The sequence below is a fragment of the Harpia harpyja genome, chromosome 1, assembly GCF_026419915.1.
Source record: "Harpia harpyja isolate bHarHar1 chromosome 1, bHarHar1 primary haplotype, whole genome shotgun sequence".
NCBI lineage: Eukaryota > Metazoa > Chordata > Aves > Accipitriformes > Accipitridae > Harpia > Harpia harpyja.
This window is the reverse complement of record NC_068940.1, coordinates 11,410,361-11,482,449: the sequence shown is the minus strand read 5'-3', so window position 1 is coordinate 11,482,449 and position 72,089 is coordinate 11,410,361. Positions and strand designations below refer to the sequence as shown.

General features: G+C 38.7%; 1 protein-coding gene across 3 annotated transcripts; it reads right to left on the bottom strand.

Annotated features, from left to right (window-relative positions):
* Positions 1–32,907: 32,907 nt before the first annotated feature.
* On the bottom strand, positions 32,908–62,202 carry SLC35B3 (solute carrier family 35 member B3). 3 transcript variants are annotated; one of them, XM_052775354.1, is made up of 10 exons: positions 61,979–62,202; positions 57,129–57,407; positions 55,667–55,788; positions 53,571–53,725; positions 51,897–52,004; positions 47,040–47,137; positions 44,126–44,218; positions 43,609–43,720; positions 39,202–39,271; positions 32,908–38,087 (listed from the first exon to the last, which is right to left on the bottom strand). In XM_052775354.1, exons 2-10 carry the CDS (start codon positions 57,327–57,329, stop codon positions 37,937–37,939), a joined length of 1,110 nt encoding a protein of 369 aa, XP_052631314.1. In that variant the 5' UTR covers positions 57,330–57,407; positions 61,979–62,202; the 3' UTR covers positions 32,908–37,936. The 3 variants fall into 3 exon arrangements, with proteins under 3 accessions (XP_052631314.1, XP_052631193.1, XP_052631276.1); XM_052775233.1 differs by lacking the exon at positions 61,979–62,202 and adding an exon at positions 58,735–58,750; XM_052775316.1 differs by lacking the exon at positions 61,979–62,202 and adding an exon at positions 58,735–58,750 and having other exon boundaries at positions 32,908–36,243.
* Positions 62,203–72,089: the final 9,887 nt, after the last annotated feature.

Below are 72,089 nucleotides of genomic sequence, written 5' to 3'. Positions count from 1 at the left end.
CATACCTGCCCAAGTCATTAACACGAGGGAGGGAGGAAGGGTACCATGGTTAATGCACAGAGAAAATGCAGTATATAGAAATACCTCTGAAAGCATCCAGCTAATTAAAGGCCTGAAACAGGAAAGTATTACTCACATGAGTAGTCAAAATGGTAATCAAACCACCACTGTAAGGACAACTCATGAGTAAAGGTTTGCTGTCAAGGCCTGAATGAAGTAAATGTGTGAAAAGCCTGCACTGATGATTAAATCCTGTGCTTGTTAAAATGTAATAATTCCAGTGACAGGGAAGAGATTTGATTAGTGTGCTTGGACAGGAAGGCATTATTATGGAGGAGTGATTTATGGTATAGAGCAGCACAAAATTTTCAGGTTTTTTTGTACATGTTCAACCAGAATCCAAGGGTTTTATTTTTTCACAGAGTATGGCCATGTGCAATTAAAAGCATTCATAAATTTTACTAAAGTGGACAGATACTTCTATTGTTTTTTTAGTAAAAACCCCCTTTTTTTCATTTGTAAATGTTGGGTTGGTGGTTTGGGGGGGGGGGGGTTTACATATTAAACAAAGAGCAAAAAACCTTTGCTCTTGAATAATAGAGAGATTCCATGCAGATAGGTGGCGTAAGATCTGTGTCAGATTTATGCCTTGTGCTGCAGATTGTAAAGAATACTAGTACCTGTTAACTGAGTGTACGTTTCATGAAATATCAGATATGGTCAACTGAAATCACTGGGAATCTTTCTGCTGATGTGGTGGACTTTAGACCAAGCCAACAGAGCTGTTAGCTTTTCACAGAATACTTTTCTTCTACATTTAAAAGGAAATTAATAAGGATTTACTCTGTTCTGGGATGACTGAGAATAAGCAACAGAGCTACACTGCAAGCCTTCTGTGACTGGCTATATTGTGCTCTTGTCGTTTTTACAGCAAGTCATCTTCTCAGCTAATATAAATTTGTGTACTTCCATAGTCTTGAACACAGCTGTGATGATTAATACCAGAGGAGGATCAGGGATCTGCTGTATTTTTGGAAACTAGCCTCCACTGTTGCTTCTACCAATGAGCCACTAACTGTTTCCCAGAGTTCTTATTCCATGCCTGTTTGTTAACAAGGATGAAACATTTGTTCAGGGGTCCAGGGGCCCTGTAACATTGGTTTGAAGTATAAATAATGAACATGGCCCTGTAATTATCTGTGAGACTGCATCTTGAGCACTGTGTTCAGTTTTGGTCTTCCCACTGTAAGAAAGACATTGATACACTGACACAAATCCAGTGGAGGGCCAACAAGATGGTTGGAGGTGGAAGCACATGATATATGAGGAGTGGCTGAGGAAAGTGGGTCATTTCACTTGGAAAGAGGAGGCTTTGGGGAAGATCTTATTCCTGTCTTCTACCACCCAAGAGACCATAAGGACAGTAGGACCCCATCTCTTTTCAAAAGCTCATAGTGAAAGGGTGATAGGCAGTGGGCCCAAGATCAATAAGAAAGAATCTGATTAGATATTAGGAACCAAATTTTCACAATGATAGCAGTTGAACATTGGAATATGTTGCCAGAGAGGCTGCACACTCTCCATCCTTGGTGTCCTGGTTTCGACTGGGGTAGAGTTAATTTTCTTTCTAGTAGCTGGTATAGTGTTGTGTTTTGGATTCAGTATGAGAAGAATGTTGATAACACACTGCTGTCTTCAGTTGTTGCTAAGCAGTGTTTATACCAAGTCAAGGACTTTTCAGCTTGTCATGCTCAGCCAGCAAGAAGGCTGGAGGGGCACAAGAAGTTGGGAGGGGACACAGCCAGGACAGCTGACCCAAACTGGCCAAACGTGTATTCCACACCATGTGACGTCATGCCCAGTATATAAACTGGGGGGAGTTGGCCTGGGGTGGGATCGCTGCTTGGGAACTAACTGGGCATTGGTCAGCGAGTGGTGAGCAATTGCATTGTGCATCACTTGTTTTGTATATTCCAGTCCTTTTATCATTATTGTCATTTTATTATTGTTATTATCATTATTAGTTTCTTCCTTTCTGTTCTATTAAACTGTTCTTATCTCAGCCCACGAGTTTTACCTTTTTCCTTCCAATTCTCTCCCCCATCCCACTGGGTGAGGGGGGAGTGAGTGAGCGGCTGCATGGTGCTTAGTTGCTGTCTGGGGTTAAACCACAACACTTGGAGTTATTCCAAACTTGCCAGGCAAAGGCTCTGAGCAACTAGTTGGACCTGCTTTGAGCTGGGGTTGAACCATCTAAATTATTCTATGGTTCTGTGTAAGTACTTCTCATCTCACAAGCGGAGATTTGTTACAACTGAAATTTTCACACCACTTCCATACGTTATCATGCATTGAAAGAACAACAGATGTTCATCTGGTGGGTTTTCACTAGATTCAAGTTCTGTTTAACTATTCTTTACGGTATTTTCGTCTCAACAGTAGTTGGCGTTGTAATTAAGTGTTGCTATTCATTTTGTACTGTGCCATAAGCAATAAAGTTTTCAAAGAAAAAATTATTGAGAGTATAAGATGTGCATTGCTAACTGTTGTGTATTTTTCTCGTGCACAACAAAAGTGATTCAAATAAAGCATGTAGTGTACATACAAGGCTAAGCTATGTATTATGCAAAACAAAGCCATGTTAAAAGTTAAGGCTATGGAATGAAGTGCTCTGGAGTTAAAAATACTGGAATCAATATGGCTTGTGCAGAATGAAAATTAAGACCATAGTCAGGTTCATCTGAAAGGGAGATGAAATTCAGTGTAGGTACATGTCACTGGCACGTGGGGAAAAAAACGATCCCAGATTTGTACATAAAATTATGTGCTCTAGGCTGCTCATTACCTCTCAAGAACCAGATATTATGACAACAAAATCAGTATTTACGTGAAAACACAAAACCAGTTCCCAAACAGTAAGGAAAGAAACCAAACAGCATTAGAAAAAATAAGACATGAAACCATAAAATGTCAATAGACGTCTGCAGGTTTGTATCTTGAATACTGTGTGCAGACCTGGTCTCTACTGTCTCTACTTTCAAAAGCATCCAACAGAGCTGGATGTTCTCCAGAGGAGGACAACAAGGGTGACCAGTTATGGGATGGAAGGGAACATTAAAGGCCTATTCATTTGCCTGCATATAAGTATCCAGCAGCAGTTGAGGTATCTTGGAAAATCCAACATATTCACACATTGCTGGTAGATCTAACGAAGAACTTGCTGTGTATGCCCTTTCACTGTGACAGCTAGGGTATGAATACTAGGATATCTCATCTCAGGTTCCATTAGAAGTCAATGTGAGGGTAACTGAGTCAAGCCCAAGATTATTGGTCCAGGAGCTCCATTTAAGCTCAGGGCAGTCCCTTCCTGAAGTACATCATAGATGTACCTCTCTCCAGTCCTGTCTCTGGGCTTGTTTCCTGCATGAACCTAAGACCGGCATTCGTAACATTATCTCCAGTTTCATCTCTGGCCCCACCTGCCACTTCTGACTGGAACACCCTAGCAGGACACTGGCTGGACCCCGGAAATTACTCATAGAATCATAGAAATCATAGAATCATTTAGGTTGGAAAAGACCTTCAAGATCATCGAGTCCAACCATCATCCATGCCCACTAAACCATGTTCTGGAGTGCCTTGTCTACATGCTTTTTGAATACCTCCAGGGATGGTGACTCAACCACTTCCCTGGGCAGCCTGTTCCAATGTCTGACAACCCTCTCAGTAAAGAAATTTTTCCTAATATCCAACCTAAACCTCCCTTGCCGCAACTTGAGGCCATTTCCTCTCGTCCTGTCTCCAGCCACGTGACAGAAGAGACCAGCACCCACCTCACTACAACCTCCTCTTAGGTAGTTGTAGGGAGCGATAAGGTCTCCCCTCAGCCTCCTTTTCTCCAGACTAAACAACCCCAGTTCCCTCAGCCGCTCCTCATAAGACTTATGGTCCAGGCTCCTCACCAACTTGGTTGCCCTTCTTCATGACCTTGGGCTTGTCTGGGACTGACAATGGAACTTGTCATTGCCACCCTGGTCTACCCATCCCACCCTCCAGCCCTGTGGGACTGCACCCTTGTTGGTGAGGGCATTGCCTAGGCTCTGGTCACCCTCATCTCCCAGCATATTCCTTGTTGTGGAGCAGCCCTGCTCTTGCTGCTCTCCAACAAAAACTTTTTCCCCAAGAGGATAGCCAAGCAGTGGAGCAGGTTACCCAGAGAGCTTGTGCAGTCTTCTTCCTCAAAGCTTTTCCAGAATAGACTGGATGAAGCCTTGACTAGCCTGCCCTCACCCTGCTTTGAGGAAGAGGTTGGTCTAGATGGTGTCCTAAGGGCACCTCCAACCTGAATTGTTATTAATACAAATTGGCTAGAGGCTGATTGTTCACTTCACCTTCCAAAACAAGAACTATAGGGGTATTGAAGGAATTGAAACAAATTCAAAACAAAGGAAAGAGGGTTTTTCATAGAACTTCTTGCCATAAGATAGCATGGAAACTTGAGGTTTACATGGAGTCAAGGACTGGACAAGCTCATGGAGGAGAAATCCGGTGAGGATTTCATAAACAGAAACCATCTCTGACTCTGGAAGTCCCAGAGTTGCAAATTTTCAGAAACCTGAAGGATATTCAAAGCTACTATTGTTTTATACTTACTTTATTCTTATACTTCTTATGCATCTACTATTTGTTGCCATCAGAAATAGGCTATTGGGTTAGGTGAACTTTTGATCTGACTCAGTATAGCTGTTCTTTTGGTCTTTTCTCCTTTTCTGGTATCTTGAGAGAATTTTTTTCTTCTCCCCTGGAGCTCTTGGCTAGAGAATGCCCAGGCCTCTGGGAGTGGTGCACGTGCACCTCGGTCAGTGTGTAGGGCTGCTTAATGCAGTCAGCCTCTTCAGAGACTTCAGCTGTCAAAATCTTTCCAATTCTTGACAGCAGACTTCACAGAGGATTTATAGAGATCTGAGATTTGATCAAATTTGTGCTAAAGGCATATATCTAGTATCTTCTTCCCACTTTCAAATTTTTGCACTAGAGCATAAAATGTGGGGCATATTATCAAGGAATACCTGCAAGATTCTTTTATTAGAACAACACAATTTCTCTCAAAAATGTCTAGTCCTTTTTGCTTTAAAACAACCAGTGAGACATAGATGCTTGCCCTCAAAAACTATTTCACTCCAATTAGTTAGTTAATTATTTTAAAAGGTGATGAGCAAATGGAAAAAAAGGTCTCATACTGGAAGGTGTTGGACAGGTTTAATGTGAGGTGTCATTTACGTATACCATCACTCTGAGTTCCGCTGGTTTCTAAACCAGACAAGTTAGTGTGGATTTCCAGGGCTCACAGACTGTAAAACAATGCAGTTTAAATCCCAATTAATTTAGTAAGCAAGATACAGAACTGCACCAAGGCACTGGGGTGAAGAAGCTATGGAGGAAGAAAGAAGAAAAATAAGGAAAACAAGCTTATAAGCTCGTGCTGTTGGTGACTATCCAATATCTTGAATCTTGGCCAGTTTCAGATATGCCTAGCAGAGGTACACACAGAGATACTCCCATGTTAGTTCTACATAATAACTGCCTGGGAGCTGGGGCTGAGTGGAGGAAAGGAGAGTTCATGAACTCTCTGAAGCCATTTTTTGAGATTACTTGCTGTTGAGAGGCTTAACACTTTGTAGGCTAGCCCAGAGCCAGCAAATACTAACCAACTTGTCACTCAGCATACCTGGTCTGACCAGCCAGTCTGCACCCCACAAGTTCATGCTCCCCGCAGAAAAATAGATTCTTTTCTGGCCTGCCGACCGAGCAACGGGAGGTGGAGCAACAAGCAAGGGCTGCAGTTATTGCGGCCGCACAACATGACACAGTGTCATAGGAAACCAGGCTTCGCTACAGCTGTGAATTGCTTGCTGCTGGCACACCTCAGCAGGGTCCTGGAGTCTACGGTTAAATCCCTGGCTCTTTGAGAGGGATCCTGGGTTTATAACATGCAAGAATGCTAATAATAAATTTCTCTTAGTCCTTCTCTTTGTATTGCCACTCTAGCTTCTGGTGGGAACTATTTCTCAATGAATATTCATGTAGTGTGTATCACATTATGATTATGATTTCACATAAGGCCTTTATATAAAACAAAAATCCAAGTAAACTTGCGACTCTGATGCAGGTAGTATGTTTTGAGTAGGTAAGAAGGCGGCAAATAAAATGTTCAGATCTGATATTATTTATTCAAACATTTTCTGCTGGGAGATATCTCTATATGCAGTCACTGTGGCCTAACCTAGCCTGTTACCTGTGAAATGCTATTAAAACTAATGGTGGTTCAACCCAGTTCATGTAGGCAAACAGGTTGCAGAACCCAGCACAGTTACAAACTAACTGTTTATAACACAGGAGAAAATCAGCCTTGTGGGGAAACAAAAATTTCTCTTATTTATACTTTGGTTTTGATTCTGATAACAGATAAAATGAGAACTGATTTTGTAAACCACAGTAGTGCCCTACTGTGATACATATAAAATTAATGAGAAAAACAGTCATTCAGTTAGTTCAGTTTTCTTTTCTCTCTACCTCTGGATCTCAGTTTCCATTTTCAAAGAAAGAACCTCCTTTTGGTCCACAAACCAAAAAGAAATTGGACAAATTACACCACACTGGAATAAGTCTTTGTCACAAAGAGGAGTTCAAAGCACAATGAAGTGAGCAATACATTACAACTGGTATAACCAACATGTCCATGTGCATTCCTGAGATATATATCTATAAATTTTTTATTATTAATACAATAAAGGCAGGGCACGGGTGCAGCAGGCCTTAGTTTCTGTCTTTGGGGACTTTCATCTTTAATATAGTCTCTTAAAAATACATGCATTGCTACATTTTTCATTACCCTTAATTTTTTCATCAATCACGTTAATTTATACAGGGGGCACTTAATAATAGCTAATTAACACTTATGACTTTTTAAATTAAAAGACCTTTGGAGAGATTGCTGCTGATTGCGAAAAGGTTTTTCTTCCTCCCATTAAAAAGAGAAAGAAAGAGAGACTGAAGATCTGGCTCGGGCATATGAGGGGAACTTCTCTCTTGCTTCACCGATCACACAACAAATGAAAACAGCAAAGGCCTGCACAAAGGCAATACTGCTATTAGCCTACACTCCTGAAAGGTGCCATTATTTTAACTGATTATTAAGCAGCATATATATTATTCAGAGTGACCTTTAAATAGCTGAAAATTAAATTATAATTTAGTGGGTAGATATCTAAAACCATGTAGCTATTATTACCAAAAAAAGGACCATGAGCTCATACAATCTCCTGAAAATATATTTTTATTATTACCAAATGCAGTGAAGAGAGAAAAAGCATTGAATTCTGACGATGAGGGGGCTTTTATGGATATAAATCATATTTTTTAATACCACTCCCCCCTGTTCTTACAGTGAGAACTTGCCCATGTTTAATTTTTGACTGCGTTCACTTTGGATATATCAGGAAGCTGTTGGGATTCACACCACTTTACCTCTCTAATAACAACAGTATGATTCCTTCCTTTAAAAAAAAATGCATTTCTCATCATTGAGTATATGTGCTAAACACTTTCTGTGGTCTCTAAATCTCTATGATCTGGCCATATAACTGTTTCAAAGCAGCAGTGAGGGTTTTTTGTTGGTTTTGTGGTTGTTGTTATCACTATTATAATAATATTTTAAGAAGAATAACTTCTTCCTCCTCTTCTTCTTCTTCTTCCTCTTCTTCTTCTTCCTCTTCTGTCCCACCAGGAGATGTCTCCATTTCCTGCCAGACCCCACAGAAATACTCAGCATCCGTAACATCCCTAAGGTCTTACATCAGTCTGGTGATGAGAGGAGGGAATCCAGTTTAGAAGGACAATATTCCACACCTGAAGTAACCTCTAACCACCTCCTTTGCAAGTGGCCTCCCTTCAGCTGCTCGAGGGCCTGAGGGAAGGCTGTCTAACACGCCCGACCTTCCTCCTGCATTCACCCAAGGCCGTGATGCTTCTGCTCTTTAACAATGAGAATGTATGGCTGCCAGTAGCAAATGCTGTTTGTGGATATCTTCCCTAGATAATAGGAAGGCAGGCTCATGCAGTGTAAAAAGACCAACTTCATTCCTGTTTAAGAGCTGCTTGCTCTTTTTTTAGGTACATAGCAATGTGGCACCTTGGCAGCTGCATTTTGTAGTCCGCATCTCACATTAAGGCCTGTGTCTCACGGGGTCTGCCTATCATGAATTTAAATCATACAGGATAGTTTTCTGCCACACATCAGACTCAATAAAAATGGAATCCACAAACATACTGATGGGATGGATTAAAAGATCCAAGTGCATTAATGAAGTTGATTGAACGTAACAGTCTTTGCTTAATAACCTTCTATGAATTTGGGGGGACTTTGGGGTATCATTTCAGCAGCTAAATACAACTGCACAAGATCATACACTATCAGAGATATCAAAGTCCACATGTAGAGTCGGTCTACAGCATTGATAATCATAAACTGGCAGGAACAATTGAGAAAATAAAAAATGTACTCATCCTGGATATACATGTCTTGCTCCTCAAAATTAGTAAAATAGTCATCTTTTTTAACTGGAAATGTGAGAACAACTAAATTTCAAACTGAAAATGTTTTTTCACTCAGGATATATCTACTTTTACTTTCAAATGAGTGCACTGTTTTCACAAAAGAGACTTGTCTTCTGAAAGAGCACAGTGGAGTTCATGAAAATCAAAATCTTCTCTGTTAAAAACTTATTAGAAGATAGTTTAAATATTCAATATTGAATCTTAGAGTAATTTCCACTGCATTCCATTAAATTATGTAGCAAAGTCTGTAACAAAAATCCTAAAAACAAATGGGATAACAGAGAGAGTAGTTTCTTTTTCATTATCAGAACAATCTTCATCACAATCTTCCAATCCACAATCATCTTATCATTAAACATGGAAATGATCTCGCTGATTCTATAGGACTATTTGTGGGTTTGAACTAAAAGTACAGCCAGGGCTAATCTTATCTCTAATTCTTGAAGAACACATAGGCTTTAAAAGTCAAGTTGTGTGGCTCATAAAAAAAAAGAAAGAGCTGAAACAAGCAGTGATATATTTTATTGATGAAACACAGTTTATAATTACATAGAAATATAGGATATATATGCACATTCTGAGAGAATGCATAGGTACAACATTTTAAATAAATTAGGTTATTAATGAGTTATTTTCCCATTTAGAACAGAAGGGTTGACTCTAAAAGCACAATGAACAGTATTCACCTCAAGAGATGCATGCAAACAATGTTAGAAAAAAATCTTTAGACTAACCAATGTTGCTGTATGGTTTCCACTTTCACTGAATCCACAGAACTCAGCTTGTGCATGGTGATCATTTTTCTGCCACACGACTAATGGCTCTTCCAGATGCCTGTGATGTTGCTCAAAGAAGCAAAGTGATGTTGTCAAAAAGCTGTTAATCTTTGTAATCGTCTGAATAGTTGGTCAAAATGAAACAGCATGTCATATTGCATGAGAGTCACACCAGTGAAGTTGAGTAGGTTTGCAGCGACTGAATGACAAAGAACTTGGTAGGTTTTTGTTCTACCATTGTTTTTCTATTGCCTCCAGAGAACTTTGGATAAGGTCCTATAGGCTGACCGTCCCAGCTAATCATGCTATGTGTGATATTCACTGCTTACCTGGAACAACTAACAATCGTACTTTAAAGCCCTTTGTAAGGACTCTTTTTTGTGACTCTCTTAACTTTTGCTATATGAGTTGATGTCTCAGCTCTCTGACAGCTCCAAAGAGGAGAAAGAAGCCAGCCCACAGGGGTGCCAGTTCTGAACATTGCATGCCTGTTCTGCCCTTTCAGTTAAGATTTTCTGCAGTAAAGAAATTCTAAGCCACCGAACCACATACGGGAAAATTGGTCTCAGATGTCAAGACAGTCTTAGAGCTGGGGCAGCAGGAGCTAGCAGTAGTGTTATCAGAGGCAATATTTGCCAGCACGGCTGTGTGATGGCACTTGAAATGCAGTGAGGGCATTTGCTCACTTCTCATCAGAGGAAGGAGGCCAGTTCATATCAGGAATCAAGGCACTATAATAGAAGAAAATCCTTCAAGTGGGTAGCAAGGCAGTGCAGTATGGCTTTGAAATTGCTTAACATCCTGATGAACTGGAGCAGGATTTACATATAAACGATGTCATACAAGCATATTCTCCATAATGCTTTGCCAGTAACCACCTCAGCATTATTCATTTTGATATCGCCCCACGCTGTGAAAACATGCGTGAACCAAAAGAGTTTTACTGTGTTCTACAGGGTAGAAAAAAATAATTATAAATAAAAACAAAAAGCAAATACTCATTATTATATATTGGCAATTTACTTGATAATGGCCCACATAGTTACAACCAACATCCCTCATGTTAGAGTTTCATGCTACAAGTGCCTTCACAGTTTAAAATAAAACTGCTGTGGTATACTGTGAATTACCAAATATCTGAATAATAATAATTAAAAAGGAATTTGAAAAAGCTAAGCTTCAATTTACAATGATTTTCAATTGAACACAGAAATGTTTAAATCTCTCACACTCCGTAATCCATATTTCCAGAAGGTTCCCGATTTTTTCTCTCCTCAGCAGCAGACAAACATTTTTGCATCACTACAAGTAAGAGCATCAGTGATTCATACTTACTTTACTCTCTCAGAAGACCTCAAATGCTCTGCAGATTGTAGTGTATGAATTCCTGATCCTGCAAATAACAATAGGCAGTGGAAACACCATCCCTAAAGATCAGGAAGAGGGACACATATTTAATCCCCTGATTTTCTACTGTGAGAATGGTAATACAAATACCTCACATAGCTTGAGATGACAAAAATGCAAGGGAAGCTGGAATTCACGGGAAGAGGCAGTGTGCTCACAGAGAAGGGATTTTTTCCCCATAGTATCTTTATAAATAAACAGCAGAATCACTTTACCACCCAATTCATCTCTCTACTTATCTATTCAACAATTTTAAATCATCATCCATTGTTCTTCATATGACAGCAATAGAAATGGTGAAACCCCTGGCGGTGGATTTCATTAAGTCTTTGGCAAGTCTTCCCTTTTGGGGATTAAAGTTCTTCTTTGGTTCTTTTTGGGAAGTAGGTGGATGTTTAAGGTTCAGACTGGGTAGACAGTTAAGGTTCAGGGGCTTAAACTACATGTATGAGTCGAAGTGGAGTTTCTCAGAAGGCTTGACTATTTTCCCTGGAGACTTAACATCTGTTTGATCTCTACTGGAAGACTGCCCACTGTGAGATCTCCTTAACTGAAGATGTCCCCAGCATTTATATGCTATTTCTGGGACTTTGTGAACTGCCTTGTCCCCAGGGAGCACTGCTATCATGGCAGTGCCTAAATCAGAACTGGAACTTTGATGTAAATGGGGCTGAATCCATTAATTGCTTTAAAAGTCTTTGTGATTTGCATTGTCCCAGAGGACATACAGTTATAGTGGTTCAAAGATCATACCACATTTTGATGTTGCCAGGGCTGGATTCATTATTGCTTGAAATTGTAAGAACAAAGCTTTACATGGACACTTGAAATTAGCTGGGAGCCAGCACAAGGATGTGATTCATGCTATTTCCTTCTCCAAGCTTAATGAGCCTTAGAAGACCCAGCACTTTCTTGGTATACCGGAGTTTGTTTTTGGCAGGTGGGGACACAACGCTTTGGCCAGTTCTTTGAATGTTGCCTGAGCTCAGCTACAGTCAGCTGCTTCATCCTGGAGCTAGCTCCTTGGAGATGGTAAGACATTTTATAAATGCTGGGCTGGGGTATTGCTAGCAGTTTGTCTGTGGAAAAATGGCACATGGCCCGTTTACCAGAGTGTGTGGCTGCTGTTGTGGTCAAATGGGCTCCCAAACTTAACAGGCACTGCTAGATACACCCAGTTATAGAGGTTTATATTATACTGTCAGGCTCTGTGTCCCACAGGAAAACTGTATGGGACATAGGTCTTGCACTGGTTTGGTTACGATTTCCTGTTGCTTTTCTGGGTTGTTGTCAGCCTGTTTTGCAAAGTATCAGGATAACAGTCTGTGCACAAGTCTGACTTAGTGCACACATGAGGTAGCCTCTCTGCACATCCATCAGTTGTCTGTCTGGAACCATCAAAGTCTCCATTCAGCTCTGTCCTTAAGGTCTCCAAAATCTTTTAAGATATCTTTGGTCATGGCCAGATCCTTGCAACTTCAGAGCTCAAGCCCCATTGCTCAGAAATAGTGCTCAGACTTCAGAGCCCAAAGTTGTAGTGTATGTGCAAATTTTAGCCTAGCTCTGTGGACGAGGGAAACAAGTCTATTACCTTGCTAGCATGAAGTCCATTCATTATACCGTGTACAGAGTTCACATACACGTAAGGAAGAAATCAGATTCATTTTGTAGCCTGCACAGAAATAATTTTAAAATACATACATAGGATGGAAAAATGGGCAACATAATAACAGTAATGAAATCAATAATAATAATAGTAATTAACAATTCCTTTCCATTTTCCAGACCAGGCAAGGAAGAGTTAAAACAGTTTGTACCAATTATTGACTACAAGATCTGCAAATGATTGCATAAAATTTCCAAAATATGCCTGCAAGCTTCTATTATTGATGTTGTGCCCCGGGACATGCACATATGGATTTAATTGTCTAAAGTGTTTTATTAATTAAATTGCTATGATTTACCTCTCCCATGTTAGCATTTACAGTTTATGAAACAGCTCGTAATTAGGAAATGACTATACTAATGTTGCTTGTTTACTTTGCAAGCAATACATAATAGTGCCACATTCCTCTTTTAAACCCACCCTCCCAGGCTACCTTTTTTCTAGCCCAATTAATAGGCAACTGCTGCTGGTGCGTTAAATTGCTTTTTGGATATGTGTAGGGGGGAAGATAACTGCTAGGGTTACTGCCGCTGTTGAAGTGCACAGCAGCATCCTTCCTGCTAGACTGGAATCTTCATCCAGAGCTCACTGAAATTAATGGACATCCTACTCACATTGGTGTGTTTTGGATCTGTCGCAACAAGCAAAAATGAAGATTTTTTTCCCTAAATACAGTATCATGTTGAGTGCAGAACCCCCAAAATACTCTAGCCAGGCAAAACCTACTTTATTCTCATAGGCAAGGTTTTGAGTTTTCTTTGCTGACTCTCAGAAAGATTTTCTAGAATACTTATGAATAAATGCCCTGAAGTTGTGGACAACTGGATTTATTCAAATGAAAGAAAGTGCGTAAGTTTTAGGCAGAACAATATTCGCCAATGAGTAGATAGGTATTACTGCATCAAAAGGTTACTTAGCCCATCTAAATGATAACCCATCTCTGTGTGAAAGTTAGTATTATTAAATTTATAAATTAAATTCTATAGTTTCAAATTTGTGCATTTTTTTGCTTATTTGGAGAATGCAGACACCATATAATTGACCCATATGTTTATGTGGAGGAAGAGAGAGAAGAAAGGAATGTTATTACAGCAGGCAGTTGCACTAGATGATCGTTGTAGGTCCCTTCCAAAAGAAATTTCTTTTCTATTTTATTCTAGTCTAGTCTAGTCTAGTCTAGTCTATGATATATTTTAAGACCAGAATGGAAGAGAATGATCTCTTGACTAAAATATCCCACAAAATGTCACTCAGTAATTCCTATAAATATTCTTACTTTGCTTCCACTCTGCTGCTTTTCACACTGGGATAATATCTTACATAGGCATGGCCTCTTGCACTCCCCTAAGTTCCAAAGAGCTTTACAGTCTTTGCTGATGCCCATCAACTCAGTACTCTGCTATCCCCAGCTTCTTACTGAGTTCAGTGAGAGTAGAGATGGGCACAATGCAGTTGATGGCATTGACACAACTACTGTATGTGCTGGCTTGTTTGTGATGCAAGCTAAAACCTACCTGTGTCTTTGGTTGAAAAAGCTGCATTTTAAAAAATTCAAGTCACCAGAATTTTGCAAAGGAAAGAAGATGACATGTGGGATGAGAATCAGGACTTAAGATGTTCACATGGTAACTGGCATTTTCTTCCGAAAGACTGAATTTACCCCTCCCTATGAAACAAAAGCCTTGCCCTGCTTACGACTTCATTTTGCTAGTCTAGCAATGTAGGATATGTCTGGATAGTGCCACATCTTGGCTTCCCCTGCCAGTGTAATGCTTAATAGAGGCTTTCACTAGACAACAGAAGATAAAGCGATCTTTGGGCTTGCTACTATAATTGGCCTTAGCAGCCCTGGACTGTTTTAGTGGTTCTAACATTTAGTGGTAAAACATAAAGTTGTCTTACAAATGATTCCTGCCCCTGTGGCTTATTGAGCATTTGGTGTGTAGTGAGTTATATTTCAAAGAGGTAAATTAATAATGGATCTCTCTACATGTAAAAGTTCTTTGGGGAGAGATCATTAAATGGGATTTACTGACACTGTTGTATTGACTTTGATTCTATTTGATGAACAAGTGAGGTCGTGTCCATCTTCAGTCTGGTTGTTAAGTTGGTTTCTTCCTCCTTCTTTGCTCTCTGTGTAATAGGAATGGAAAATTGCTGTGATGAAGCAGTACGCTATAAGATAGCTAAAAACAGATTAAAAGGGAGCTTTCAGGTGGAGCCTTATTTAACGCTTTTGAACAGGTCTCTAGTTTTCCAAAATGTTCATCAAAGCAGTTCTGCTTAGTCCTATGAAACCTGCTAGGCAGGCAGCACCACTGAAAACCAGATCCTTTCCATTGGTGCAAAAAACCTGAGAATGCTGACCAAAATACCACTGTTCCCTCAGAGGCAGACTCTCATGTGACACGAATTTCTTATGCCAGGCCAAGCTTTGCAAATATTAATATCTTAGGCTGATGCTGTTTTACTACTCTAAGTACACTAGTACCTTTACTAGTACATTCACAGTCATGGAAATAAAGAGTAATTTCATAGGAGTCAATGTAGTTCCTCCTGCACAAAACCAGTGAAAGTGAGAAAAAAAAAAAAAGCCTATCTTTTTTCTGCCATTTCCAAAGTTAGAGTGGACTAAGAATATGGACATACCCTAAACTTGGCTATCCTTAGGAAATGTAACATGGTGGCTACTATCCTTCTAATACACTTTCAGGAGTACCCAAGCCACGCTGATTAAATGTTATCTGTTGAGATCCTTCTTCCTCTTTGATTGATGGAGAGTAACAGGAAGGTGGTTTGGAGGAGAAGCTTGATCTGGGTCTAGGTCTTTGCTGCGGAGCCCAAGAAAGCTCCCCTGCATCCTGAGCTGGGTACAGGCCATGCTCCATGCCAGCTCTTACCTTCATTTTGGGTGAAAATCAGCTGTGCACCTCTTCTTGGTGCTCTGGTTTTCCTAAGGGGGAAAATGAAGGCCAAAGAATCCTATCACATCTCACAGAGGTCCTTACATGTAGCCACTGCTGCCCCTTGCAGGAATCCCTCTCTCCCCATCGACTGCAGCTGGAGTCTGGAAAGATATATTGGAAAGCTCAGCTTCCCACTCTTGGAGTGGCAAAATTCGCTGTCCTTGCAGCTGGGAAGCTTTGAGTGGACGCTGCCTAAACCATGCCACAGGCTGTACTCTTTCTGAATGCTAATGCACAAAGTCACCTTCTTTGCCATCATGTGCATGCTTCAGGCATCCCACACCTTCACAAGGTGATTTCATTAGGATTCCAATTAAAAGCCCGTGAAGAAATATCTCTGTTGCTCCTTTCCTTGTAAATATTGTAACTTTGGTTTGCTACCGGAATTTTGAAGTTGGTATCTGTGCCATTAAAATACCAATTATACTGCTTTTCAGTTTCATTTTGTCATTCACTCCTCTATAGAGTCCCTTACCATACCTAATTAAAAAAAGAACTAAACAGAAAAAAAAAGAACAAATCAGAGAAAAAAAAGAAATGCATGAAATCCTCAAAGATAGAATCTAACATTTATAGGACTCAGAAAACCACTTAGTACCAGCACTTGGTATAACGTTTAGCTCCATGAGGGCAACAGCAGTGTATCTACTATAGTAATGGTTTTGCCTCTTCATAACATTAATTGATTGCATTTAAAAATGGCAACATCAGTGTCAGCATGCCATCTTCAAATCCCTGCCACGATTTTCAGTGTGTGTACAGAGCATTTCTGGCTGGAGCAGCAGGTGGACAGCCTCTGGCTGGTGCAGAGCTCTGCTTGATCGCTGCGCTTGGCTGCTGTAAGCCCTAAAGTCTTTTCCCCTTATGGAACAACTCACCTTTACTATCATGGACAATGCAACAAGCACCCAGCACTGAATATGGGTAATGCCACTGTGCACTCCTGTGCCCTGTTGCAGCTGTTGGCTTCTAAACTAAAAATGACAGAGGAAAATTAATGAAGTATGTATAAAAAGACGACTGTTTTTAAAGGCATGCATACAAATCCTGCCACCAAACAATGTTCTTCAAGAATAAAATGTCATTCCCTAACTGAGGGCTTGGTCCAAGGCTCAAGAGAATCAAGGAGAATGGTTTCTGCTGACTTCTTTGGGCTATGGATAAAGTCCTTTGAGCAAAATTTTCTTCTCTCATCCATAACTCAGGTAAGTGGCCTGTAGAATCCCTGGTTAAAAAAAACATTCCTCAAACTGTGCTTTGTAAGAAATAAGGAGCATGAGTTTCTCCTATGCCTTTTCACATCTAAAATATACCCGAAGCTGTGAAGTACTGCATGTCGCATAAGTGCAAAACAAGCTCATCTGTTTATATGCATGGCCAGATTTTCAGAAATGCTCATCTTGCACAGAAGGACCAAACTAAGTAGCAGAGCCATGAGATGAGTCCTCAGAGGACATCAGTTGCAGCAGTCCTCTGGTGGCAGCAGGGCAGGCTATGGCAGCTGTGAGTCCGTCCCGAGGCTTCCAGCGGCCATCGCCACATTAGACCATATTGACTTTGGGCTCTTTTCTAAGCCATAGCAAAAGGTGGTCATTTCAGGTGCCCAGAAGCAGAAGCTGAGCCCTTTTTTGTGAGCCTTCGCTTCACAATTTGGCCCCACAAATGCCTCTGTCAAGTAGCTGTGAAAGAATGCTATGTTAATAGTGAGATTGCAGTACACGTGGAAGCCACACTTGGCACCCATGAAAAGATAAATTTATGTTATTTTCCTCTTCCATTTTATCTCTTGCGACAGTATTAATCGGCCCCAAGTGACATATTTTATGATGGCCTTTTTTTATTAAGCGCTAAGCAAAACCTGTATTTCTCCAGAGCACTCAGGGGCCACTAGTGTGAATTTGTCATTAACATGCTAAAGAGTTCTGCTCCAAGAATAGTGTGACCTGTTCGTTTGTATGTTAATAGAGCTCGTGTCTAGAAAGATTGGAAGGCAGTCTTCCACCAGGCACAGGCTGCTCCTGAGAACAATGCAAAGGGCTCCTGTGAAATAACAATACTAATGATGATGATGATGATGATGATAATGATAATAATAATACCTTTCCACTTCTATAGCGCCTTTCATTCAAACAACTCCAAGCACCCTGCAAATTAATTAGGCCTCACAGCAGTTCTGGGAAGTAGTATCCCCTACCGATCTGTCGTAGGAACTGAGAGGGTGTAGATAGGGAAAGAGCGAGATTTGCCCTAGACTTCATCTGAAGTCAATGGGAGAGCTGTGGATAGAAGCTGGCATCGTGATTCATACTCCCCTGCAGCCTAACTATAAGGCAACATTGCTCTATACGGTGCAAAGAAGAACAGTGGGTTTAGAAGATCAAGAAAGAAATTTCTCAGCAATAAAATATCAGTATCAGTTACTATTTTTCAGTCTGGGTTCCTGAAATCACCCTCTGTATAAACACAGAAATAAAAGTGTCCTGCTTTTCAGTGACACTGAGCACACACAGCTAAATCTCAGCTTTAATCTAGGCATCTCAGTATGAATTTAGATATATGGCTGAAAGCACCTGCGTTTCAAACTGCTGGGAATTCAGCATCACAGGTAATGGAAACCGTGTACCTGGCTGTTACTTGGTGTACAGTTGATCTGTTTGTGAGATGTTTGTGTTATGGTTAAGGTGTAACATATCTATGTTAGAATCATCTCACGGGACCATGTTACTTTGCAAAGATAGACTGCTGGCAGAGAGACAGACTGATGAGAGGAGCTCCTAATCCCGTGCAGCTTGAGAGACGTCACCTGAGCGCAGGAGTGACAAAGGTTCGTGGAAGCACTGGGAAGTTTTCCTTGCATGGACCCAGGAACGCGAATCCTTCTGTAAGCACAGGCTCGTCCCTGCAGTGTGTGGTAGGAACATCTCTCCCATCTAGCTTAGCCGCTACAGGATTTAAATGGATCTGTAAGTGCACTCCTATCAGCTCTATTAAATACTTTTGAAATAAATTCAAAAGGCTCACTGGAGAGAATGGAAAAGGTTGTGTCTGCCTTTTACCCTGATTTCCTTATCATCTAGGTAGAATTAGGGGAAGGATGCAAAAATCAATTGATTTTTCTCACTGGGTCCAGATTTAAAATATGCCTCCCCAGGAAAGCTGTGAATTGCACATTCCCAGCTCAGTACTTGTTCTAGGCAGCTTTTTGTGTCACACAAACAGTGTAAATGGGCTGAATAACATTTAGTAGGGCAGGGCAGGATAGCCAAGTTCAACTTGTAGTTTTGCTCTGTCTGCAGATTTGCAGGCTTTGCAGATCAAGGTATCTTTAATTCCCCTTGTCAGTCATTCATGTGAACTGGTAGATAGAGCAAAGTAGGTGCATGTGTATAGTAGAAACAGTTACATCTTTAATCAGAGGGAGAGTATGTGGCTCAACTCTGTACCTGTGTTTATTTGTGCATTTGCTGTTGTGCTCACAGTGGATGTAGAGCAGACCATGAAACCAACGGTATCTTTGCTCTGAAGAGCATTTAATCTGGGGGGCAAGGAGAAACAACAAATCATACATATATAATTACTTTGCCATAGGAATAAAACAGCTTCATCTGGCCAATTACAAGGACACATATTTAAATGAAGAATTTAGGGGAAAAAAGTAATTGCTTTACTGAAATAATGGCAGGTACCTGGGAAGAGATGCATAAAAAGACTAAAAATGATTCATTAGGCAGGAATCAGAAGAGACCTCGAACACACACCAAGGATTTTCTCAATGCATTCAGATGAAGCCAGAAGTTGGCACTATATAGTTACAAGGTGGGTTTTTTTAAACTCCTATGGAAAGAAAATGTGTGTCTAAAACTGCTGCATACTCCGCACTTCTGGCTCTCATCCAAGCCATGGTTCAGCCATGCTGTGTAGAAATTCTTCCTGTTTTTCTTCAAGGATTTCCTATTTTATGCTAAGGATTAATGTTGTCTGCCATTCAACAGTATAACGAATGACATAATTTATCCAGCAAGGTAAATGTCAGACAATGCCCAGAAACATCACTTGATAAATTATCAGCGAGTCTAATAGCAGGGGGGTTTATGCTAAAAAAAAATAAAAAAGGAGAAGAATAGAAGGAACACTGGGCAATTTCCACTTGCTTCCCTTTATGGTTCAAGGAATGGGTTGGAGTTTACCTGAATTCAAGGAGGTAAAATTAACCAGATCAGACTCTGTGTGGATTGGAAACCATAGTGTCTAGCAATAGAGGGAAAGTGTCAAAAGCCCAAGAGATGTGAAAGAGAAAAGAGGCATAAAAGTTAAAAAATAAAAAGCAGAATGGAGGAGACCCAAAAAAGGAAAACTGGGAGAGAACAAAACATTTTGGAGAGGGCTTTGTATAGATGAATGTTTTTTGGGGCATCTTTACTTCCATATATGTTCATGTGATATACAGTTCATCCAGGCTAAGGACCACAGTTAATTCACTTACTGTTGCACCCCAGCTGTAGACAATTGCAACCCAGAATGTTTTTAGAGGTCATTCTACTAATTACAACAGTCAGAGTTTCCCGCAAGGCTATGGCACTTTAGGCCATTTGGTGTATCTCAGCCTAGTGGTAAAACTAGAAATAAAATTTACTTAACTGATAGAGTCATATCAAAATCAGCAATACACTGCTAATTTCAATAACCCAATTGAGAAGTGACAGATCAGCTAAGGAAAAGTTAGCAGTAGCTCACAAAAGCACTTATGACCTGCTTCCAAAGGGCAACGACAGAGCATTTTAGTAAAAGAATTAATATAAGTTAGATTAGGGTTACAAGTCGCTCTGGGAATTACCTGTCAGCTAGAAGTAAAAGAGCTGATGTCTATCTTACTGAAGTCCAGAGATGTAAATTTTGTTGCAGGTTGTGTGAAGCTGTTTCCCTAGGTACTGTTTTTTCCTGAAAAACAAATACATTTTAACATTATTTAAATAGCACATAATTAAGTAGCCACGTTCTCATCTTGTTTAAAAGGGGGAAAAACCCTCCAAAACCCCCTGCCTGCCGTGTGCTCCAGGCGCGGAGGGTGACACAGGAGCACAGTAAGTGGGAAAAAAAAAGGGGGAGAAACAGAGAATGTTTAACATTCAGAATTTGTCCACAGCCGATAATTTATTGGAACTCATCTGTAACAAGGCCTGGCACTGATTTATAAGTTGATTTGAAAAATAAATAAAAGTGATAGAAACCTGCATTTGGTTTTAATGATAGACTGTTGCAGCGTGAAAAGTAAGGATATGAAACATTGCAAGGAAATTAGATATTATGCCCTGAAGACAACTGCAGCTACCAGCCCATTAATTGTTAGATATTTATTATTAAAAATTTCTTTTCATGAGTGACTGCAGAATATTTGCGCTCTTAAAGTTGTTGAGTTCTGACATGAATGAAGCATACGAAGCTCATTTTTTCTTCCCTCTGTGTGTGCGTGTGTGTGTGTTTGTGGAGCTGACAAGGTAGCTGACCCAAAAATGTGACGAATCTTTCCTGCAAAAACACACACACACAAGTGCTGCCTCTGAATTGATACTGAAGAGGATAATGAATGCTGGGAAGTTTGTAACTGTTCTGAATTTCAATAGCAAGCGGCTTGACAGTGCTCAGGAACAAGTCTCTCTGGAAGCAGAGAGGGCCCAACTCTGTTTCCAGTGAGGTGAACAGCATCTCCGAAGAGCTCTGACAATTTGCACGGACAGCGTATCATCTCCCGTGTGCTCCCAGGGCTTAACCGATTGTACAGCAAGTGCTGCAGAAAGAAGGAGGCAGGTAACTAGTAAAAAACAGCAGTGGATATCTGACAAATCAAAAAGGCGGCAAGTAAAGTATCGTTTTAAAAAGTGCTCTAAAGCTCTTGGCAAATTGAGGCATTGTATCAAGCCTTAAAAATACATAGGAAATTCAATCAAATACATTCTGAATCAAAACGAGTTCACAGAAAGGCAAGGCCACCTAATACGGCCTCCTACTTCTCCACCTTTGACTTACAAAACAGCCAGCATTGCTGATCTTTGGAGGAAGCAATGCCTAAGGGAAAGAGCACGCGTAGGACTGATGCACATGAGGCACGGCACGGGAAGTCCTGTGTCTGCGCGCTGATTGCCACATTGGCCTGCTGAGTGACTGTGGGTGCTGACCTGCCTGGAGAAATACAGACAATAATAAGCCCTTTCTTTTAAAAGCACTTTTGAGGACAACTAATGAAAACGGGAAAGAGACAGGGAGAGAAAAACATAATGTTTTATTATTACATGGTCGTTATATTGCAGTGGTGTCTAGAGTTACGCGACATTGCACAAATACAGAAAGAGAAATGGTGCTTATCTCAATCGGCCTATGATTTACCTGTCTCAGATTTTTCTATGAATTATTAATGGCAGTTATAATAATTAAGTATGATAATAATGTGGCTACAGAAACTTAATGAAGGAAGATCAGATTTAAAATCCTTGTTACTTGGATAGTCTGAGACAAACGTTACCACCATGAGCTTATACAGTGTTCGGATCATAAAAGGCAACTCTTGACTCTACTACAAGCATAACAACATATGTGTCCTTGTTCCTCTTTTCCCTTCCAAGTTGTATAAGGCAGCTTATCCCCATTTCTCCATCCTCATTTCACTTGGAAAACTGCACCTCTAAGGCCACATGCACTATACAAATGAGGTTTTCAAAAGCAGGGATGTGTTCAGCTCACAGTAAAAGGTATCTGGTACTTCGTCTGTCCTTGGGATTTGAACATTTCTTTCTCCACACTGAAACATAACTTACAGTCTACATTACTGTTATTTCCTCATAGGTATTTCTTTGGTGTTTCTAAAGAAGATAAAATCTGGGAGGCCACATACTTCCTTTTCAGAACACAGACCTAAAAAGGAGGAACATTTTATGCAGTGCAAAGAAGACAGGCAGCTATTAAAGAAGATTCACAGTTATAGGCAAATATATTAATGGTGGGGTTAGCTCTTGAAATGAGAATTTATAACATGCCTTAACCTAATCCCTCATTAAGATAATTTATTCCCACCCTCAAGGTCTCACATCACAGCTAGCACTCGGCAAATAATTAGTAACAAACAATTCATTTGATCAATTTCAACTCCTCTTTTTTAATGAATTGTCAGTCAATGCAGTACAATTTTCTCAAATATATTTATAATTCAACATTATTTGCCAATTTTTGTGATGAATTTGTAGCCTCTTCTTTATCCAGGAGGAGCTGGGTGCTCAACGGTAGCTAGTCAAGGCATTTTGAGTGCATGCAGAAGTCACATGGCGTAATTGTGTTCTGCATCTGGAAAGTGGGATGTACAGATCAATTTTACTTTGTGAACACTCAGGCTTTCCGGACTTGAACATTATTCCCCCTAAATGAAATTGAGCACATGAACATTTTAATCCATAACTCACAGATGAGGATGAGAGTTCTCTGCTTTGGGGTCACGTTGCCCGAGAGACTCACGGCTCCCTTTGTAGCTAGGTGGGAAAGGGACCTACTTCCATCTTGCTGCTGGGAGAGAGCATCCTGGCATAGAGAAAGCTGCAAGCCTGCGTGCTAATTAAGGCGGCCTTAGGAAGTTACTGCAGCAGAAGCATTTCCTGAAGAATCTCCAGCAAGTATCCAAACATTTGCTCAAGTACTGACTAAGCTCTTTGCTCAGCTGCCCTTCTGCCTGCTGTGGAGAAACCTATGGGAGTCCACTTAGTAAACGTGGCATCCAGAGGACTGAAAGGCTATGAAATGAATTGAGGTCTCTGACACAGCCCTAACTGGGCCACCACAGCAGCCCTGGAAGGTATTTTCAAACTACATTTTTCACGTTATATCAGCCAGAATGAGAGCAGTTATCAAGCTAATGAAATTCTTACATCTCTGTCAGCTGATGGGAATAAAGCCATGCAATACCGTTTCCTAAAAGAGCAGCATAAAGCCACCGACCAAAAATGCAACCTATAAAACTAAGGAAGAGAAGTACAGCAGTTACGGTATAAAGGCACCAGGCTGGGATCCAGCAGGCCCATGTTAGAGCCACCCTGCACAGCATTCCTGTGTCAGCCGTCCCCTCTTCTTTTTCTGTGAAATGGGGAGAAATGTTTTGTCATTTTTCACGTGCAGCTGACGGCCCGTTGCTCCTGTGTGCTTCCCACGACGAGGACAACTTCATACTGCAGGGTTGTTTGTTTGGAACCAGCGAGGCAGAGCTGGGTATGTGTCACCCCAACACAAACAGTAATAGCTAGGTGGTTCAAATACTTTCTCTAAACCAACTACTGTAAATCCAGAAAATCCAATTACGGTTACACTTACAAGACAACAAAGTAGAGAACGTAACTAAAGCTCTCAGCCTCACCTCAGCCCTGTAGAGACACAAAGCTATAACTATTCAATGACAGAGAGGTCAAATTAAGCTGCTCAAATTAAGCACTTTTAAAACAATGCTGTACATTTTCCTCCAGTGTTTTATCCTCTGCGTGCCTGGATGCAAGGCAGAGAAAAGGTGTGGGGGATCGGGGGGAGGGCGGAGGGAGGGTGAAGTGGCAAACTGTACTGTTCTGGCTGGGGATAGTTACAACTTCCTCATAAAATTTATGTTCTGAACTTAATTTTAATTTAGCTCAAGACTTTCCTTAGGATAAACTATTAAAAATCTGCTACATGAATGCCAATTAAGAAACTCAAATAAAGTACTAGCACTCAATACTCCTAATGAAGACACCATTAAAAAAAAAAAACAAACCCACACTCATGCAGTCCCCTACTCTAAAAAAGTGTAGAGCGAGAGCAAACAAAAACAAGTTAGTATTTTGACATTTTTTTTTCCCCTTTACTTGCTGTTTTAGAGGACTTTCAGAGTGGCCAGATCTCTAAAGGATGGGTTAAACAGGACCCAACATTTCTCCACATCAAGTACGCACTCTTGACCTCCTGCTAAATTGCCATCTCAGCCTTACTTTGGAGGAGTCACAGAAGTGTAAGGAACAGATTCTCAGGTATTGATGCTCCAGCTACAATGCTAGGGAAATATAAAGAATAAAATTGAACAGAATAATTTGTGAATGTGCTGATTCAATTTCATCCTGTAAAACTGGTAAGATACAATGCACCTTTTACAGAAAACCTGTATAAGACCTAATTCTATTATTTATTTCACTTCTCTACTAGCTACAAAAATGCCCAAGTAGATTACGTTGTGCAATGTGGTGGGATAGTGTCCTTCCATTTTTGCACCCTCATATTTGAACCTACTCTATAAATTAGTATCATCTCTGGCAACATTACAGCCTTCTCAAGAAAAGGGGACAGACTCCAGCAGCCAAGACAAGTGGTCTAGTAACTAGACGACTGGATAGAAGTCTCCTGTTCCAGCATTTCTGTCAGTCTAGCTCTTTGTTTCTTTTGGCTTTTTAATGATGCCATTAACTAAAAATGTAACACCCCATTTTAGATCAAACAGTATTTTCCATTAAGAGCAAACTGTTCTTCCTTGGGTTTTGTTTTCCTGGAGAAACTTCTGCCTCTCCTACCACTACAATGTTCCCTACACTTTCCCTAAGGATTAAATCTGCCCTCAGCCCAAGTCAAATACTATACACGCAATTGCTTCAGCTTGGCTGTTGAGTTTGAATGAATTTAAATTGCTGAAACTCAGCCCCAGGGAGGAGCTGGTTGATCTTCTTTTGTAGTAATCTGTACATTTTTGCTTTTCAAGAATTTCTACAAATCTCTATTTGTATTCACAGTTTCTTTAAAAATGATTAATTATTGTTAGTTATTCTGCATAAAACCCTAATTTCATGCATATTAAACATATGAGCTCATAGTAGTGCCCTGTCCTTCATTTACAAGGAAAGGTCTCAAGTACTTGCTTTTTCTTCAGGAAATATGTTCTTTTTTGGCAGAACAGAAGCACTAGCTCCTCTGTTTCAACAAGAAATCCCAAAGATATGAGATTCTGTTATTCTGAGGCTTCTGTTCTCCTCTGAAATGTAAGTAGCAGTTACAGTCTTCTTGCAGTGAAATAACAATAGATCTGCAGTCCATGCTGGTCATATGTGTCAACAGGTTTTATGGCATATTGTGCAATGCACTACATTCAATAGAGTTTGTACGAATTTGTAGGTATTGCACTTCTTGCAAACTAACAATATAGATTTTTATAGACGACTGTGGAGAAACAGGGCGTCGTAACTGAACAGAACTTTATTAATCCATTGTTTAAAAAATAATCTGCAGTAGTGTCAGCCACAGACTTCTGAGTAACAAATCCAAGTAAATCACTTGGCTTGCTTTTGGATACCAGCATTCCAGAGGCAAAGAGACTAAATTAAGTTAGAGTCATAAGTGTCAGTTATTCTACACAGTCAAAACAAATCATCGACTACACACATTCATGAAGAGTTAAGAGAGTCAGGATGTAGCTTACACATTAACTGAGATGAAATTACACCTGTTAGAAAAATGTGTTGCTTTTATTTATCAGCAGGGTAATATAACAAGTATAAATTCATGCTGAACACTAACTGTTTAGCAGAGAGAGGGTATGTTCGCCCCTATAGCAGTGTGCTGGTATAGGCTACTGGTACTGGCGTTTTGATAGTTGGACTTTAATAGACTCTACAAGCAATGGGACTTTGCTATGATTTTTCTCCATCTTTTCTTGTAAAGAGAGTTCTGAGGTTATGAGGCTACACGTGTATTCAAGGAAGTACAGCTGCATCTCTCTGCTCAGTCCCAGATTTACTCCAGCTTCTTGCAAAATGTAGTGGAGTTCAGATCACAGATATGTGAAAGTTACTGCAAGATAGAGAAGAATGTGATCTCATACTGTCAGGTACTCCACAGTAACAATCTATGTGCTCAATACATATGAGATAATTTATTTTTTTTCAGTGAGAAGTGTGCGCACATGGACAGTTTCTACTGAATTTACTGTGTGGCAGTTTTCTGAGTCTCACGTCACAGAGATTTTTGGACACAAACTCTTAGGTGTCTATCATCCATTTAAAGGAGCAAAATGTTTACATATTTTTGGGGATCTGGTCCTTATTTTTTTCCAATAATTCAAGACCTTCTTTGCATAAAGAAATAGTATGTATACCCTTGGCTCAAAAGGATAACAAAAGAATAAGCCCATGAACACTCAATAAGGTCATTTATCAAGATGAAAGGAATGCAAAATGATAGAAAAATTACTTGCATAGTATAAAACTAGTAACTAGGATGCCAGGTTTTTAACTGGTATTCTCCAGTTAGACTACAGGAATGAAAAACCGAAAAGGGTGAGGGCAGAGGAGCAAATACGGAGATAAAACCATAAGCAATCCAATGTGGGTTGCTCCTCTGACTAAAAGGACAATGTTCTCCCAAAGGCCCACATCTTCATGTAGCCACCTCAGCTCTTTTTCTGTTGCTGCCCTACAACATCCATGGGCAGAAAAATTAAGCTTTTTGCAAGAACCAACAGAGGTAATGGATGTACTGCTAGCCCTCCCTGCTGTGGCAATTTGGAGAGGATGATGCGTTACGCACCATCTTATTTGCTGATGTGATAAACTTCAGACACGTACCATTATTTACCACATGAGGCTGAGAAAATAACACAGGTGACCAATTCTGTTGAAGAGAGATTATAATAATAGAAATGAACACAGGAAAGAAGAGACAGCTCTTACTGTGAGTCTCAATAAATAAACTAAACAGAGAGGATAAAAGGTCAATATTGAAAATTACTTATGAAGAATCCCCTGCACCACAGAATAGTAATTAGGAAAAGTACAAAGAAAAAAAATCAACTTGACCCCCCCTCAAACTGTGCAAAACACAAGTATCCGCACTTTCAAAAATACATATTTTAACACTGTAAGTCATTACCAGAAAGAGAACAGTTAAACTGGTCCAACAGTCATAGCTCTGGCAGAAGAAATCTAGCAGATTGAAGAAATCACACACTAAATCATATACTACTCCCTTCAGCCACCTGCATACTACCAAAAGTGGTTCGCTCATTTTCAGTTTGGCACAGCTAGTCTCAACTTTGAAGGATCTGCAATGAAGATGACTGACAGGAGCCATCCTACTTCCGACCATGAAGTCTCAGCATACCTAAAAAGAATGTCTTTGCCCATCAATCAAGGTATACATTTAAGACGAATCTGTCTTCACAGTGGATCTCCACAGACAGCAAGGGAAGCATTGCACAGAGAGAGGCAGTCTAGTGCTCTTCTGCAGTGTTTGAATTTGATATTTTCAGAACAGTAAAGCAGTTCAGGCTCAACAGGATTTTGATTGTCTTCAATTGTTTTGAAAACTCCCTGTCCTGATTCTTAGTCCGATTACGGAAACTTTGCTTTGTAACTGTTGCATCCAACATTACGTAATGGAAAAATTGGATAACCAAGAATTAACATTATTGCTGTCCAACGCATCTTGATTTTCATTTCTTCCTCATCTTACCATAGTGCACAGTGCAGAAATATAATCTGGTAAAAGGTACCACATTGCACCTTTCCGATACACAGCTATACCCGTTCTCCATAAAAATTTAGCTCTCAGTAAGGAAAAAGCTAGCTCTCCCAACTAGTGACATTTCTATTTAGAAGCCAAACATTTATCATTGGTACATGGTCTATGCTTCAACTTCTGGAAAAAAATGAGCTCTTATCTAAGAAAGAATAGATTATATTGAAGTTGTCTTGCAATGCAAAATTTACCAAGTTTAAGATGGTTAATTCAAGACGCCTTTACCTACATGCCTGGGGATCCAAAAGCTTTAGGCAATAACTGGTCTCATCCCTGGCAAGCATGCAAGCAAGATTGCTTAATCTCAGGCTGCTTTAATACCAGGAAAGATGGAGTTTGCAAACCAAGCTTGTACACCCAAGCATGAGCCATTTATTAAGGATAAGAAGTCCGGGGAAATCAGGTATGATACATAGTAAGGATTAGCTACTTTTAAATCAGTTCTTACCTATGTAGTTATGTAGAATTTGTTTTCTTTTGTTAAATTCAAGGATGGTGATATTACCTAACAGCAAGAATACAGTCTTCATTTGAAGAAGCCAAGCACTCACATTCAGATTTTACTTTTAGCTGGACTGCACAGGGTGGTGTAAACCAGGGATAGAATACTACCAGCTGTTAACTTGAACTGCTTATTAAGGGCAATTTTTAGCATATTTCTCACTAAAACGATTTTCCAGTACCAAAATTTGGATGGTACACAAAATAAATAATCCTAACTTTAGGCTAGAGCAACAAAAGATTAAAGGCATGTTAAAGCCTGAAGAGCTTAAATTCTGCTTAGTCACTGCCTGAAGCCTGTATGAACTCTGCTTTGTGCATTAAAGCCTTTCAGGGGGTCTCAAATCCTCTTTGTGGACATTGAATCACAAAATCATAGAATAGTTTGGGTTGGAAGGGACCTTTAAAGGCCACCTAGCCCAATGCCCCTGCAACAAGCAGAGACACCTTCCACTAGACCAGGTTGCTCAGAGCCCTGTCCAACCTGACCTTGGATGTTTCCAGGTATGGGGAATCTACCGCCTCTCTAGACAACCTGTTCCAGTGTTTCACCACCCTCATCATAAAAAAGTACTTCCTTATATCTAGTCTGAATCTACCCTCTTTTAGTTTAAAACCATTACCCCTTGTCCTACTGCAACAGACCCTGCTAAAAGTCTGTCCCCATCTTTCTTACAAGCCCCAGTTAAGTACTGAAAAGTCGCAATAAGATCTCCCCGGAGCCTTCTCTTCTCCGGGTGAACAACGCCAAGTCTTTCAGCCTTTCCTCACAGGAGAGGTGTTCCATCCCTCTGACCATTCTTGTGGCCCTCCTCTGGACCCGCTCCAACAGGCCCACGTCTTTCCTGTGCTGAGGACTCCAGAGCAGTAACTCCACATCCACAATTGTCCAAATACTGTGGCTGCAATGCCTATCTCAAACTCAAACACCCATCAAGTTCAAAATAAATAGGTATAGCTTTACCTGTTTGTAAGCATAAGCAGATTTACTGGATTAGGCATGAGAGTATTAATATAGCAGGCTACATTTAAAGACACAGTGAGCAGAGAAGCCACTTCTATTTTTAAACAGTACTGTTCATTGTTGGATGATGTGGTTTTCTCTCCTCAGCCACAGCTGTCAGAGACACATCTCCCCCTCAGCTCTCTTCTGAAGGGGTACTTTTAACTTTTAAACTACCGGTCATTCTGAAAGTCAAGATGGGGCACTTCCAATTACTACTGCTGTCACTGTTTCAGTCATGGGGGACAACTATTTATCTGGACCCAATCATGCAAAATAAGGCTGAAATGGGTTTGAATAACTTGCTTACCTACAAATTTGAGTGCCTCCATGTTCTACAGATAGCCTGTAACATAACCTGCTTCCTAAGCATAGCCTGTAGTGCTCTTAATTTTTTGCGTTGAGGGCTCTCTACTTATAATGCATTGTCCTGCAAACGCTGCGATAGTCCTCATGTAATGGAACTACCACGAGAGCTTGCAGTTTTTGAAGTCACAGAGAAGCATGCAACGAGGAAGCACATCTGTAGTATGCAGCCAACAATATCATGTTATCCATGAGACTGGGCTGCAGAGCTTTCACAGTGCTTCATTACTGAGATGCCACTGCTGCGTCATTCCTTTTCCACAGTCGTGGACGATAGTGTGAAAAAGACTTTTGTCTTCAGGTTTGATTATATCCATATTTATGTTAGCACTGAGTGCCAAGTTACTGTAGTGCTGTGGAAACGTAAAGGAGTTCAGGAACCTAGAATGAGGCAAAAGTGAAAAAACAGGAACGGTAGCCTGTCAATAAAGGTTCATTCTTCTGCAAATGGTACCGGTAAATGGATCCTATAATTGTGTCTGAATTCCCAAAGATGATTTTATAGGCCTACTGAACAACTCACCAGTTGCTTCGCAGGCTGTAACTGAAGCTATAACCTTTCTCATATAACAGCACTGTTTGTCCTCCCTAGGGAGAACAGGGAGAGCCCCTTACTTCACCTCAATCTAAAAAACACCTTCCATTTTCTTGTGAATGCTAGAGACTTCTGGGACGTCTGCATTTCCTCAAGATGTACACTTCACAGGAAGTAAACACAAACACTCTTCTTAAACCACATGTAAGACTTGCCTTGGCAAATCCAGTTGAATACCAGTGCTACCTATAAAATTCAGTAAGCTGAGCACAGGTAGACTTGCTGTCTTAACAAGAGAGAGCAAAGCAGGCACGCTGGCAGCATAGAATCAACCAGACTTCACGCATATCCAAAGCCTGCTGTCTTGCAGCCCCCTCCCCTGTCTGACTGGGTATTTCACCCAGAACGTGTTGTCACCAAGTCTATTCCACGACACGGTTTGCAGCGGAAGCCAAACTTACAACACTCTGTATTCAGATGTACCATACTAACAGAAGCCCAGGGGATATTTATTCGATCCATTTTCCCTTTACTGCTGCAGTTACAGGTAAACAGCAGATTACCATGTGACAGATTGTACAATGGTTAACAGCAGCATTTATTGTGTGTGCACATGTTCCAGTGCTGTTGGTGTTCAAGTGTTCAACCTGACATAGCAATTTTGCTTCAGTTTTATATGGAACTAGGACTGCTATATGATAGAGATTTTTGCACATATACGCTTGACTAAATGCCTGATACTACAGAACTGTATTTAAGTGGAATTTATACCTGGGTTTTGAACAAGTATGAAGGCATCTACCACAGCTCTTCATGTTCATGCAAAACACTGACAAATAACAGGCAGCAAGTGGTGTAGCAACACTTCTAACAGCTGCCTGCAGATCAGATGCTGTACTAAAAAACCCAGTAGCATTGCAGGAGCTAAATGCAGAAAAACAAAAGCAACTTTGAACTCCTTCATGATTACATTCAAATAGTTCTGCGTTGACAGCATCGATTTAATCTACCAGTTCCTTGCATTTGCTCTAAGAGATTCAGATACTCTCATTGTGCATTGAGCAGCAGTTACCAAATGAAGGTCTCTCTCTCAAGGGGAGTGTGTTCTGAAGCTACTCACTATTCAGCTAGCATCACACTCTTGGGTGTTGTCAGCTCGGCTTCTTCAGCTTCAGCAGAGTTACTGTAGCCAACCCAGAGATACTTGTTTTAAGTATGTTTATTAACACTTTGGAAAAAGTGGAAGTATTAGAATCTAGACAGACAAAGCTCGTAAGATTTACAACCACAGAATGATTGAGGTTGGAACGGGCCACTGCAGGTCATCCGGTCCAACCTCCCCCGCGCAAGCAGGGCCACCTAGAGCTGGTTGCCCAGGACTGTATCCAGATGGCTTTTGGGTATCTCCAAGGATGGAGACTCCACAACCTCCCTGGGCAACCTGTGCCAGGGCTCGGTCACCCTCACAGTAAGAAAGTGTTTCCTGATGTTCAGAGGGAACCTCCTGGGTGTCAGTTTGTGCCCACTGGCTCTGGTCCTGTCACTGGGCACCACTGAAAAGGCCCTGGCTCCAACCTCTTTGTGCCCTCCCTTCATCAGGTATTTTGTACACATTTATGAGATCCCCCTGAGCCTTCTCTTCTCCAGGCTGAACAGTCCCAGGTCTCTCTCTCCTGTAGCCCTGTATCTCTCTTGTCCTGGGGAGCCCAGAACTGGACACAGTACTACAGGTGTAATGTAAATTACAAGGTAAAACTTTACACTTGTGTCCTGGTTTCAGCTGGGATAGAGTTAACTGTCTTCCTAGTAGCTGGTACAGTGCTGTGTTTTGAGTTCAGTATGTGAAGAATGTTGATAACACTGATGTTTTCAGTTGTTGCTCAGTAGTGTTTAGACTAATGTCAAGGATTTTTCAGCTTCTCATGCCCAGCCATTGAGAAAGCTGGAGGGGCACAAGAAGTTGGCACAGGACACAGCCAGGGCACCTGACCCAAACTGGCCAACGGGGTATTCCAGACCATGTGACGTCCCATCTAGTATAGGAACGGGGAAGTGGGGGCAGGGATTCGCCGCTCAGGGACTGGCGGGGTGTCGGTCGGCGGGTGGTGAGCAATTGCACTGCGCATCATTTGTACATTCCAATCCTTTCATTATTTCTGTTGTCATTTTATTAGTGTTATCATTATTAGTTTCTTCTTTTTCTGTTCTATTAAACCGTTCTTATCTCAACCCACGGGTTTTGCTTCTTTTCCTGATTTTCTCCCCCATCCCACTGGGTGGGGGGGAGTGAGTGAGCAGCTGCGTGGTGTTTAGTTGCTGGCTGGGGTTAAACCACGACAACTTGAAATAGAAAACCTAAGAAGAGGAAGCACAAAACTGAGAAATTGAACAAAGAAAAAAATATTTAAATATCCAAAAGTGTAGAAAAGCATCACATTACTATCACACCTCAAGAAAAAACAGCAAAACAGGAGAAACTGATCCAGGAATAGAAAAGAAGCATTAAGTCAGCATTATGTTCTAAGCTGAGTATTTGTGCACGAATGTTCTTTATTGTGTTACTGTCTTTGCTTCTCTACAAGTGAATGGCAAAAAGATACAGATCCAGCATGACATCATTTTTCTCAATTCCTCACATTATGACAGTTCCTCACAGTTTTCCAATAGCAGCAGCTTTTGACCAGTAGCAAGGTGAACTAAATTCAGACCAGTCACCTGAAAGTTAAGGATATTATGCTTCTCTATGACTGCTACTCTCCAGCTTGTTTCCATAGCGGTGTTCACAGAAAACAGAACAAATCAACAAGATAATGCACACAATGCAAAGAAGCTTCAAACAAAATGCAGGAAGCCTATTTTATGGCTGTCTTAATTTTGCTTTAAATTATACTATCATAGAACGCAGAACAGAAACAATTTAAAATCTCTAATACCGGGGTAAAAGACAACTGAGCTTACATTGGTACTGTTTCATTTCAGGTACAGAAGGGCTCTGTTGGATTTGGGGCATAGAGTAACTGAGGGTATTAACATCTATTCCTTGCTCATCACAGACTTAAGGCAACTTTGGGCAAGTTACCATCTCTGCTTCATCAGTGAAATGGAGATAGGATTTTTCTGCCTCATAGGCAAGACTAAAATTAATCTCTATAAACTGCCTGAATAGTCAGGAGTTTTATATTAAATATTAAAATTAATATAAAGATTTTTAAACAGGTAAAATATAAAAGAAAAAAAAAACCCCTTCCACTAACAAATTCTGAGCTATTACCTAAACCATATATAAAATCCCTCCAGAAAAAAAGTATGAATCCATTTAATTACTTTCCTAACTTGTGAAGTTTACTTATTATTTCCTGCCCTCCAGAGTATACATGCAATTCTATATCTCTTCAGAACAGTAAAGAATTCAAAAAGTTTTCATGACTGAACAAGCAGTGGTCAAACATGAGAGAAGGGCTTGTTTGTGCCTGGGAGCATGGGAGGCAGAAATAAAAGAAACAATTAAGACAAACCAGGTTAGTAAGGAAGGCACTTATTAAAGAAAAAAGAGCACTTGCAGTAATTTATTTCCTCTTCCTTTGGTTCTCAAAGGCAAGCAAGCAAGAAGAGAGGTTTTCCTGAAAGATGGAATGAGGTCAAGGAGTTAACTCATACATGTACTCATCAAGACCTTTCAAAAATATAATGGAAAGTATAAAAGGAAAGATTTTTTCGTGGAGAAAAAAAGGATTTAAAAATCATCCAGACAGTCATAACTGATATGAAGCAGAAAATATGGAACGTGACCAATTTGTAAGAGTATGACGTGGGCCCTTAAATGCAGGAATACAAACCTGAAACAATCCATAGTGTATCAACAGAGCATGTTAAAAAGGGAGTTAGCATCCAAAAGTAAGACAGACAAGTAAGGAAGTCAGGCAGACAAGGAGGAATGACGTGTGCCTAAGTTTTAGCTTAAAATGTTTGGTAAGTTCAAAGCACGTGAGTGGTAAAACACTATTAATAAAAAGTTTAATGCAGTACCAGGAAACACTGTAGGTTTCAGGGTGGGTTCAGAGCATTAGTTCTTCCACACTTGTATTCACATGTAGGTATCTGAATAATTAGCAGTTTGATGATACTGACATACTGAAATACTGAAGAAATCCACTGCACAGTCAATTACTTCGGCAAATAAATGCAAAAATGTAATGTGAAAGCAACTGTAAACGCATACTCATTTAGGAAAGCAGAGCTCCCTCAGTCCTCCACAGGAGGCAGAGGGGGTCACAGAGGTAGACTGCTGACACCAATGGAGACCTCAGGCAGCCTTCATTTTAGTGTGAACTTCAATCCCATTATAACTAATTCTTACACCACAGTTTTTCTGTAGAGAGGAGAAAGTTGTGTAGCATAAGAAGTAACTAATTCACATCATATTTAGATAATGTATTTTATAGTAACAGAAAGAATGTTTTTTTCTGTAGTTTCATAATGCCTACTGTAAAGAATCCAGGAGCCAAGGAGTATAAAATGCAAAAGTTATTATGATCAGCCTACATAGCAACTTTGGGAAGGGTTAACTAACACACCAATCAATGTAAGTGCTCTTACACAAAAAATGAAGAATTTACAGTTACTTTGCGGCCAAGCCCTTATTCATATTTCATAGACAACACAAACCCAACATACATATACAGTACAGAAGATCCTAAAACAAAATTTTGTAATAAGAACACTTGGAGGTTTTTAAGGTTCTCTTACTTGCATGGACTATAAAGCTATTATAAAAAACCTACCCCCCCCCCCCGAAACAGCAATTCACTGAAACAAAGGTTTTCTTAATGTCTCAATGAAAGCAGGAAACTGTGCAGACCATGACAGGTGGCAAATTATGAAGTACTCTCACTTGTGCGTGCATTTTCTTTAACACACTTACATAGCATTGATTAGCAAGTACTAAACTCACATCTATGAAAATAAAAATCTGACTCTTAAATTTATGCTATTAACACTAAACCTATAATATTCATTTGTGTATAAAAATAATTTAAAGTACACCTGTAAAACAAAACATACATTTCTATAGTTAAGAAAAAGAAAATTCATTAAAAAATAAATCAAAACTTCCCCCAACGTGTGCTCCATTAACTCAGTCTTGTATACAATAGAGAATAAATTAAATGGTAAATTGTGAGCGCTACACTCTCGAGAGAGAAAATAGAGACAAAATGGATTATATTGAGTTTGGCAACCTACATACTACATTTGAATTCTAGTCAGAAACTTTGGGAGTGACTTCTCATCTATTTGTATAAAACAGATGTCAAACAAGTTATATTTACTATGACTTTCTGCATGTATGGTAGCTTTCACATAATTCGGTTTCCAGAAGTTCAATAAAGTTTAGCAACCAACAGTTTACAGATGGCAAAACTGAGACTGAAAAATTGTCAAAACGATGCTCAAATGCTAATTACCAAGTTCCACCAAGCTAGTGAACACAGCAGTAAGTGTTCCATAATTACTTTCTTTTCAATGGTTCAAAAACTATCCCTATTTTAAGCTTGACAGGTAAGTTAACCTCACTGGAAAGAGAAACTTCATTTAGTGAAAAGAATGCAAGGAAATGTAAGAGTTGATAAATATTATAGGGAAAGAAATGTGTATCAATCCCCTTGACTTGATCAAATGCACTCTTGCATCAAGTTTGAAACTGTAACCCTTTTTCATATCTTACCATAAAACTTTGGCTGCAACGTGAAAATGGAGAGCCATGGCAGGCCATCCTTCTCTTTCAAGGTGTACATGTTCCTTCAAATTCACACCTCTCTACCTTATCCAGGACACAATCAATCATGCAGCAGCTGGGAATTTAAAAAACAAAATTGTCACACGCAATAAATTCTCCTAACTTGGCAACACTGGGTGTATATGGGTTGAAAGGCTTTGCTGACACACCAGAATAGCTTGAGTGCTGGAAACAATGCTGTTACATTAGCACAGCTCTCCACTCCACTTATTTGTCCTGTTGTGCTAAGATGGCTGTTATTCCGTGTTCTATTTAATAACATACTTAATATGGCATATGCTAGCTACCAACTCAATAAGCAAAGTTTAAGGCACGTTTTGTGTCTGTGCTTTGATTACAAGCTCCTTGGAACAGCAATTCTTCCTAAATGTCTGAAAAATATTTTGCACATTTTCAACACTTTCATAGACTAGTATTTTTGGCAGAAGGCAATCCTTTGAGATATTTCAATTCTTTGTATATTATTCCTGACCATACAATTCTATTACCCAATTTACTTTTGTCTAAGATGAAAGGACACATACCAAGATGCATCTAAGGGACACAACGACAACAAAAAAATCATGACCACATGAGAACAATGAACTGTAAGGTGATTAGTATTTTTAAAGTGCTATTGTTAAATATATAAAATGAAAGAGATGCAAGCGATTCAAAAGTGAGTTGAATATGAACATATGGAGAGATAAATGGACTTAGCCTTCCTAAATTCACAATGAAAAGACAGACTGGTAGTAAGTACATTGCCTTCTCCTGTCATTAAAGAAAGAAAATTGTAATCTGTACCCTAATCCTCTTAAGTTCATCACAGGACCACACACAGGCTGACGCAATACATATTCCAAATACATTAGCAGATGCTGTTATTCTTTACTCCAATATTGAAAATGAAGAGTTTTGATTTGATGACACTAATTTAGAGGACTTCCATGTCTCTTTACACCACAATGATATGGAGGGCCACAGGCCACTAAAAATTTTGTATTTCACAACAGAATAAGCAAATAACAGCTTCTTACATCATTGTTTCAATCATGACTTTTTCATTCTGTGTTCTCAACCTGTTCAGGCCTAAAAGCACATTCCCCCTTGTAAATGCATGGGTGTTGACTGCACAAACTCAATCTCATTTTTGTTACTTGCAAGCAATAATCAAAAAGAGTAACACCATAAGATTTCCATAGAAATTTCAATTATTACAATAAATACCAAGTTCTGTGATGATCTAAACAATAACTTAAAAAACCCCAACATTTTTATTTAAAATGAAAAAGAGTGACAACATACCATATTCTAAACCTTCCACCTTTAAAACTGCAATTTGGTCAACCACTTGCTGATTAGGTTCCATTAAGCATTAATACAGTATTACATTTAAATTACCCCGCCTAGACAATTAACAAAGAACAACTCATCTCAGATCAGCCACATGGCCAATATTATTAAAATGCCCAAACTGGTCTTCTACTGTTCCCCACTTGGAGTGCAGCTTCTCAGCAGTTTGCCAGGAGCTGCTGTCCTTCATTGCCTGAAAATGCCATCTGACAATGGCCTACAACACCTTTTATGATGAATTCAAGTGCTCTGAAGAAAGGGCTCACAAAAATGTGCATTTATAGCAATCTGCAAGCAGACAATATGCCTTCAGCTCCTTTGGTTTTAATAATGTTCCCTTTGGAAAATGAATCAGTTGAAGACTGTTCCAATAAAATAATAAGTCATAGTCTAGACAAGGCATAAACCACTGTCTATACAGTTTGTGACAACGTCCTTGTTTTTCTTTCTTCCACACTTTTTTTCCAAAAACCATGCAGTGAAGGCAATTTGATTTTATCCATATTCTTACTGTAAACATTAAGAAATATACCAAGGACAACCAGTAAGCCTGACCACACGTACCTAAAGGGGAGGGAGAGGAGGAGGAAAAAAAAAGTTACCATTAGCACTTTATCTGTAGCAATTACATACCAATATTTGTGGATTAAATAAAAATAAAGCCCCTACATCAAGGAGAGAATAGTTTAAGGAAAAACACCCCCACAAATTAGTGTACTCTGAGAAAGAATTTGCTTGAATCTTTATTATTACTATACTTCCAGCCTTCCTTTTCCCATCCTGGCTAGAGAGCTTATTAAGGTGCATTTATAGTTAGATAATAACTAAACAGTAGCTGTTCTTTCTCACATGAATAAAGTAGTCCTGAGGGGTTTTAGTATGTTTTTCCTTCCTACAGTTATGAGCACTATACTCTCTATTACTGGTCCAAAATGTGTTCTCACTCAGTGTCTTATATCCATACTTCCCAGTGTAAGCACATTTTTGTTTCAGCTCTCCATTATTTTAAGCATCAAGAGTAAATTCCATTTGGGCATTTGGCTGTAAGCTTTGTTCTTAGATCTCAAATAAATTTATACACAGCAATAAAATTGAATACTATTTTGTTTCAAACCAGAAGCAGTTAGGATCAATATAGCAACTTAGCTGCATTTTTCAATGTAAGCTCTTCCTTGAAATAAAAAAAAAAAAAAAAGGGAAGAAACCCAAGCTCAAAAAAATCTTGCAATTTAATATATCAAGATAATAGAAGCTTGTAGTTATTTAAAAGGGCTAGCTAAGAACTCAAACCTGCTCATAAAAGGGGAAACAGTACTGTAATGGAGAAAGTACCTTCCTTTAGCCAAATCTTCCTCTACGGAGAAAGTACCCAATCAATTTATTAAATATCATAAGCACTAGATATTATGCAAGAATTTTCTTAAAACAACAAAAAAATGCCAACACATGGAATAGCTTGTCTTCCAGACCTTTAGAAAAATGGAAACTATTTTCTCTAGCATGATTAGCATCAAGCAGCCAGTCAATATTTACAGCAGATTGCCAACATTTGTAGAAGATATGAAATGAAAAGCATTAAAGCCTGAATATGATTAATTACTGTTGTTATATTTCCATGATCAAGAACATGATTTTTTATAAAATATATAAAAACCCATTCAAAACTATAAATACTTACTGTAATGTGAATGGCTTTGCAAAAAACAAAAAAGATAGCACAATGGTCATTGCTTTTCTTCCTGTTGTTACTGCAGAGGAAAACAAATATTTACTTAAGAATTCAGTTACAGCAAAAGAACATAATATAGGCTTCAATATTAGTAGATAACCTCATTACAAAATTAGGTATCTAGCTAAAATGATGATCATCCTTGGTGCAAACACAGACTGCAAAAGCAGCAGTCCAGTGCAAAATAGCACTAGAACCATATGCTGTTTGAAGCAAGTACACTGCATCAGTAGTATCAGCTCCAGCCATAGCATCTGCAGCAGAGAAACTTCCAGAACAAGACTTGCTATTTAATAAATTCACAATATCTTAAAGCAACAAACAATCCTTGCAAGTAACTGATAGTATAAACTAATCTGTTAAAGCAGAAAAAAGTGGTATCACTGTTTGGATATACCAAATCTCTTGCCATTTCCACCTCTTGTTATTACAGCTCAATGGTGTTTTGGGCTTTATTTTTAAGTGGAATGGGATAATCATCTTGTTACCTAACAGTGCAGAGAAATGCAGTTTTGGTTAGAAACCTAAGAGACCAACGATGTCTGACTTCAACGACTGCATTAGGAAGTTTTCATCAAAACCATTAAGAGACCTTCTACATGTGATCTTATCACTAGAAAGAATCAAGGTAATAAGAAGAGTTGAGAACACAATCCTGCTACCAAAATGGAAGTAAACTATCTGTTTGGGTTACTCTCAAATTAACTATAGTGCCAACAATTATTTGAACAATTTCAATCCTATCTGCTATGAACAAGAATACAGTGTTGCTAACAAATTGTGTAGTGGGAAACTTGCATAGTTTATCACTGAAACAAAATCAGTAAGTGAGTAAAAGTTACAGAAAATGTTTAAAAAGAAAAAAGTAACAATGCAGCCAGGCATACAAGTTTAGCTATGGAGGTTAAGGGCCTGAGAAGGTGATACTTGGTATGACAGTGCAGGCTTCTCACTTAAGAAAGACCTTAGTATAATTGTCTGCACCTAAAGAAAACTATGTTTTTTATTAACAGAAAATATTTTGCTTACCATGAAGTACTTTTTACTACACCATACTGGAAAGCCTTACTTGTATAACTACATCCACATTAGTCTTACTGTAACATACTGACAAAAGGGACCAATGACTTCTGATGTACTTTCACGCTGTTATGGCTAGTAAAGCAAGCTTCATTCTCCCCAACCCTCCCCTGCAAACAAATATTTACTTAAAAGCATGTTTTGTAGTGGAGGAAACAGCCTTCACCATTGCTTTATCTGCTCCAATCTCAACTTTTTAGTAACAATTTTCTTTACATTTTAAGAAATCTATGAGCATCAAATGAAATTATTTTCTATTACATGAAAAATTAAAGGGGAATGAAGAAGAAAATTGAGTTTTAATTAGAAAACAGTTTACAGATGAATAATTTAAAAAATGGTTAAATTACTTCAGTTTTTCTAATTACGATTATTTCTGTTCTTTCAAATCAGTTATTAATTAAAATATTTATGTAACCATTTCCTTCTAAATTAAGTGCCTTTTCTTCTTTTTCCCAATTAAGTCTGATAATTTCTCATTCTGCTAATAGAAATACAATTTTCATTAAACTCTTTCACCCCACTCCCCCCCCCCCCCCAAGAAGGGGGAGGGTGGATGGGGGGTGGGAGGGACAGTAATGAATGTGGTATTCTTCCAAGGCACAATAAACATTTTCACATTGCTACAGGCAAGACAGAAAGGGCTCAAGTGTTAGGATTGTCAAGGTCAGGCATAAGAAAACCTGGGAAGGGTTTGCTATTCCACAGCATTTTAAAACATTTTTTTAGCACAGTAAGATTTTTTTTTTTTTTTTTTTTTAACAAAGCTATTTGAATACATGAACCAAGACACTCATCTGGGCCAATTTCCAGTCAGGAGACATACTGAACTTTGTTAAAAACAAACATGAAACAGAAGTGCTGCAGAGGAAATAATTAACAGGAAAGCAGAGCATGCAATTCTGAGGTCAGAAAACAATTGTCTATATTTTCGTCTCCACTACTGCGAATGAAGTAGAACATCACCTGATGGAAAGCAGCTTTTAGGGGTAGAGGGAACAGAGGAAGGTAGCTCCATGGCATCTTGCTACACTTCCCCCCCAAGGCCCTTGTGACTCATGTTTGCAGTTTAAGAAAAGGTAACCTGAAGAAGGAACAAGCCTGGTGTAACTGTTCTTGACAGACTACTATAACGACTATAGAAATGATAGAAGAAGCTAAATAGGCAATGGTTGATTTTTGAAAAATACACTCAAGTTACATTTTAAGTTCAGAAGCAACCATTTTCTACAGACAAACAATTTTACATTCTATAGCAGTTGCATATAGTAAAGAGTAATAATTTTAGGGACAGCCTGAAAACAGTGTACAGGAAGATGATGAAAAATGATCAAGTGTCAGATTTTTCCCTTAGTGTTGTTAGATACATAAAAAATGTTAACATTACAATTAACTGCTGTTAAAATGAACAGCAGTCATTTCCCCTTATTCCAAAAGTTGAGGATATTCTGATATGTAAACACTTCAGTCACTTGACTTTTACAAACTCATAATAATAAAGGTTAAAAGCATTTGCTTGTAATACAGTTATGTCATTTGGCTGTAGCTAGCTTTGCCTCACCCATGTAATGCCACATACTAAAATATGCCACAGCCTCACAAATACAGATGCAAGCCACAATGAACTAGTACAAATAATTTCTGAACCACAATTTCTGTCACATCTGTCTTACTAGTGATTCCTTTGATTTAATCAGATTCTATACTGCTTCTTCCATTAAGGATCTCAAAGTATCAATAGGCTCTGAACACACTTCCTTCTCTGAAGCCATGCAGTTGTCCTTCCACACAGAATATGTTTAGTTTTAATACTTTTCATTGTTTCTAAGGCACACATAAGCCAATGCATTACTGAAGACCAAGCATAACCAGATGACATTACTTCCCAGTACAGTGCTGAGACTCATTGTGCTCAGTGACTCCCTCATTCACAGAGAGCCAATCTCAGCTAGTAGGATTTCAGTCTCTCCATATGATTTTTCCAGATGACTGATTACTCAACACGAAGAATATGTCCAGTTGCACAGGGGATAAGAGTCAAGTCTGAATATCTCTAAAGGTTGAAAATCCATAATGGTTGTGACTGCCTCTTGCTTCGTGTCCTCCTTTTCCTCATCCATCTGGACACATACCTGGAGCATGTCAGCACAGATAGGTCTGACTTCCATTTATTGCTAGGAAATTATTATATTATTAGGTGAGAACACCACATGACAGAAACTTTTTATTTGTGCATGTACTATCACAGGAGCAGACAAGATGGTATTTGGTGACTTTCTTCACCTGGAATGGATTCCTGTAACTTTTGACATACTTTAGGGACTTATATTGTTCCACATTCACGTGTGGCTGGTAGATACACCAGTGAGTGGCCCAAATCTTCTCAACATATCACTCAGAGTTCTTTACATTTGTTTCTTCTGACATGGTTCATACAGTCATAAGCTGTACTAAGCATTTAAGAGAAAACATGACTGCTTCCATTTTTTGTGGGACAATTATATCGGAAGTCTAGAAGATCTGAAAGACTAGACAGAGTCTGCTTCTGTCATTCACAACAGGCTTGTACCTGTCCCGTGAATATACGGGTTGCAATTTAAAGATAATACAGCAAGCTGTTACACAGCCCACCAGAAGTTTATTTAGTTCAAATCCTGGCTTCCAAAACTAATACACGTCCTTTATTCCCTTCAGTTTAATAAAAAGAACTGAGGAGACCATCACAAAAGTCAGCATTTGTTCCACTTGAGTTCTTTCTGAACTGAGACTGAAGTACGTATTTAACATTGCTATAGCAGTGTTCCACTGAGAGCGTATGGACATTCAGAAGCTTCGGGGGGAGTTCTTCATTGTTTTTCTACCAATACCATTTGTTGGAAATCTCCAGAAATTCTGCGCTTAGAGTCTACGACACTGCCTACTATGCCTTACTGGAACATCCTTACTTTTCCTTCCATATTTCAGATAATACCTGTCTTTTCCTTACACCTTGCTATACATTTCCATTGCAATTGCTCTGTTTAGAACAGCATTGTTTCTGCATCAAAACACAGCACAGGCTATATGCCCAAGATTACTTAACAGGCTCTTCAGGGTTGAAACTGTGGCACAGAAAGAACCAGGAAGATCTCAGACACACACTACTGGTGAAGATCCATGCTAAACAAGCCACAATCAGTCAGCACAAAGAACAGAAACAAGTATAATAGCATATAATAGGATAGAACTACTTCATGTTTTTATACCAAAAGCAGTAAAGTTATCATTTGTTCATACCTGTTACAGCCAGAAGGGCACCAAAGATTTTAATCAAAGCTAGAACAAAGGATATGCCAAAATACCCAGTCAGGGAGAAAAGGAATGCATAACCGTAAGTCTGAAGTGGATGCTGCAACAACAACAAAAAAAGCCTGTTAGGAAAATGTAAAACAAACCCTGAAGTATTGCAAAATGACATAAAACTACAGACTTTAATCAACTGCTTAAGCAATAATAAGCTGTTCAACAATGCATTCATGCAAAGATTCTTATTTAATTTTAGTTAAATAATGGAAAAATCATAATGAAATTATAAGCTTATAAGTCTGGTCCTGTGATTTTATTTTGTTTTTTAAAACGTTACCCTATCTTATACATCAAAGACTGTAGCAACTTGCTTAATATATGAATTACACAAGTTAAATAGTTTGTGACAAAAATACAACTTTAGAGAAGTGGTGAGATTTTCTAAAGCATACAGAGCCATGTTTTCCAATGAGGTTCTTCATAGAAAAAAGGAAATCTTTACACCTACCTTTGAGCAAAATGTTACTGCAGGGCTTAATCCACTAGTGCATGTTAATCCAAATAAAATATACACAAAACCTATTGAATAGGAATACAAAACCTAGAATAGTTTAAGAGAAAATAATTACTAGATGATACTTTACAAGAGGACAAAATTAAATGCTTTCAAATGCTTGGCCCTATTAATATGTTCAACTTCTCCGAGTTGAATTTGCAGTGTTTGAAGATATTTTTACTAGGATTTCTACAATAGCTGATGTACAGTGAAAAGTAAGTAAGTGTTAGAGACATTCTTCCTACCCACAACTACATAAAAGTAGTTTTGTAAGCTAGTCAGTTAATAATATCCCAAGGTCAATGTTGACTGTGGTAAATCCTTTACATTCAGGATTTCGCAGCCTAATTAAAACTTCACACAACTATGTAATTTAATAGTTTGAATAATATGTTAAATGTATTTTGTTTTCTGCTACTTATCCTGCACAGTAAAGATCCATATTACATTAAATGTGCAAAGGTTAGCACGTAATCATCATGAGCTGCCAGAACTGTCACATAAGTTTCATCTGTGTCACTTCAGTTCATGTACATGGCGCACCTGCATTACAGTTGTAGAATACAAGATTTTCAGATATGACCAGCTCTGGCCTAAGTTCAGTACTCAGAACAGACTATACTCAAGCAAACAGGTAAGCTCTTAATTTTGCCTGTACTCTTATTTAATTCATAGCTTCATACAGGAACAAAAGAATCTTCATCCAGCAACAAACGAATCTTCATCCTATTATTTCCCAAGTAGAGGCAACAATAGAAGCTGGAACTGCCCATCAATCCATCCTCCCATGCAGTGGGAAGCATTCAGCTGTTTGGCCAACATTTAGTGGCCTTGTCTTGTGAAAAAGGGAGACAGTGAGCAGAACTATTCTACACATTACTAGCTAGAACACTCTGATCTACACTTTAAAAACTCAGTGTCAATTACAGGCCTACTTCTTTTGACACAGGTTTCGTGAATTGTTTTCATGTTATACTATCCCAATTATTTGCAAAATTATTAACAATTGGTAACAATACAATGAGACAACAGAACACATCACTGCTCTACAATAAAGGACAATGAATATACATTTCAAGAGCAGAACTGCTTTCAAATTCTTAAAAAACCACCACCTGATCTTCAGAGCTCTTATTTTAGTGTTTATATACACAAAAGTTTATCTCTAGTTCTTCATTTGCCTCTGCATCCAACTTTTCTCCCAAACTACCCAAAGACTTCACTTTTCACAACCAGGAATGAGCACCACATTGCCAGTTACTTGTCAGGCAGTGTGATCTAAGTCACCTTCTTAGAATCACACACAAAGCAAAATCGGGTAAAACCTTCAAGAGCAGTGTTTACTATTTCAGCTGCAAGACATCTTTTCTCTTTTCATAATTGCTTAATCCAGGGCAAGTTCCAAATTTGGCAACAAAACAGAGATCCTGTGGATGACAGGTTCCTTTATTATTGAATTTTATTTCCAGATCACTGTCCATTAAACATGATCTCTGATTCAGAAGATGTCTTAAATTTTTACCCACAGTCTCAAGCCTAGAAAAATAATTTCTGAAATTCTGCTTGTATTTCTGCACTGAATTCTCTGAACAAAATCCTGAAGTGTAATCTCTAGGCCTCAAACAAAATCTTTATATCCTTAATCACTACAGTGATTCTCTACAAGTAGTATGAGTATACAATATGAAGACCAACATTTGTTAGACTAACACAGAATAAAAAGCGAAGTTCTGGAGATAACAGGAGCTTCATAAGTAAGGCAGTTAACAACTGTCAGATGACTGTTGGCAAGATGCAAAGTGGGCAAGAGTTACAGATTATACTTTGTTTTGGATTTCAGAGATTACAGCTACAGAAAGCTGCATTGGGTCAGGTGAGGTCCATGTAGCTAAAATCTCTGCCTCCAGCAGCGGTCAACACTGAACACCAAGAAAAAGTACAAAAATAAAAACAACAATACAGTGACAGTGTTCAGGTATATTCTTCCATGTTCCAGAAACTTGCAGCCCAAACTTCTTGAGCCAACCTAAATCACTTTCAGCCTTAAAGGAAGCTTCCTTCTAACTAATTTATTCTCCATTTATGAAGCTATTCTCATAAATGAGAAACTAGATTTTCTAGTTAAATGTCAAATATGCAAATTAAATTTCAATTTTTTTACTTATGGCATATTCAAATAATATTTGTTATAAGAAAAGATTTTCTTGTATTTACTTGACTTTAGAGAAAAAGATACCAAATTCAAACATAAGTTTTGTCTAAAAAGAAAAAAAGTCAGACCATATGAACAGATAATCTGTGTTCCAAATATGTATACAAAAAATACCGAGCAAGACTTTTTCAAAATTTTGTATTTCACTGAATCAGGAGCACACATATTCACCAATTCTGAAAGTCAGAGTTTTACAGATTTCAAAAGCTTCAAAAAAGGCTGCCTCTCAAATGCTAGCACACTCTAGAATTAGAAGTCTAGCAAGTAAGAAAAGCAATGTGTTCCATGTAAACACATGTTCATCTATACCAGAAGAACAGTATATATTTTTCAGGGTTTAAGTGCATGATCATACAGAAAACACCCTGTTGATTTCAGGCCTGCAGGGTAGACAAAGATATTGTTACCAGAAATGAGTGTTTCTGTAGCTGCAATATACATTTGAAGTTGCACACAGAAAGCAGCACCCTTGAAAGGTTAAAAAAGCAAAAACCAGCAAAAGCCCCCAAACAAACAAACAGAAAGCCCCAGGAACAGCACACCAAGAGCTCTTTACATATGCAAAAGAAAAGCTGATTAAGTTTCATGTTTTGTCATTGTATGCCTTGTCTGTGATAGAACATGTTCTTTTAAAATTGCAAATCTGGTATTTACCATTTCTGAATTAGAACCATTGTGCAACTTCATAGCTTTTTCCTGTACATTTCCTATAACTGCATCTGCGCAGAGGGCAAGGGATATTAGGACCACACCTAATATAAGAAAAACAAACAAAAACCTATTCAGAATATTTATCAGCAGAGTAGTGACAAAACCCCCACTCTGTACTTATCCTGAAAAAAAAAAAAATCTCAGGAGTAGAAAAATAATACCACCACCCACCCCCCCCATTCTAAATGTCAGCAAAACTATTTCATTATACCATTATAAAGCAGTGTCCGCCCCCACTCCCTCCACCAGTTAACCCCTGAGCACTGTGTGTCTCTAAGCTTGATAGGAACATCTGGACATTGCTATAAAGAAGCCAGCTGTGGTTTTCATAGTAACAAGAGTGAAAGAATGTCAATTGCATTTATTTTGGTATTTTTAACGAAGATAAATAACCAAAGAACATACTCTTTTGAGTAGTTAATCCTAGATTTTTTTTTTCCTCACAAAGGCAAATAGAAATGTTAGATGTAATGGTAAAACAAACGCAAGAGGATTCACAGTGGAAATCTTTCATTACTGAAATACTAGTTTTAAAAAACTACTGTTCAGGTACAAAACCCGTGGTTTTAGGTTACCATATTTGTTCACAACAAAGTCACTACACAGTCAATAATGTAATCAACTTTCCAATAACAAAAATTAATAACTCTTTATCCATGCCACTCACAATTCATTTCCCAACCTCCAAACTTAAATTCTTTTACAACTGTAGCAACTGTTGTATTTAATGATGCACACAGGTTGAAATACCACTTTTTCTAAGTATACATTACAGATGGCATCAGACATCAAAATAATGTTTACTGTCTGCTCTAGTCTTGGTTCCTTAAAACATCGTGTCAGAGAAGAACGAGGAATGGAAGACTAGAAACAAGCAGTGTTATGTTTTCTTAATATTACGTTCTTATGTAATAATTAGAGGTCTCAAAAAAGGCATTCTGATGGACCAAATGGAGTATAAGCTTCTGACACAGGGAAAAAAAAAATCCCAGCTCCTAGGATTTTCAGAATTGAAAGATTTAACAGTTTTAAGACCAATGAAGTTTAAGGTAGCACCTCCTTGGCAAACTTCTGGATATATGTGAGCTTCCAAACCAGCATTTTTAGTTTAGGAACCATTTCCTTTCCCAGGCTAGACTTATGCAACTGAAGCAACAGAAAAAGACTCTTCATTATTCTAAGTTATCAGGCATTGGAAAAGGTACAAGTCAACAGAAATGACATGATAACCTGAATAATATCAGTTATGCTAAAGACCACAGTATAGATATATTAACTACATGGCTTCAGCTCTGGTCCAAAGGTATAACAACACCTCTAGCTCAGCAATAGCCTTGCTACAGATCACTTCTGTAAAGTTGACTGAGTAGGTCTCCATCTGTGTTCCCTATCATGCTTTTTGCAGCAGTGCTTAATGGCCCAGGCACATCACTGGACAAATGCATGGGTTCAACACTGGACTGAAATGAAAAGGTTACCTGGAATCTGAAGTGCAAGTGCACAAGGAAAGGAGAAATGTAGGGACAAGACAAGCATTAATAGTACATACATACACAGTTTGGAGTAGGAAGAGAATTGTTCCACTCATTGTGATAGCGCTGCACCTGCCAAGTAGCAGCAGCAAAACCATGAATGAGACCAGTAACGTTATGTAGTATGTAAAGCATGAGTAAAAATGATTGGAAGTACTGGTCCTAAATTAGTTCCAAAAGAAATTAAACCTGGAGGTCTTGCATCAACAGACTTGACTGAAACACTACATTACTTTGTATTTTACACTATTAATGTGATGCTTGAAGTCATTAAAATATTAACACTGCTTATACATTTATAAGCTATTGGATATTTACGTATCCTCAACAATACATTCTCACACTTGCAATCCCCACCACAAAAATGTGTTACGTTAGACTAGTGAGTTGTTTGGAGTTTACCTGACCATTAAGACCTCTTTAATACTCCACATTTTAGAAGCCTGCCATACATAAGATTAGAAGGCACAGTAGAGGTAGCTAACCAAGTAATATCATCTTAACAACAGTGAAGCTAAGGACAAAACACCTCAGTCCGCAAAAGACTAAACTGCACTGGTACAAACAGTCTAGGGTGGAAGAATTTGCATGCAATTGATATTTTTACTGTCTTCACTGAAAATAGTTAATTTCCACTTGCACCTGTAATGCCAGAACAGCAGAAGTTCCCATAGCACCAATGTTTCATGACTGCCTCCTCCTGCGTACACTTCTCTTCTGGTTTCTCTTTTGGAAGTCCTGTATCTATTATTCACAGTGGTTTAGGATATCTACCACTACCTCTCCAATTTGATAATGCTAGGAGATGCTTTGAGCTCTTGGCACCAACTCCCATCTTGAAAAGTATATCTCTTCCTTAGCTACAAATATGTACCTGTTCTGGTAGGAGATGGTTTCTGTTTTCTTGGCTGACCTCTTTCATGTGTAAACAAAATCTGTGTAGATTCCTTTTTTGGTCCAGCAATACTGAGACTAGATTTCGATAGCAAGAAAAAAGGAAAAAACCAAAAAAAACAAAAAAACCCCACAAAACAGACTTGCAAAATCATTCATTCAGATAGTATTTCACATCTCTTCATGCTCCATTTTTAGTATTTGCATTAGAAAACAAAGATTACGTGTTTTGTTTAACCTCACAGCACAGTTTTGCTCTCTTAGAACTGTGAAACGTAAATGGCTTTCTTCTTATCAAGTTAGCAGAAGTTCTGTGAAATCATGCTAGACTCATACTAGTTTGCATGGAAACAGTTCTACATAAATGTGCATAAATCACTGGAACGAACTCAGGAATTTATGGAGCAGTACATAAGAGTAACATAACACTGCAACTTTAGAAAACAGTAATTCTGAAGTTTAACATTTAGTTTGCTGCTTATGGGTTTGAAAGTTTTAATATCCTTAAATACTTCGTTATTTCTTTGAAGATCCTCTATGAACATACAAAATTAAATTCTGCCTCTCTGCTTTCAGTTCTTATTCTGTGATTTACATCAAGAAAAGTGTAATTATTCAAAAGAATATACCGTTTTGCAAAGTAAGCAAAGTTTTTAATAATTCTTATCACTGGTTTTACACTTTGGCAGCTACGTATTTCTGCAATACCAAAAATCAGTACATTTCTTGAAGGAAGGGACCATCTATCTCCTAATTCATCCAAGAAATGGAAAAACTCCACCTTTTCCACATGAAAAATTTCTTCTGGTTAAATTAAGTGACATGGGAATGAAACAAAACAGGCAAGAGGGAACAGAGAAAAACAGAAAGAACCTTCTCAGAAGGTGAGCAGAAGAATTTTGAATCACCTTCCTAAGGAGAGATCCAGACTTTTGAATTCTAGTTCTATATTCTATTTTTACAGAACTAACTTCCTCCAAATGGTAGTGCTTGTAGCTTCAATATATACAGACTTGAAGTGTTAAAAATAAATTAATAATGAAACACAACCCTGTTTATTCTCTGAAGACATTTAAAATTTTTTCATCTTGTGTTTTGCAGATCTTTGAGGGCGTCAGGACTTCACTGCATTTGCTGCACTTTAGCTTATCCCATACAGTTGAAGAATCAACTTTCCCAATCTTTTCAGAATTAAGTCATAGCACATATTTAAAACCATTCAAATTTTACAAAAGGAATATATTAACATGTGAATGCACTTAGAGGCTATAGTCAAAAATAGCTGTAATGGTTAACATAATCTATACATCAGAAACACTAGAATATCATTACATGCTTACCAACATCATACTGTACTCAAAATTTTTTTTCATGTAGCCACCACGTGATACCACACAAACACATCAAATGCACAGCAATTTACATAATTCACAGATTTTTCTGATTTCTTCCACTACCAGTAGCACTAAAATTACATTAAAAGGCACGAGAATTAATTTATGAGCAAAGCAAAAGATATATACAGTTTAGACATCACAAATTGATCATTACTAACACTAGATGAAATAATACTTTGTGAGGACAAAAAGTCTTTTCCGTAAAACCAAGAATTTATCATTACTTTTGGGAACAAAACTTTTAAATCAGTGCCTTCACTATTAAGAAATAAAGGTTTCACACTGAATGTCTGTCATAACAGTTGTTGTAACTAATCTCAGAATTTCAAAAGAAGAATACACCAGAAGTTGAATATTCAAAAGCTTTTCAAGGTTCAGTATTAATCCAAACACTGGCCAAGTAAATAGCATGGATTTTATGAATAACCAATTCTCCCTTGTCATTTGAGAAAGAAATTCAATGAAGTTTTTAAACCCAAGCAGGTTAAAATCTTTTCTTTGATTCTGATTTTACACAGTATAGAAAAGTTAGAATATGGGCACTCCAACTAAGAATTACAGCAAATCTGAGTGAGACTGTGAATTAATATAAAGTAAATGGTTCTGAAATGGAAAAAGACATAAGATCTTTTAGAAAAGACAACTAAACTTTTGAAGTTTTAAAATCGTCAAACTGAATTTTATCACATTTATTTTAACATATCTACTGGGAAGTTAAGTATTTCTTGAGAACAAGCATGAGACATTTCAACCTAAAGGGTGGAATTTCCAGAAAATTTAAGAACCTGAAAACTAACAGAATAAAGGCCTATTCTGCCACAGATATAGTTCTACTAGTGCAAAGCTACAATGAAACCTGCATTTTCCATACGATACCTGAAGGCACTCCACCAAGAACTCTCAGAATTTCTACGGAAAACTTACTGTAGGAAAAAACCAAGCATTTTGTTAAACTCTAACATGTAATTTATCTTTACCTGTCAAGTTGAAGTTTGGTGCAACTGTGCTGTCAGCTAAAGTAAACCATATTAATCCAAGACTCATACATAGGGCAGCAGACACATCTGCAATATTATAACGTTTTCCTATAAAAGCAATACAAACAACATGAATGGACTGTTAACACCCTCGGAATTTGACGTTTATCCTGTTTAGCAGACCAGAAGGCAAAAGCAAAACTGTTCCAATGTCATTCTTTTACTTAAGCAGAAGACTCGATGCTCTGGCCTTTCATGACGGGAATTAATTTCTTCTACAACAGCAGTTACTAACATGGAAGAAGATCTAAACAGATAATACCTAATTCTTGTGGTCAGTTTTCATTTTACTCCTAATGACATAAAGCACATCCTCCCTGACAAAACACCATCTCAGCAACTTCAGGACAGCCTAGATGTTTTCTTAAGATTTTTCCCTCATGCAAGACATTTTGGCCGCATTTATTGATTAGAGAGAAGTCATTCCCAAACACTAACAGATTATTTGGGTACTTTTGGAACCCTACATTGTCTTTTAGCTTGGGAGATTCGGGATGTGGAGGGGGGTAGAAAAAAGGAAGATAGTAGGGAAATGAAAAGGCAGGAGTTAGTATATCTTGTTTGAAATAATATACTCCTTTCCCAGAAGCTGTACTTTCAATATAAGCTTCCAAGGGAACTTTTTTTAATTGAAAATTTTAACTGAATTTTTAAAAATAATAATAATAATATTTAAAAAATAAATCACAGCTTCTGAGAATACAATACTACTACAATACAATATAAAGTTTCACAAAGCTTTAAAGGAATACCAGTCTCTCTGCATTAAAATGATACAAAATAACTACTAATAAAAGGTAAATACTGTGCATGCATGGACATATGTAAACTTGTAACCTCCTCTGAAATTTCAGCTTTCTATTGCAACTAGAAGGCCAGAATTAACTACAAAACCAGAAATATAACATTCTAGATTCTGTTCCATAACACTTGCCCATGCAGAGCTTTAATGACTTAATGAATCCTTGTGTATTGAACTTCTATAATATACTTAAGTCTTCTAAATCCAGAAATACTGAAGTATGTTTCTTCACTTAACTACAGTCTTTATCTGTTGTTCTCCAGACCCCTTTTTATGTTTTTGGAATACGAACTATGACTTTAGGGCTAGTCAAAGATATGTAAAGTCAGGTGTATATCTGATTAAACTTTTATTCAAAATTTAGGAATTTTAATTAGGAATTTAGGAATCAAGCTTTTCAAGCAAGAAGAGTAGGGATTTCTTTGGGAATCATGGCTGGATTTTTATTTTTTTTTTTTTCCATTTCAAGTTTTCCATTTCAGTATTGAAAAGGTTTCATTTATGAACTGATTTGGTTTAGGAAAAAAAAGTTATATTACTTAAAAATTAAGAAAGCCTGCATAAAAATGAAGATTTGCAAGTGACCTGTACAACTTCCTTTTTTCCCCACATTTTCTGTTCATCTAATTGTATTTGTACATTTTCTGAGAAGATGCTTCAGGAATTCACATTCCTTCTCCTATAGGAAAAATGCTACCTGTCCCTCTCTATCCAAGAGCCTCAGCGGAATTTAACAAAGTACAGGATTCCATACACGACTGCCTCCCAAAGAAACAACAAAAAAATTATCTAATAGCAAGACTAACACTTACCTTGTATAAAAACCCCGCCTATCATAACTGGAATCAGCTTACAGCACTTGAAGATGACTTGAGTAGGGTAATTCAGATATCCTAAAGAGGTATTTGACAAACCCATAGTTCCCACTGTTAAAAACGCTATTATCATGTAGGTTTTGCCAGGAATTCTATAAAATATAAACATACGCATCTTGGTATTACAGACTCATCTAGAGGAGATTTAGCTTGGAAAATTTAGATAAAGGAATATGTTTGTAATATAACTTGACCATCTTTCTCACTGAATTTCATTCCGTAATAGAAATTTAAAAGCTCACATAAATGACTGATTTCAAATTTCATTTCTTTCAATTACTGCTAATAAACAGTATTCAAATACAAGACAATAAAGACTTCATGGCTCATGAAGTATTCAAGCAGTAATTCTTTAACCTCCTTCTGAGAAGGTATATTATTTACAGAAGAATCAAGACAAAGGCTTCAGGTTATTTGTCAAAGGAAACACAAAAGAATGGTATACCAAGATATCCTGAATCTTAGACCTGTCATGGTCACTGTGTCAATTTTTTTGGTGAAGTTTTCACATGAACATTTACATATTTTGGAATGAAGAAAGTTGAAAAAAATACCATTGTTTTATAAAACTCAGCAGAACTAAGAGAGAAGTGATTCAGATATGGAGGGGCTCATTGAACATTTTCAGATGTATTGTTTGCAATTTCATGAAATTATCACCTGACAACAGATGACCCAACAGTAATTTTTAGCAATTGCTGTGCTCACTTTCTGAAGTGATTTTTTACAATTATCGTTGTGCATATGTTCAGCTATTTTTTACACATAGTCAGAGCCACATTAAGCAACATAAGGAGGTATCTTGCTGTAACCCTGTCTTATCTGTAATTCATTATGTGATGTAGGCATACTCTGAGGCATGCAAAAAAAATTTAAAATTTAAGAAACAGATTTCTGCAGAAAAATCAGGAAATAGATTTTTTTTTTTTGTCTACAAGAAGATGCTTAGGTTATAGAAAATAAAATGTAAAATATATTTAAGATCTACATTTCCAACATAGCTTACTTACAGGGTCATGCTCTGTAAGCATTAGCAGCTATTTGGTAATCAAAACCTAAATACTAGTTACAGAACACCCAAAAGGTAACTACGCAGTATTATCTGATGCATCTCAAAAAGTTAGATAACTTGAAATATAAGCTGTCAGTGCTCACAATAAAAAGAATGATTTATCAAAGTTACGTTATTTGGCTAAAAAAGAATTCTATTACCTAAAATCAGTATATGCAAAATCAGCCAAGGTTGACTACAGGTAAGGAAAACTATTTATGCTCAACTAAGACATAATGCTTCAAAGCAATTTTAAAATTCATGTACACCATGACAGCCTCTATCCAAGCTTCCAGAGGGCCTCAATATACAGGTTGCAGAGGCTGTAGTTGGGCAGGAAGCCATAGAATGGCCACACTGAGTCAGATCAAACTATCCCATATCCACAGGATTCAAGACAGCAACAATCTCCTTAGTCAACTGCAGTGAAAACAGAATAATTTTATGGCAGGGTGTTATGAGTGCTATCTTAAATGAAAAATGCAAAACCTAAGCACATCCTTTGAAGCAAACCTACACAGCCACATGGCAAACAGAGAGCAGACCTCTGACACTCTCCGTGATGCATAGCATGTTAGAGGAACCTCTTGCTGAGGAGGTGCCAAGGTTTGAGAGGGAAAGGTATTCAGTGACAGATGGTTTCAAGTGCTGTGAAGTGCAGTTGACCCTGTTCTAGACACGATAATCCCAAGTAACACATAGATGAGTCAGTCTGTATCAGCTACCCTATGGATAGAATATGCTCTGTAAGTGCGACAAAGTGACAGTAGAGTCAACAAGACTACTTACAGGTCTGAAATCTAAGCAGGTGCTTATAAAACATTTTCTAATATTGTGCAATAAATCCACATTATTTTAACTATGTAACTGCTACCAATGCCTCATAGTATTCACATTCAAACAACAGAAGTTAAATTTACCATAAATATCAAATGCTTCTAGTTTGATGGACAGTGGGTAAAATGCTTGGAAAAACACATACCTTCTCCTTTTGTCCTGAATCAACTGCAATTCTATTAGTCCAAAAATGGAATAAAATCCAAACTGCACTAAAGTGAGGTACCAACCAAAAGGTTTAAAACCTTCCACTGAAAATATCAATTCCTATAAAAACAAAAACCCACCAAGGTCACATACATACACCAAAATATTAACTCAAAACAAAATCAACAGATTTTTTTCTTCATGTACATTCAAATCCAGCCTTTGCAGCTGCTGGTTATTAACTAAAATTTACCTGCCATACATAACTTGCAAAGTATTGAAAAAGACAATTTAGGTTCTCTAAAATGCAATGAGAAAATTTACTGCTAGTGTAAATCCACTGAAATTAATGGATAGATTCATCAAGGGAATATACTTGATGCATGAATATTTATCTCAAATTACAGACGGTTTCCTGACTGCTTTTCAGTTGGTTTTCAGTTCATTTACTTCAGTAGACTGTTTTTATGCAGAATGTATAAATAGCTCACAATAAATTAAATGCAAACTTTCTCTAACAGACATATTTACTGCTAATTTTCATCTCTCAGGAATAGGCATCTAATATTTTGAGTGCCTACATTAAACATCATTTGTGATTTTATAAATTTGCGGGCTGTAGAACATCCAAACCCAGAGCAATTTGTTATGGAAAAATACATACACTGCATATAGAATTATCTAGATGTGTCAGTTATAGAAACAAAAGGCTACCTAATATTTTCCTTTTTGAGATTCTGCTTTCAATTACCAATAACTCTTTGGAAGTAACTTTAACAAACTTCTCAGCTGTTTTTGAAAATTGCATTGGAAACATGGTGATTTTTAATCATTAACTTTTTAAATCACTGCTTTATTGAGAAGACTCACTGAACTTAAAAAAAATTTAAAAAAGGAACAGAAATGTAGCTGCTCAAGCTAAAAGAGAAAAGGTTAGCAGGAAGAGAAATGTTTAACTAAAATGGCATAAACATTATGCTTCTGCTTAAAAACCAACCATAGCACATGTTTCAGCTCTGTCCTGAAGGGATAGCAGAAAGAACAATAAGCTACTATTACTGTATGGCACTCACAGAACTCAAGGAGATCCTAAACGTTTCAACACCAATGAAGACTTACATGTCAGTCTGTATGGTTCTACAATTTGTTTGTTTTCAGAAGACTATGAAATCACATTTAAAAAAATACACATTCAAAACAATATTGAAAGGTATATCTTGCACATAGAAGTAAAAGATCAAGTTATGAAAGTCTAACTGAACCAAACCTTGTAGGCATATGAACTATAATAGAATCTTACATTATACAATTACTTACTGCTCTTCAATTCTGAAAGCTTGACTTTGCAATCAGTTTCTATTTTAAACGCCTATACATATTAAATACATACAATGTTATTATGCTATTGAAAAAGAAAAGGGGTAGGAAGAATTGGCCCAAGACAAGTTCATAGTGTTTACCTGTAAATATCCATAGATTAGATAAAACATAAAAACTCCAGAAACACAGATGAAAAATTGAGTAGGTTTGTTAAATCTGCTGAGATTCATGCCAAGAACTACAACATCATCTACTGATTTGATATGAGGAGACATAGTTTGAGATTTGGAAGGTACACTGATGGAAATGTATTTTCTTGATGAAGTAAATTTCAGATCCATGATTCCTATTTCGTTGCATTCGGTGCTACTGTTATCTTCTTTCTGCTCTTCTCTTTCTGTGTGTCCTCTGTCTGAAAGCTGAAAGAAATGCTGAAGTCAGATAAGACATAACATACAGCCTTCCAACAGTAAACAAATGTGACATTGATATGGAAAATATAAAGTTTTAAGTTTTGTTGGATTATTTTTAATTCACAAATTTTATTTATCTTTTCTGATGTCCAAAGTTAACATCAGTTAATATCAGAGGCCAACACTTTATGAAAGCACTTTTGCTTCATGTGGGAAGTGGTATTCCTACACTCTACAAAACAAACAAACAAATCCCAAAACATCAGCAGTAGAAAACCAGCTTCAGTTTCATAATAGCTCAAACTAGCCCTTTTATGTCAGTACTCACAGGAGTGACTGCTTGGGAGACAAGTGATCCCCATGATCAAATCACAATGAAAGAACTGGTATTGAAGCACTGTGGTTCTGTCTATTTTACTTCATCTCACAGTGAAATATACCAGACTAGTCCACTAGATGGGAAGTCTTACTAAAAACTACACATTTGAGCCTATGATTGGTCAGAAGCATTGAACTGGAAGAAGTTATCTCCTCATTCTCACATTTACTCACTATTTCTCAAACACTTCTGAGGAAAAGAACATGAAGATGGAAACAAGATTAAGAAGCCAGTCTCAGAAATTAGATTGGTTACCTGACGAGGTCTGTGGTATGGCAATCTTTTTAATATTAACCACATGCAGCCATTTCCACATGTAATGGAAAAAAGAAATTGGATAACTGAAGCCTGGAGAAGGACTTTATCAGCTTAGTAGATTGAGAAGCAAATAATTCTTTTCCCCAGCTCAGCAGAGAGTATGATGTTTGATGCTTTTTTTTTTTTCTTCTTTTCAGCCTCAAGATAAAACACACTGGTCAGTCAGTTGTCCCAAGATTTTTAAGTGTAGGTCAGCACCTAGTTCAGTGAGCAGTCAGTAATTAAATTCTGTTTGTCTCAACTACTCTGTTTTCCGCAGGTCAAAAATATTTCTTCTCATCATACATGTATAAAAAATGCTTTTCCCACTGTTTTTAAATGGAAAATGTTCTAGTATAAAAAAGCTAGATCATGCAATAATGTAGTAAATGTAATCTTCATGGACAATGGTAATTTATTATGCAATATAAGAAATTACGCGTTTAGCTGAAAAATGAAGGATTAGTATAAAACTTGCAATGTGGTTATGTTACCTTTTTTGATACAACCTACTATCAAGTTGGAACAAGATTGCTATTAAAGTTCTGAAAGAATACCTTGGGGACTGTAACAGGAGTTTAAGGACTATAATAATTATTTGTGTTTAAATTCAGAGCTCTTCAGTTGAAAACCAAAAGTGAGAGGTAGAAAGGTTACCCTTGTGGATTGTTAGCTAATCCCAAAATGAGGTAGCCATAAAAAAAAAAAAAAAAAAAAGGAAAAAGTTTAAGTATACTCTTTTCAGTAAAAACAGAAAAGTACCGATGTCATGCAATGAGGCACTAGTGAGCCTTCATGTACAATATCATACAGAGTTCTGATAACCCTCAAAGACAGATTCAAGAACAACTGCAAAAAAAGGTTATCAGGCTGGAGAAACAGACTGCCCATCTTATGAACCGAAATAAGATGAAAGCGTAACTTGTCTAGCCTAGCAAAACCCTGATGAAAAGAAAATAGACTTGCGTTCAATAAAAGTATCACAGGGGTTACCACTAAGGAGGAAGAATCATTCTAATTTTAAGGACAGCAGAATAAGAGCAAATGGGCATGAACTGATCATGAACAAACTTTACTAGAAACTACCTTTTCATCCCTAGACTATCTGTATTCTAGAGCAGCCTCAAAATGAAAGAAGGAACAACTGAACTCTGTTTAAGGTGAAGTTTATGAAAGCAGTTATGCAGAGCTGTTAAGACTGGGCATGATGACTGAGCAGTCCCCTTTAGTCCTGTGTTTAGTGTTCCACCACTATGGAAAGCAGAATAAAGGTTCCTGTAGAAGACACTCAGTGATTCTTACTTGGTCACTAAACCAGGATATGAATTGCTACTCTTCCCAGAAGAACTGCATGCAAAGTTAAGACTTCCAAGTTCAAGCCCACGTAGCAAATCACCATGAAGGAAAGAACGTATTTAGAAATCAACCTATCCATTGTTGACTTCTTAGCTGAACTTGTATTTTCATTGCGGCCTGTTCAGCTCTTTCCTGTCCAGTGTACACTTCCTCTTAATAGGCACACAGCATTTGTTAGTGTCACACTTTCTTAGCAGGAACAAGAGCTGCAGAAGTAATGGGAGCCTCATTTTTCACCTAAGCTGAAAGACAGAGAATGATGTATGCCCAGCAGAAGACACAGCCATGTACAGTCATGTGTGCTTCAAGAGTCCAAAATGGAGTGAATTGTATAATGCAGTTTTGTACCTATATTTTCCACTCTGGCCACTAATTTAGGTATTATTTGTGTAATACCTGTGTTACGATCAGAAGTAGAGGGAAGAAAAAACAATAACAAGTGTATTTACGTATCGGGTCTGGCTGGGATAGAGTTTATTTTCTTCATAGCAGCTTGTATGGTGCTGCGTTTTAGATTTGTGACCAAAACAATGCTGATAACACACTAATGTTTCAGCTATTGCTGAGCAGAGCTTGCACAGCATCAAGCCCTTTTCTATTTCTCCCTCTGCCCCCTGCAGTGAATAGACTGGGGTCTGTGCAAGAGGGTGGGAGGGGTCACAACCAGACAGATGACCTGAAATAACCAGAGATATTCCATGCTATAAAGCATCATGCTCAGCAATAAAAAGCGAGAGGAGGGGGTTTAGGGAGGTTAGCCATCTTTTGCTGAGGAACTGGCTGGGCTGCCTTCTACCTGTGGGAGGAGTGATTGCCTTATGTCACCTGTTTTGTTTTCTGTCTCTCTTTTTCCACTTTTCCTCTACTTCTTAAACAATTTTTATCTCAACCCATAAGTTTTCCTGCTTTTACTCTTCCTTTCCTCTTCCTCCATCCCTCTGGGGGTGGGGGGGAGTGAGCAAGCAGCTGTGTAGTGTTCAGCTGCCTAATGGTGTTAACGCACACCACAATTAACACAATTTTTCTGATTTTCAACTATTTATCTTCAAAATATTTCCTCAAGAACACCACCAGTTTTTACAATCTGTCCATTTAATTTCTTGCAAATTACTGAGTCTACCACTAAAATAGTAAGAAACAACACTGATAGCTCTAGTCACACCCAAGGCCATCCATAAGAGGATGATGCATAGTAATTGTTTTTTCCCTATTACGTTCTAAAGGAAACGAAAAAATTACCATGTTCAAGAAACATTTCAAAGAACATTATTTAACAACTGAAGAAACTGTAAATGTGTGTATCCATTTGAAACACTCTCCACCAAGTAATTTCATTACCAACAGTGACAGAACTCTTCTGAAGTCCACTGTGACTTCTCAAACTGTTATTTTCTAAGTATCAAAAATGCTATTCATCCTGCTCACAAAAAATCCCTTCAAGCAACTGGTTCACTTTTTGAACAAACATGCAGCAAGAATCTGTTTTATGAAGAGTCAAGTGGCTTAAGAGCTGTCCTGATGTGTATAAAGTAGCATATTCCCCTCCTTTTTTTCTCCTCTGTGTAAAAATGTAAACAACACATTCTTTAGATCAAAGACTTTTTGTTCCTGCCCCTTTGAAAAAAAGTCCCATACAGAGCAAGACTTTAACCTAGCACACAAGTAAAATACAGTGATTACTACATGCAAAAAGCAAATGAACAAGTAACTAGAAACGCAACGTTTCTTTGGCCTCCAGAAAGTTAACGACTTGTACACCAAGAATAGAAAAAAACCCATTATGAAGGCGCTGAGGCTTTTTTTTTTTAAAGCCTGAAGAACATCCATTAAAAACATCAGTATGGCAGAAACTAGCATCTCGGCACTCTCAGAAAAATCGCTCGCATAAGCCATGCAAGGCAAATTCCCCGCTGTCCCCGGCCAAGACCCATTTCCTTCACAGCCAGTTCCAAAAACGCTCGGTGGCAGGACGGCAGCTGGTACCCTAACAGGCATCCTCCGGGCTACCGGGACGCAAACGTACATCTGTCGGAAGCCCGAACAGATCCTTCGCTTGGTGGTACCTCATCCTGACCCCTTCTGTCCCGGAGGCAAAGGAGGGAAGGCGGACAGGGACCCGCACGATCCCCGAAGCTTCCTTCCTGCCCGCTGGCCTGCGCCCAGCCTTCCGCCAGCCGAGCAGCCGGGGGCCGGCCCACGCCACGCCCCGAGGCCCGGACGGACGTGGCTTTGCCCGAGCACCCGCCAGCTGCCCCGGGCAGTGCCGGGACAGAGGCTGTCGAGCCAAGACAGGCCGCCATTCGCTCGCCGCTCCCGCCGGGGAAGGGAACGTGTCGCTGCTTCGGGGCCCGCCGGGCCCAGCGCCTCCTCGGCCCACCCAAAACCGGCCTCCCCCAGCCCCCCGCGCTCCTCACCGTCGCGCCTATGCCCCCCCCCCCCCGGTGCTGGGCGGCGCTCCCCAGGAAGCGACCCCGCCTCCTCCCGCTCGCCCCCGGTGCGGGGGGGGGGAGGGGGGGGGGAAGAGCGGCCCGGCCCGGCCCCGTACCTGTTTGGCGGGGGAGGAGGAGGCGGGGGAGGAGGAAGCGCGGGGGAGGAGGGGCACGGCGGCAGCGGCCGACCGTCGTCCTCCTCCGCCCGCCGCCGCCGCTGCGCCCGTCCCACTCCCCTCGCTCGCTCCCGCCAGCCTCGCGCGCCGCCGGAAGTGGCGGCGGGGATGCCAGGGGTCGGCGCGAGCATCGAGCGCATCGAGAGAGCGCCGCCCAGCTCGGCGTTCCGCTACTCGACCTGAAACGGGCAGCGACGCCCTCCGGCTGCCACCTCACCCCCGCTAGGGGCGGGGTCTCTTAATTAGGAACCGCCCACCGGGGCGGGGCGGGGCTGTCCGCTCCCAGCTGGGTCCCCCGAGGCGGGTGGGGTGCAGGGGATAACGCTGCTACGCGCCCCGCCCGGCCGGAACACAACCGGAGCGCCCGTCTCCCGGTGTGGGGAAGCTGTCCCGGGTGGCAGGAGCCGGGGTCGTCGTTCCCCCCGCCCCGGGCTCGGGGTACGCCGCTGAGGGGTTCCTCACCTGCCTGCTCGCCCTGGGGGGGTGGGGGTGATAGCGGCCGTTTGGCGGGAGGGGGCGCCTCAGTGAGGGCGCGGGCGCAGCGGGGCGGGGCCAACGGCCGCCCCCCAACGGCCGCCCCCCAACGGCCGCCCCGGCGGCTCGCGGGCAGGTGTGCGGGTGTGTCCTGTCAGCCGCAGGTGCCGGTGAGGCGCGGTGTGGGCGGGCGCTGCTTCAGGTCCGCAGCCAGCGGGAGAGCCTTAACGCTCTGGAATAAGCCCCAGGAGAACGCGACTGTGTTTCGCAGCACAGCGAAACCGAAATAGTTTGGAATCTTTGGCAAGAAGTTTGGTTCCGAGGTTTGGCTCATGCTCCGCTATTCCAGGGAGAGTAGCGAGTCACCCACGTGAAGCTGCTGCCTTCATAAAAATCTCAAAAACGCATTTTACTCTACAGGGAGGCTGCCTTGTGATCATTCCACCTGAGACTGCAGGAAGAAAATAATAAAAGTATTTAATAATGACAAGTGAAAAGGTAAATGAGAGCAATAATGGCAAAATGTGTAGAGAACATAACAGCCAAAAGAATCGGGTAAAAAGCTCCACAAGAAATGTAGTTGAAGGCATTTTGGGGAAAATACATGGATTAGATGTAACTTGAAAATACAGTCTAGTTGTTAATCATATCAGGCTATAAAATGGAAAGGCTGTGTTTCTAGTAACAGTGTGTGGAAGTATTTAACAGTATGCATACATACATAGCTATTGTCCTGTAGTGTTTGGGGAATTTGAACTCTTATGGTTGGAGTTTCTTCTTCCTTTTCTAGTGCTACTGTAGTAAATCAGTGTGTATTATGGATCGTAGTAACAAGTGCACCAGCATTTGAAACCATATTTTTAAGGAAATTTATTAAGTGACAAACACCAAAAAGAAAGTGTGTGCTTGACGATGACTTAAAAAAAAAAAATTGACACTCTTCCCCCCCCCCCCCCCCCCAACCTTTCAGCAACATAGCTGTTTCTGAAAAAGGGATTAGTGACTGTTGAGGAAAATACTGAAGCCATCTTGAGAGGTTCCAGTGCTCCTTGGTTTGGGTTTCCTCTATCTGGGTCAAGGGATTTAACATTTAGCAAACAATTGTGCTTTTTTCCAACAGTAGGGATGGTGCTTTTTGCTGTCTCCATGATAGAAGTAACTATCCCAATAACTCGACTAAATAAATTCAAGCTTGCATGTGGTCAGCTGGGATTTTCTTGTTTCCTATAGGTAAATTCTCTAGATATGTCGTCTCTAATGAACTTTACTATTACAGATATAAGTGGACTGATTAGTTGTCCACAATGTTATTTTTTTCCAGCTACCAGTAGGGGGGAATAGGTATCAAGAGGGAGCGCAAAGCTCCCAACTTTGTGACATTTGAAGGCAAGTTAAAATACATAGGAGGCAAGATTTGGAGTCAAGTGTGCCTGAACGACTCAGTGCAAACAGGCAGATAGAAGGAAAAATCAAAATGTACCACTAAATGGGATCGACTAAGTAACCTGTAACTGGAATGAGGAACCTGGGGGCGTGGGGCTCTTCACTAGCCAGAGCATTGAGGAGAGACACGCTGGCAAATGTGATTCTGATATTCCCTAATATCTGAGACTTTGCAGTCTTGTTGCTGTCTTATTGTAACTTTTTTTTATTCAGAAATGTAGAAATTAGACTGCTTGACTTGGAAGGTCAAGTCTCGACAGTCTCCTGCCTATTGGAAAAGAACATGCATTTTTCCATTTTCAATGCATTTTTCTCTTTCTGTTATCCATATTCCATCATTTAAACTGGAGAAAGTGTAAAGCAGGGTGTATGCTGGGGAATGTTCTCTTTAAATAAAGCAGAAGAATGAACGACTAGTAGGATGTTTATTATTGATCTCACAGATGTTTTTGCAGTCTGCAATATGAACACGTATGGATTACTGGTAAAGCTGGAAAGCAAATTACATTTTCTTTTATCGTTTTTAAAAATGAAGTTAGGGCTTATGAAAGGTACTGGATTCAGACTCTGGGGACTTAACTTCTCTGTTTATCCAGGAAATAGATATTGTACATCACAAGCACAGGCAGTGGAACTATTAAAGATATCAAAGTTCTCACACTGCCTGTCTGTACTTCTCCTTCTTGACCAACTCAAGGTGCCAACAGGGAAGCTTACTCTGTGCACAAGCTTAATCCTATGTCTGTCTTCTGGAATATGTGAGTGAAGATACACAATAGTGCTGTTGACTGTAGTTTTATTGACAAGAACTTTTGTTTGCTACAATCTAAATTAGAAATGCTAGCTTCATACTAGGTTTTGTTGTCTTTGTTGTCTAACCTAGATTGTTTTCCAGCTCTTTGAATATGAACATTTTTAATTTTTCAGCTGTAAAATGGTACACCTGTACCCTATATAGTAGGTTGGTAATTAACGAGAACAAAGGTGTTATGCATTTCTTGTTTGTGGAAGGGAACACAAAACTGGAATATTTTTAGCAGGTGCACATCTTGCTTTTTGGTAGTGGATTATGGACAGTAATATCTTTGTGGCATAGTGTGTGTTCCTATTAAGAATTTAAAGGAGTAAAAAATATTTCATACGTGTGCAAAAATTACCCAATACAGGTATGTTTCCCCATGAAACAGGTACATAGGTATACCATTAGTGACACAAGTATCCATGTTTTCACCCGGCTGATAAATAAAATGAAGTTAATGAAGCAAAACAATGAGGGTTTTTTGTTATGTTTCAGCATGGAAGTCAAATTAATACCACTTTCAAAAGCTTGAACCCACCTCTTGGAGCTGTGTGGTTTTTAGCTTTGTATAAATAATTTTGGAATCTGCTATGTTGACTAAAACATGATATATGCAAATGAGGATGCAGTTTGTAAGTCTTGATACAGCTAAAACCAATGTAATTTAGTGGTTTATTGTCTTTATCAAAAATGGTGTGGAATTACATGCAAAGCCTCCTAGTTTTCTATGAATTGTGCTTTAGGGTTTGCATTCAAGACAACTAAGTATTATGCAAAGGTAAGTATTTTGGTTAGATGAAAGTGCATTTTGGCTTGTTGTTGCTGAATTTGTGGGAGTTAGGTGAACCTAGAAACTTGATTGGCAGAAAGAAGAGAGGCTGTTTACCTCTGTAGCATGGGGAAGAGGGAGGAAGAGCAACAGTTCTCTTCTCCTGTTGACAAATATAATGATGTTACTGGTAATTTAATACCACATGTTTCACAGTAAGATTTTCCTGCCAGCTTTGTACAGGTTTTTATTGCTGTTACTCTGAGATGCTGTGGAATGAGAACAAAATAAATAAGGCACATGTAGAAGAAAGAATTGATTGGCTTTTTGCTAGGAATATTTTTAAAATTAGGAATAAGTGCCCATCCAGACTAGGGATGGCTAGTTAAGTATCATGATATCAATGCAATTTTAAAAAGCATGTATTTTACCTTAAAACGTATATGTTATTTAGGCTTCTCTAATAAATGTTTTCTGAATCCTTTCCTATAATTTTCTGTACTTAACTTCCAGCTGCAGTGATTTTTCTTAGCCTAATTTTTAAAACCTCTTCTAATGTATTCCTTGTATTACTCCGTTTTACTGCCTCAGAAACTAAATTGCAGTTTTAACAGTAACAAAAAGCTCTATGATTATGGAATACCCAGTTTGAAGTGCGTGATACATCACTTCATATTCAAGGAAAAGCTATTGTATCTAGAATTATAAAGTTAAATTAAGGTTCTGCCTCTGACATTACAAAGTACTGTAATACTGATTTTTAAATTTTTAAATTGCACTTAAAACATGGAACATATGACCAGGCAGATAATCTATCAAGTGTTGATAACTGTCTAGATACAACTTCATTATTTCTGTCTTGTCACTGGTGCATATACATGCTAGTACTTGGAAATGCAAACAGTAAGTAATTTTTTCAGAGAGAGTGGGTGTGCAGATGTATATTCTACCACTTGTTTGGAATAACATTGTAGGGAATTTTGCAGTCATAACTGGTTGATAATCAGAAAAATTGTGCTCGAGCCAGGATGTATTCAGATTATTTTGTACTTTGTGATCTGAGGGGGGTTAAAGTAACTTTACCAGTCAGTTTAGGTCACAAGCAACCTTCTTTAGAACAAATTCTTTTTATTCATGAGCAGTTCTGAACAGGCGTATGACCTGAAATTGACAGCGTTACACTGATGACACTCCAGAGCACGTGAGTAAAAGCTGTCTCAATTGTGCCTGCAGGTCTTTTGTTACACTGGAGACAATGGCGGAGTAAGTACTAGTGAGGCAGGTTGATTGATAGAATGTTTTCTATACAAAAATTTCTCACTGTCCTATCACATGATTTTTGTAATAGTTTAGGGCCTTCTAGACTGTGAATAATAGGGTGTGTCATGGCTGTGCAAAGTTTGAATTCGGGCCCTGCTTCTGAGGAGTGAAGATGTCGTGGATGTTCTTTCTTGAAATGTAAGATTTGGGAGGTTTGATGAGTAAGCGTGTGGCTTTTTATACGTCCTGGAGATATGCGATGTGTGCTTTGACGAAATGTTGAGGGATATCTGGGCTTGAGAGCTAACCTAAGAACAAATATTGGGTCAGATCAAAGGTCTGTTCTGTCTGATGGAGTCTAGGGAGCTGAGGATACATTAAGCAATCCTCCTCCTAGCACAGGCCCCTGGCCTGTGCTAGTAACATGTGTGAAGGTTGTGTCTAGATCGTTTAATGGTCACTAGTAGACAACTCCTCCATCACTTTGTCTATCTTGCTTTGAAGCCATTTAAGTTCATGGCCTCTGTAATGTTCAGTTAAGGAGCTGCTGCAGGAATCTTTAACGGATTCTCAACTTGGATATATCCAGAACTGAAGAGTACCGTAAAGGTCATGGAATGGGTAAGTGGAGACATTATATAGTATTTTGAGGGACATGAACTTGGAAGGTAGGGCTTTGACAAGCAAGGCATGTTCTTGGAAGACAAAACAGGTTTTTCTGGTGTCAAGTGGGTACTGGAAAGGAAGGATTGATATGTCTCAGAAGAAGGAAAGGGGAGTACAGGGTCTTATTTTATGCTTCTGGTTGGTGGCTTTAGGGAGAGAATAGGTTTGGACAGGCTTGGATGGATAATGATACTTTTAGATAAGCATCAAAATATTTTATATTGTGTTGAAATAAATTTGAATAAAAATTCCTGGGTTTCTGAAGTTCATTCATCATTACATCTTAATTCCTCTTAAAAGAGGGTTGAAGTAATTTTCACACTTCAGTGGTTTCTTCTGCTGAATTAGTTAATAATATTAGTTAATAACTTGAGTCAAAGAACTCTGTATACTTTGCTGATGTGCTAGAAAAATAAAGTCAGCTGGGAATTAGCCACAATTGCAGTTAAAAGCAATATACTGTATTTATTACTAAAGACCTGGTACAATAAATAATGGATTTTATATGTATTCTCAAATTTTCTGAAGGCAAGAAAGATTGTGAAAAACTCCATAACATAATGTAATCTGAAGAAACTAACATGTTACGCATGGGAAAGCTTTGAAATGAATTCTCACATCAATTGTTTTGCACTCATGGGTGTTTTTATGATATTTTATAGTGTCTTATGAGTATCTTTCAAACATGAATTGATAAAACAGCACTCCTGTGAAGTGGTTTTGTTACTGCTTTATGGGCATCAGAACTGGAATGCTACAAGACACAATGATATATCCAGTTTTACATGGACTTCAGTGGCTGAGGTAAGAAGGGAATGCAGGTCTCCCTCTTGTGTTAACTCTTCCTTGCGCTTTACAAGGGTTGAGAACCTGTCATCCATGTGCCAAACTGTTTTTATGAAAAGTTCTTTTAAGCTATCATAATCTCTACCCTGCATTTGTCTGAGAATGGATCCATATGGCACACTACAGCAAAGAGTATCCACTGAAAATGTTTATGATTGAGCCTATTTCTCCCTGCCCCAAGTCAACATAAAGTTATGTATTCCATGTATGAAAATATATTTTGGAGACTACAGAGAATATACTAGAGTAGCCAGAGAGTCATAGTCAAAGATACTCCATACTTGTCATTGGATGAAGTCTCTTTTGAACTGACAAGTGCGAGGTTAAGCTTCGTCTGGTCCTGTCGGTGAGAACTGTAATTCAATTTCTGCAACAGGCAGGTGATCAAAGCTGTCAAAGCCAGAGACTTCTGTAACTGCCAGCTTCACCCTCTGGCATCTTCTTTGCTATAAAGTTGCATGCTGGTTTAGTTTGTAGCATTTGGTGTCATCAGCACTGTTCTCTGTTACAGGAGATGTCTCATCTCTCGTTTCCTGCAGTGTGGAACTGAGGAGGTGAGAGTGATGTGTTGAGCATATCCTTCCTTCTATACAATCTCCCTGTCGTTTGCCATATGTTAACAGGCCATAGGAAAAACTTGTGTAGGCTGATGATTATTGTGTAATGTCCAGATGTCTGGACCAGTGGTGCTGGGCCTGCAAAAGCATTGCTTTGCTTCTAAGTATTTGTCTTACTCTGAGACCCTAGTAGTCTAGGTCTTACCTGCTCTTTTATACTAAAATGACATGAAGACAATGAAAACAACTAAAACACCTTTAGAAATATGAATTGTTCAAGTTTTGGAGCTGTACAGAAGAGGAGTAGGGCCAACTGCAGAGCTGACACTTGTCTTTGTCCTTACCCCTCCACTGCTGCCCTGAGAAAAGTATCATTATTTCCCTCAGGAAAGTTGTACTTAGTCTCCCAAATGCTGTACCAGCTTTTGGTTTTGTCTGTGTGATTTCAGTGTTACTATGATGTACAGAGAGCAAGCAGAGTTAGTTGATGCTTTTCAGTGTTACATTGTCAGCGCACGTTTACTGGCATGGTCTACTTTCCACTACAGTGAACAGGACCTCTGATCTCTTGTGCTAATGGTCTGGTCAAGCTAGTTGGCGATACTCCTGGTGATACAGGGTACTGCATGCTTTCAGACATGCACGTGATCATTGTGCAGCTACTGACTACTATAGAGTCCTGAAGAACCGTCTCTTTCCCATCTAATAGCAAACAGCTGCCTGTGTTTTCCGACTAGGTGAAACCCTGTGCGTTGGAATAAATAATCAGCAATGCTATTGGAAATTGCTACCTTAAGAAAGTTGTGAATGGAGAGACCGGTTTTGATTTTAAAAAAACCAACCATCACCACCCCCACTAGACGCCCCCCCATTTTGCAAGCTTAATTGTAGCATCAATAGAAGTACAAAATGTTTATTGTGTAGATATTCCAGTGTATGAAGAACATGTGTCAGAAAAGACCTCTAAGCATTTTATTTCCATAGTATTGTCCTTTTATAGCAACATTTTTTTTTAAATTGTGCACATCTGCATAAGAAGTATCTTCTTTTTCCCATTAGTAAGAAAGTATCCTAATTATGCTTGAATATTCTTTATTATTACTACTATAGCGTCTAGATTCTTCAAGCAAGACAGGGCTTGAGTTGTGCTGAAGTTTGTATAAACTTACAGTAGATAAACCTCTCTGACCAGGGGAGTTTATAATGTGGAATAACTTAGGGAGAAATAGAAATAAGTACTAATTCATATGATGTACAGTCCATTTGGTATGATGCACCTTCTGTGGGGTCACTTTTTATTTGGGCATCTTCTACTGTGCATGGAGAGAGTGCAAGCATATCATACATAACTCTCCAGTATACAGCAATTGTCAACTGCTAACATGTGTGGTGGATAGCTTGGGCTAACATGCCGTGAGGTGAAGCATTAATATCTCACCACTTTCAATGGAGACGTCTGATGAGCTTTCTGGAAGGTATAGTAGTGTTGATCTCCATTGTTCCTCGAAACAGGATGATCCTTAGTTTGTCAAGTTTCTCTTCTGACTCTTCAGGTTTTTTTGTTAGGCTTTTTTACCATGTCGTGTTGGTATTTTTCACTTGGGCTCTTGAGTTGTTATTACTATTTCAGCAGTTTCACTTCAGTTTGTGTTTTCCCATTTCCTTTCCTGCATGGCTTTAGCCTACATAGTATTTCACATCTTAGTAAACCTGAATAAACACTACACAGTGTGCTGCTTAAAACCTGGCCTTGACTCACACATATCTGAGCCCCTGAGCTGTGGATTACGATGGGAATTTTATTGCTTCAAGAGATACCCAGTTAAGAAGCATGGTTAGATCCTTCAGCGTGCTGACAAACATTACAGCTCTTAGCTTGTGAATATGAGATTTTAAAAACCAGCCAAACAGAAATCAACCTTTCCACACATTTTGGTAAATAACTGGAAGGGTAAAATTTGTATGTATGCCTTCAGGCAAAGAGCACAGTTGTCTCTTTGAAGGTTGAGCTTTATCATCATTATTGGTCTTATGTTGATTTCTTTTTACTAGAATTAAGTATATTGGTAAACTTTCTTTTCTCCTTCCAAAGCATTGTGTATTGGTTTTTTGAAATAGGGTAAGATGCAATGTATCCAGTGTCTATCTAAAATGCTTGAACAGAAAAATATTTTGTGGCATAATTAATGCAGCTGACAAAGATAAATTGATATCTAGAAAGTTATCTTCAATGTCTTAAAAATTGTCTCATGTCATATGCGACTTCATTGCCTTCATTAGAAATCCCTATGGATGCATCCAACATCTAACTACCCAGGGATGGTGCCCAACTTTGGGCTCAATTTATTACATAAACGTTCAGGAGAGAACAGTATAAAAACTCTTTTAAGTTCTAGAAGATAGCAAGAAATTGGAAAAACCATAGTAGAGTCATAAAAACATTTGGATATTATTTATATTAAATTCTGAATGTTCTGTTTTATAATTTCATTTGCATCATTTTTATAGCAACTGAGTTACTCCTGTAGGCATTAAGTAATTAAAAAAGCATTACATTCCTTTGAGTGCTTATTGAGTCGTCATAGGTACTTCATTTTTTTATTTCATTTTTATTAACAACTCATGCAGTAAATAGAAGGGAAAAGTTTACTGATTTTGCATGAAATTGCTAATTCCACAGTCTGTGAGTACCCATTACACCATGAAGCAAAGCATACCATTCTTTTCAACCTTCTACAGAAATGAATATGTTATTTTTTTTGAAAAATCACAATTTTTGCCCCTTAATTTTTTTCTGGAAATAGTAATTGCAATAAAATAGCATACTGTCTCCAAATATGCTGAAATGTCAGACTCTTTACTGCCATAGTAGAGATGTATAAAGAAACTAGTTTTGCTTTACTGAGTAAACAACCAAGAACATTTTGATTATGAATATGTAAGCATCATTTGTATGTGGGGTGAATGACTTTTTCCTATATGTCAAATCTATACAGATTAAGACTCTGATGTAAATGTCAATATGAATCCAGGTATGACAGCTCTATTTATTTCTAAACATGATGTACAGTGCAGTGCTTGTTTCTGTAACCAAGTGTGCCTGAAAATTAAGCGTGTCATATGCATTCATTTAAAGAAACAGCCTACAGTCTGCTAAAGACATCATATAAAGAAAAATATCCTTTTCAAGAAGGGAATTTTTTACTTGGCCATTTTAATGTGAATTGTTTCTTCTTT

Excerpts from the sequence above, each read along its gene's own strand:
- SLC35B3 (XM_052775354.1), bottom strand. The coding sequence starts at position 57,329 with ATGGATCTGAAATTTACTTCATCAAGAAAATACATTTCCATCAGTGTA. Across the intron at positions 47,138-51,896 it reads ACCAAACTTCAACTTGACAG|GTGTGGTCCTAATATCCCTT; the intron begins GTAAAGATAAAT and ends TTCTTATATTAG. Across the intron at positions 43,721-44,125 it reads CAGTAACATTTTGCTCAAAG|CATCCACTTCAGACTTACGG; the intron begins GTAGGTGTAAAG and ends TTGTTGTTGCAG.